The sequence below is a fragment of the Kogia breviceps genome, chromosome 1, assembly GCF_026419965.1.
Source record: "Kogia breviceps isolate mKogBre1 chromosome 1, mKogBre1 haplotype 1, whole genome shotgun sequence".
NCBI classification, from domain to species: domain Eukaryota; kingdom Metazoa; phylum Chordata; class Mammalia; order Artiodactyla; family Physeteridae; genus Kogia; species Kogia breviceps.
The window spans coordinates 177,275,273-177,347,361 of record NC_081310.1 but is presented as its reverse complement, the minus strand read 5'-3'; the positions used below and the strand labels follow the sequence as shown (position 1 = coordinate 177,347,361).

General features: G+C 41.6%; 1 protein-coding gene across 3 annotated transcripts; it reads right to left on the bottom strand.

The window, feature by feature from the left end:
- Positions 1-16,642: 16,642 nt before the first annotated feature.
- PTP4A2 (protein tyrosine phosphatase 4A2) lies at positions 16,643-55,597 on the bottom strand. 3 transcript variants are annotated; one of them, XM_067012617.1, is made up of 7 exons: positions 55,483-55,597; positions 54,435-54,506; positions 28,010-28,705; positions 25,840-25,932; positions 21,760-21,890; positions 20,402-20,476; positions 16,643-19,159 (listed from the first exon to the last, which is right to left on the bottom strand). In XM_067012617.1, exons 3-7 carry the CDS (start codon positions 28,103-28,105, stop codon positions 19,051-19,053), a joined length of 504 nt encoding a protein of 167 aa, XP_066868718.1. In that variant the 5' UTR covers positions 28,106-28,705; positions 54,435-54,506; positions 55,483-55,597; the 3' UTR covers positions 16,643-19,050. The 3 variants fall into 3 exon arrangements, with proteins under 3 accessions (XP_066868718.1, XP_058934342.1, XP_066868719.1); XM_059078359.2 differs by lacking the exons at positions 54,435-54,506; positions 55,483-55,597 and adding an exon at positions 44,366-44,764; XM_067012618.1 differs by lacking the exons at positions 54,435-54,506; positions 55,483-55,597 and adding an exon at positions 41,929-43,231.
- Positions 55,598-72,089: the final 16,492 nt, after the last annotated feature.

Sequence of the window (72,089 nt, the reverse complement as noted above, 5' to 3'; positions counted from 1 at the left end):
AGTAGTTGTGGTGCACGGGCTTAGTTGCTTCACGGCATGTGGGATCTTCCTGGACCAGGTCTTGAACCCGTGTCCCCTGCATTGGCAGGCGGATTCTTTTTTGTTTTGTTTTGTTTTGTTTTGTTTTGTTTTTTGCGCGGTACGCGGGCCTCTCACTGCTGTGGCCTCTCCCGTTGCGGAGCACAGGCTCCGGGCGTGCGGCTCAGCGGCCACGGCTCATGGGCCCAGCCGCTACGCGGCATCTGGGATCTTCCTGGACCGGGGCACGAATCCGTGTCCCCTGCATCGGCAGGCGGACTCTCAACCACTGCGCCACCAGGGAAGCCCTGGCAGGCGGATTCTTAACCACTGCGCCACCAGGGAAGCCCAAGTGTCTGATATTTAAGACATTTGACCCAGGACTTCCAAATCCAAGTTTGTTGTTCTTCTCAGCCCACTGCACTGCCTCTAACTAGGGGCAAGGCGTACTTCCTCAGTCACAATGGTGCTCCCTGCAGTGTGGTAGGGACTTTATGTCCCTGCAAAATAATGACTGGCAAGAAACTGTTGTCTCTAAGAAGACAGAACTGGGAGGCAGGGGTGGGGAGACTGCATAGCCTTCTGAACCATTTGAAAAAATCATTTTCTTGTCCATGAATTCTTCTCAGGCTTAAAAATATGGGAATGAAATTATCTTAATAATTTGAATTAATGGACTCTTTAGTGACTCCTTCAGTGGAAAGCTCTTTTCCCTCCGCAGAGCTCGGTTCTCCTCAAAGCTGAGTCTGAGGACCACCTTTATGGGAATCTGTGCTCCGCCCCACCACCCCTCCACTGGCTCCAATGAATCAGAATTTCTGGGGCAGTGGAGGAGGGAGAAGCCTCCTTAGCCTCACTTTTAATTAGCTCCCCTGGTAATTCTCCAAGACACCAAAGTTACAGAACCACTGCTTTATGAACCCTTTGGCATATCAAGTGCTTAGAAATGTTACTTTCCCCTCAGTCTGCTTTCACTGAGATGATATCACAGTCCTGCAGGCCAAGAGAATCCAACTGTAACTTTGACATGATTTACTGTGCAAACTAAAATTATTCACCCTGTCATCCATTGTCATACTAACACCAGTGGTCAAATGCTGCCTCAACGGGTTAAATCAGCATAATGGTATTCTATGTAAATATATATTTAAAAAATTGAGCAGGCTTTTTTCACTGTATTGCAGACAAGCTCTAAGATGTGTAAAGTGAAAAAAATCAAAGTGTACAACGATGTGCTTAGCCTGCTAGCACTTGTATAAAAGTGCTACACACACAAGATATACACATACGTACTGGTATATGCAAATTTTAGTGTATGCAAATCTCTGGAAGGATAAACAAGAAACTGGGGTGGGAGGAGTTGTGGTTGCCTCCAGGAAGAGGAAGTGCGAATGTGGGTAAGAGAAAGACTTTTCACAGTGCTGTGTACCTACCCTAGCTCTTGAATTTTGAACCATCTGAATGCATTCCTTTTTCAGAAATAAACTCAAATGTGAAAGCATGCTGCCCGCGTGACGCTGTCTCTAAGCTGCTCTGAATGCATAAGCCTCGTTCTCAGCTCATCCCTATGACTCCCTGTTCTTCACACTGTCTTTTCATCTAAGGCTCTCCTTCTACCGAGTCAATCACTGAACTTGTCCATCCGCAGACATACTTTGACCAGACTGTTAAGCCAGACAACTCCACTGGCACTTAACATTCCAGTCCGGAGGCAGCACGCTTGCAAAAGATTTCATGATTTTAGATTCTGGCAAGAGGCAAGAGGTCAGTGTGCTTATGTAAGCCAGCATCGCTTCTCCATCGAGACGTGCTCAGGAAGATAAGGTGCCCCTCAGCCTCCCACTGCACCACGGCACACATAGGACCAGAGGCAGCTCTGAGACCCTTGAGAGGGAGGGAACTGAGTCCCCATCCTGATGAGGGGCCTTGACCAATCCTAAATTGATTAGTTTCAGCCAAACAGTGACATATTATTAAGAATAACGTAAGGGAGGGAATTCCCTGGCAGTCCATTGGTTAGCACTCTGCGCTTCCACTGCTGGGGGCCCGGGTTTGATCCCTGGTCGGGGAGCTAAGATCCGCAAGACGCGTGGCCAAAAAATAAAATTAAAAATTAAAAAATTAAAAAAATTAAAATGTGTTAATGGACACTTTGCAAACGCATCCAAGTTTAAAAAAAAAAAAAAAAAAGAATAACGTAAGGGTAACAGGATCCAGCCATTCCACTCCTAGGTATTTGCTCAAGAGAAAAAGAAATATTATGTCCATATAAAGACCTGTACACGAATGTTCATAGCAACTTTATTTTTAATAATCCCAAACTGGCAACAACCCAAATGTCCAACAAATTGTGGCATATCAATACAACGGAATACTACTCAGCAATAAAAAAGAATTAACTACTGATACTTGCAACAACATGGATGCATCTAGAAAAAAAATTGCTGAATGAAAAAAGCCAGACCAAAAAGGAGTGCATGATTTCATTTATAAAAATCTCTAGAAAATGCAGGCTGATCTATAGTGACACAAAGCAGATTAGTGGTTGCTTGGGCTGCGGTAAAGGGGGATGAGAGGGAATGATTACAAAGAAGCAGGAGGAAACTTTCAGGGGTGATGGAGATGTTCACTATCTTGATTATAGTGATGGTTTCACGGGTATATACATATGTCAAAACTTATCAAATTACACACTTTAAATATGTGCAGCTTGTTGTATATAAAACCTCAACAAAGCTGTTTTTTACAAAAAGGATCATGGAGTATCATGTGGAACTCAAGTTCCATAGGTTATGCTTTTGGGGTTGAAGGAAATGTTCTATATCTAGATTGTGGTGGTAATTACACAACTGTATACAGCATTAAAGTTCATCAAATTGCATACTTAAAATCAGTGATTTTTGCTGCATGTAAATTACGCCTCAATGAAACTGATTTTTACAAACAGGACATACACATGGACACATCCACACACGCACAGAGACCAGGTTAGCAACTGGACCCAGGGACATCTGATGCCCACCAGCCACTGCTGCAAATATACTCTCTTCATCTTTCTCTCTCTCTTTTCTCTGGCTCTCCATATGCCTACATCATTTTTCTCTCTCTCCAGTTCTTTGGCCTGAAAGGCAGAGCATTCAGCAGCCAGTACTCTCTGAGCTTTATATTCTAAGGCCCAGATATCAAAAAAAAAAAAAAAAAAAAAACACAAAAAGGAACTTCTCTCTGAGTCAAGTTGCAAAATTTGTGGAGATGGATTCTTATTGGTCTGTTCTGAGTTGTGTATTAGGCCTTTGTTCGCTTGTTCAAAAATTACTGATCAGCACTTGCAGACACTGTGCTAGGCCCCAGGATCCCTCGGACAATGAGACTAATGAAGTCTCTGCCCCAGTGGAGCTTACAATCTAGTGAGGAGGCAGGCAATAAACGAGCCAACAAATAAACACTCCCACTTCAAATCATGGTAAGTGCTTCAGAGAGCAAAACTGAGAGAAAGGGGAGAGAGAGTGACGGGGCATGGGGTTATCTTAGATAAGGTGGCCAAGGATGGTTTCTAAGGTGGTGACATTTGAATAGACATGAAGGATAAGGGGTCAGCTCTCCAAAGATCTGGCAGAAGAGAAGTTAGAGGGAACAGCATGTGTAAAGACCCTGGGGCACGTCTGTGAGGCCAGGTGGCTGGAGCATAGTCAGGAAAACAGAAGGAGATGAGGCCAGACCATGTAGGGCCTTGCAGCACAGGGAGAGGAAGTTGCATTTTATTCCCAGTGTCTTGGGAAGCCTCTGGGGCAGTTGAAGCAGAGGACTGGCTTGATGTGATTTTTTTTTTCAAAAGCTCCTTTGGCTGCTATGAGAATAGGTTGTAGCAGGGCACCAGTAGAAGGCACATATTGAAGGCACACCAACAGGACTTGCTAACGGGTTGGGTGTTAGGGAAGAAGGAGGGAGAAGGTTAGGGAAAAAAGATGGTGCATAGGCAAAGAAAAGAATAAAGTGGATAAACGTGGCTGAGGTGGAGTCCTGCTTACTAGCAAGACATCTCCCACCGTGATCACATGGCTGAAGGTGTGGATGGAGTGAACAAGCAATCAAAGTAATACACGTCTATTTTAAATTCCCTCTCTAAGCCCCAGTAACCTGGTCTGGAAAAGGAGGTGGTTGGAATAGCTTCAGTGGTTCTCAGTGAGGAAATACCCATTACAGAATGATGACATTTAGAGGAAGGGGCCAGGGGTTCTAGACATCTGGAAAATGTAGGATATTCCACATAATACAGAATGGTCCCGTGATCCACTTTCAAATGCCCCATTGCACATTTATAAAGATGAAAAACCTATAAAAATATCTGAGCCTAGAATCTACATCCATTTCCCATACAAGCATGGTTTTTAAAAATACTTCCCAGGAGTACAACTCAAATGAAAATCAAGGGATTTGATCCGTATAGAGAATTGCTTTTGGAAGAGCTTGTCACCAATAGCAATGCTCATAGCTTTTGAAGTGCAGCACATAGCCATCAGTCTACATTTATAGCTGTGGCCTCCAGGGTGATTCCATGTGTAGATGCAAACATCTATTGCAGTCACTTCTAGGGTAATCACGCCTAAGTATTTACAAATTTAAAATACATTTTAGGGCTTCCCTGGTGGCGCAGTTGTTGAGAGTCCGCCTGCCGATGCAGGAGACACGGGTTCGTGCCCTGGTCCGGGAAGATCCCACATGCCGCGGAGCAACTAAGCCCGTGAGCCATGGCCGCTAGGCCTGCGCGTCCAGAGCCTGTGTTCCGCAACGGGAGAGGCCACAACAGTGAGAGGCCCGCATACCGCAAAAAAAAATTAAAATAAAATTTTTAAAAAATACATTTTATTGTACATTACTTTCTTTTATTTTTATGGGTAGGAAATTGTAATCCTAAGAATATATATAGGGCTTCCCTGGTGGTGCAGTAGTTAAGAATCTGCCTGCCAATGCAGGGGACACAGGTTCGAGCTCTGGCCCGGGAAGATCCCAAATGCCAAAGAGCAACTAATCCCATGTGCCACAACTACTGAGCCTGCATTCCCCAGCTACTGAAGCCCGTGCACCTAGAGCCCATGCTCCCCAACAAGAGAAGCCACTGCAATGAGAAGCCCGTGCACCACAACGAAGAGTAGCCCCTGCTCGCCACAACTAGAGAAAGCCCGCGTGCAGCAACAAAGATCCAACACAGCCAAAAATAAACAAATAAATAAATTTTAATATATATCTACACTAATTTAGTCCTCGAACAATCTTATGAGGTAGACACTGTCATTGGCCCCATTTTATAGATGAAAAAACTGAGGCACAAAATAGTACCCCAGTTCACACAGCTAATAAGCAGCAGAGCAGGAATTTGAACCCAGAATGATTACTCCAAAAATCATATTGTCTGAAGCACTACATCATAGGTAGGTTATCTACAAATTTTATTTCAGGATAGTAAGGTTGTTATTAATATTGGTCTGACGAGGATGAGATTCAATGATCTAGATGCTCTAGGTCTCTCCCAGCTCTAAAATTCATTTATTTGGCTAGATTCCTAAACAACTCTTCCTACTCAATTTAGCCTTATACTTGGAAGCATGAGGAACTTCCCTGAAGAGGAACAGTGTTATGTCAAATTAATGAAGTTTTTTGCTTTTTAACACAATACCAAAATCTAGTGAGGACACAGTACAGACTCTCGCAAACATTGCTGGTGAGAGGACAATGAGTGACCGCGTCTCAACAGAAATTCAGCAAAATACCATATCCTTTGACTCTGACGTCATTCAGAAAATCTTTCCTAAGGAAATATATTTTTATGGTGGTAAAATACACCTAATATAAAATTTACCATTTCAACCATTTTTAAGTATGCAGTTCGGTAGCATTTAGTACATTCACAATGTTGTTGTGCAACCATCACCACTAACTAGTTCCAAGATATTTCATCACTCCAAAAGGAAACCTCATATCCATTCATTAGTCACCCCTCATTCCCCTCTGCTCCAACCTCTGACAACCAACTAACCTGCTTTCTGTATCTATGAATTTATCTATTCTGAATATTTAATATAAATGGAATCATACGATATGTGACCTTCTGTATCTGGCTTCGTTCACTCAAAATATTGTTTTTAAGGTTCATCCATATTGTAGCATGTATCAGTACAGTATTCCTTCTTTGTTTTAATTTTTTTAGGTAAAATTCACATAACATGAAATTAAACTTTTCTTATTTTATTTATTTTTGCCTTGTTGGGTCTTCATTGCTGTACGCGGGCTTTCTCTAGTTGTGTCAAGTGGGGGCTACTCTTTGTTGTGGTGCGCGGGCTTCTCATTGCAGTAGCTTCTCTTGTTGCGGGCTCAGTAGTTGTGGTGCATGGGCTTCATTGCTCCGCGGCATGTGGGATCTTCCTGGACCAGGGCTCGAACCCACGTCCCCTGCATTGGCAGGTGGATTCTTAACCACTGTGCCACCAGGGAAGCCCCAAAATCAAACATTTTAAAGTGTACAATTCAGTGACATTTAGTACAGTCACAATGTTGTGCAGCTACCACCCTACCTGGTTCCAAAACATTTTCATCATCCCAAAATTAAACCCATACTCATTAGACTGTTAATTCCCATTCTCCCCTCTGCCCCTGACAACCATCAATCTACTTTCTGTCTCTATGGATTTATCTATTCTGGATATTTCATATAAATGGAATAATATACTATATAACTTTTTGTACCTGGCTTCTTTTACTGAACATGATGTTTTTTGAGGTTCACCCACATTGTAGTATGTATCAGTACTTCATACCTTTTTATGGTTGAGTAATATTTCACTGTATGGATATACCACATTTTGTTTATCCATTCACCCATTAATGGACATTTGGATCATTTCCACCTTTTGGGTATTGTGAATAGTGCTGCTATGGACATTTGTGTACAAACTTTTGTTTGAACACCTATTTTCAATTCTTTCAGATATATGTGTGTATATATATTATATACATATATATATAATATATATATATAAGATTGGAATTGCTGGGTCATATGGTAATTCTTAAGAATGTTTTTTCTTTTTTTTTTGGTTGCGCTGCATGGCAGGCAGGATCTAGTTCCCAACCAGGAATCGAACCTGTGCCCCCTGCAGTGGAAGTGCAGAGTCTTAACCACTGGGCCACCAGGTAAGTCCCAAAGGGTCATATGTTAATTCTAAGTTTAACTTTTGAGGTGTCACCAAATCAAACCATTTCCAAACCATTTTCTACAGTGGCTGCACCATTTTACATTCCTACCAGCAATCTTCCAATTTCTCCATCTTCACATTCTCTTAACGCTTATTTTTGTTGTTGTTATGGCCATCCTAGTGGGTTTGAAGTCATATCTCATTGTGTGTGTTTTGATTTACATTTTCCTAATGATTAATTACATTGAGCATCTTTTCTTGTGTTTATTGGCCATTTGTATATCTTCTTTGGAAAAATGTCTATTCAGATCTTTTGTCCTTTTTAAAAATTGGTTTGTTTGCCTTTTTGCTGTTGAGTTGTGCCTGAGGAAATAATTTTAAATTGGAAAAACTATTTAAACATAAAGATATTTGTCACAGTATTATTTACAATAGTGAAAAAATTGAAAATGACACAAATGTCTAACAATAGGGGATACAAAAACAGTCCCAGCCCTCAAGGGCATTCTGTCCTGTCAACGAAGCACAAGAAAAACAATAAATTCAGTAAGACCCATGTACAGGGTGTGCACAGGGTACCAAAGATGCTCAGAAGAGGGGTTGGGAGCAGGTCAGGGGCCTCTTCCCCAAGCAAGTGAAGAAATGTGAGGGTAAGTGTATGCGAAGCAGAAGAATGGCATGCATCCAGAGTTGCAAAAGAGAATGATACAATTGGGGAACTACAAAAAGTTTTTTGGTCTGTGCTGTGAGGTTCAGTGTAGGGAATCAGGAAGGAGCTGGAGCAAGAAAGTTCTTTTGTGCTAAAACTTTACCTGAAAGCTCAGAGAGCTTCAGAAGGAGGCAACATCATGAACTTCATGTTTTGGAAAGCTAACTCTGACAGTCACATGAAGAATTGTTGATGGTGGGTCCAGGCTAGGGTCTAGTTCGGAAAAGTTACAAGACAGAATGAACTAAAACAGTGGCTGTAGGGAGAGAAGTTAAGAAGATCAGGGATTAGATATGATCCCTATGTCATAGTTCCTGCCTGTTATGTATTAGATTGTGCCCCCCCCCCCGCAAAATAGATAGGCTGAAAACCTAAACCCCCAATACTTCAGAATGTGACCTTCTTTGGAAATAGGGTCGATGCAGATGTAATTAGTTAAGATGAGGTCATACTGTAGTAGGATGAACCCCTAATCAATATGACTGGTATCCTTATAAGAAGACAGTCATGTAAAGATAGAGACACACAGGGAGAACTCCATGTGATGACAAAGGCAGACTGGAGTGATGCAGTTGCAAGCTGGGGAGTGTCACAGGTTGCCAGAAAACCACCCAAAGCTAGGAAAAGGCAAAGAAAGATTCTCCTACAGGTTTCAGATGGACCATGGCCCTGCTGACACCTTGACTTCGGTCTTCTAACCTCTAGAACTCTGAGAAAATAAGTATCTCTTGTTTAAGCCACCTGGTCTGTGGTACTTTGTTACAACAGTCCTGGTAAACTAATACACTCCCACTTATTTAGGATGATGTTCTGGCATAACTATGTAGTTCAGTAAATACAATAGCTAACATTTCTTGAGCAGTTACTCTGTGTCAGGCTGTGTTTTAAGTGCTTTACTCAGAGCAACCCATTTCAACCTCTCAATTCCCTGTGAGGAAGATTCTATTATTATTTCCACTTTATATTTAAGAAAACTGAAACACAGCATAGTCAAGTCAATTTCCCAAGGTTACAAAGCTAGGTAAATGGCAGAGCCAGGATTTCATGCTTGGCAGGCTGACTCCAAGCTCTAGTGTTCTTATACAATATACTATGCAGCCATTCTAATAAATATTTGCTGAAAGTTTCGATGGGTGGATGAATGAATGATTGATTGAGTAAATCTGGATTTATTACCAGGGTGAATAGTAGAGGTGATGAAGAAGAGAGAGGAATCAAGCCTGATGCCAAGGTGTTTTGCTTGGAAGACATAAATAAGGGATCTCCATTTATTGAGGCAGGAAAAAGAGGGGCAAAGTCAGATTTGGGGGATGGAGGTTGAAAGCTGGAGAAACAATGAATACATTTTTTGAAATGCTTAGTTTGAACCACCGTGAGACAAGCAAGTGAGATGTCCTGTAGACTGTTGGACAAATGGATCTGGAGCTCCAGAGAGAGATGTGGGTTGTAATTATAGATTTGGGAGCCATCAGTGTACCTAATGTCAGGGGTTTGGATGAGATCACCAAAGCAAAATATGTAGGAAGAGAAAAGCAGACCACCTAAGACAGAGCTTTGGGGAAAACTGGAATTCAGGGGGCCAGTGGGGGTAAAGGAGCCTTTACTTACTAGCACAGGGTCTGTCATGGAAAGGACAAAAGTCAGGTTATAGTGGGTTGAGGAGGGAATAGAAAATGAATCAAAGGGTAAGCATACATGCTGCAAGTGAGAAAGTGAGAAAGATGGATGATGGGCTGGGGCAGAGAGTAGGTGCAGAGGCAACTATACACAGTGCTGTGCCGGGGTTGCTCATACCAAGTGATTGTGAAATTTCAGGAATTTTGCAAGCTGGTTGTTAAATACAGCCATTATTAAACATTAAGTTGTGGGGACTTCCCTGGTGGTCCAGTGGTTAAGACTTCACCTTCCAATGCAGGAGTGCAGGTTCGAACCCTGGTCAGGTAGCTAATCCTACATTCCTCGTGGCCAAACAACCAAAACAGAAAACAGAAGCAATACTCTAACAAATTCAAGACTTAAAAAAAAAACAACCAACTAACTTAAAAAAAAAAATTAAGTTGTAAACAACAAGGGCCTGTATAGTACAAGGAACTATATTCCATATCCTGTGATAAACGGTAATGGAAGAGAATATGAAAAAGTATATATGTACAACTGAATCACTCTGTTGTACAGTAGAAATTAACACATTGTAAATCAACTATCCTCAATAAAATAAATTTTTAAAAATTAAGTTGTACAAACTTATAATTAAACTATATTTAAAGACAAAGGTCATTAATTCTTAAAACTCATCATTTTCTAATTATTTTACTACATTTTACTATTATCTATGGTATCTGTTTGATGGAAATATTATAATGGTGTGCTACTGCACATCTCTTCTCAAATCTATGTTCAGTGACGTCTACTGGTAGCTTGAAGTTGTTCATGGCAGGAGTATTTATACCATGGAAATTGGAAAATGCTACAGATCAGAGATTGTTTCATTGTTTTGAGGATTGTGTACATTTAAGAAATTAATGGAGGGATTCCCTGGTGGCACAGTGGTTAAGAATCCACCTGCCAACACAAGGGACACAGGTTTGAGCCCTGGTCCGGGAAGATCCCACATGCCGCAGAGCAACTAAGCCCATGCACCTCAACTACTGAGCCTGCGCTCTAGAGCCTGAGAGCTGCAACTATTGAGCCCACGTGCCACAATTGCTGAAGCCCGCGCACCTAGAGCCCGTGCTCTGCAACAGGAGAGGCCACCACAATGAGAAACCCGCGCACCGCAAGGAAGAGTGGCGGCCCGCTCTTGCGGCAACTAGAGAAAGCCCGTGTACAGCAACGAAGACCCAATGCAGCCAAAAATAAAAATAAATTTTTTTAAAAAGAAATTAATGGAGAAAATGTTAGGAATGCATATTAAACTTAAAAGTGCATCCTGTCTGTAGCTATTACATTGTAAGCAGCACCAAAAAAATTGAAGAAAAGTCCTCCAGCATTCAGAAACTATTTTCCAATTCCACAAAGAAGTCACATCATTGATGAATGAGTGAAGTTCTAACATAAGTCTTCATTGTTCTACTTTTGTGTCTTTAACAAAAGGGAAAATATCGACCATCATTTATGGTGGGTTTGTCAATTGCAACCATAGGTTGGCTAGGATGTAACAGTTTGGCAAAAATCAACAAAAGCATTCTCTGAGAATTAATTGGCTATATGGAATTTACAGTAACAAGTAATGCATATTTTATTACTTTAAAATTGTATGTTACACATCCTTTATATAGTAAAATGTATAGTAAACATATATGTGTATATGTATATATGTACATGTGTAGATATACACACATACACATGTACACACAATTGATTTCCCCCCAGACATTGTTCAACCTCCTGACTACATCAGAGGCAACAGTCTCACTCCTATTGGAATGGGCCATTGGATTTAAGGTAGTAAAGGCCTTCGATGCTGAGTGGCTGGAGGAGGCACTGAATCTGCCAAGGACGAGACAATGACAAGGGTGGGCCTTCAAGGCCCAAGGAACTCCATGCATTGAGTGATGGGGAGGGCAGCAGAGGAGAGCAACAATGAGGGGTAGTGGTTTTAACAGCTTGAAGAGAACTGTCTCGAGCTGGTATTACCCAAGGGCAGAAGAACAATGGTCTGGCCTGGCCACAGAGAGCCGACCCCTCATCTCCCACTGGCCTTTGTAGTACATGGGTCACGGGAGAATGAGTAGCTTCTGTTTTTTGAGGTTGCAGAGAAAACAGTGCCCTCAGGGGACAACTTGGTTTCAGTTAATAGTAACAGCTTCCACTTATTGAATGCAAGGGGAGTATAGCGCAGTGATATAATCAGGGTTTCTGAGTTAGACATTTCAGGTTAGAATTCTAGCTCTGCCACTTACTAAATGTGTGATACTGGGCAAGTATACTCACCCTTTCTGAGCTTCCATGTCCTAATCTGTAAAATGAAGGTAATATTTTCTACCACTCAATAGATAATACACTTCAAACACTAAGCACAGTGCCTGGCACATGGTAAACTCTCAGTAAATTGTAAATACTATTTTGGCTTTGTAAGTGGAAAAGGAAGATACATAATTATATAAATACAATTATACATGGGGGTAAGGAGGGGAAAAGAAATACAATATAATAATGGATGGGCTTCCCTGGTGGCGCAGTGGTTGAGAATCTCCCTGCCAATGAAGGGGACACGGGTTCGAGACCTGGTCTGGGAAGATCCCACATGCCATGGAGCAACTGGGTCCGTGAGCCACAACTACTGAGCCTGTGCGTCTGGAGCCTGTGCGTCTGGAGCCTGTGCTCCGCAACAAGAGAGACCGTGACAGTGAGAGGCCCGCGCACTGCGATGACGAGTGGACCCCGCTTGCCACAACTAGAGAAAGCCCTCGCACAGAAACGAAGACCCAACACAGCCAAAAATAAACAAATTAAAATAAATTTAAAAAAAAACTATTCCCCTAAAAAAAAAATAATAATAATAATAATGGTTGTCCCTGGATGTCAGGACAATGAGGTTTTTTCTTTCTTCACGTCCTCTGTATTTCCCAAAACGTCTACAAGAAAATTTTGACTTTCAGTTTTTTAAAAAAACAGTTTTTAAAGCAAGGAGTGTGCATAGGAAGAAAAATCATTAAAAAAAAAAAAAAAAAAGACCAGTGTTATCTCAGGGCATGAGAAAATAAAAGTCTTCTGCAGGATACGCAGGCCTAGCATCTGGTCAAATTATTGCAAACGGCAGAAAGAAACACTTGCAGGGTTTAGTATTTCCAAGTCATCCTTTATCACCACTAAAAAAATTTGATAAGTTCAAAGGCTGTCTCCTCTTCTCTATTGTCTGTCTCATCCTGTGATTTTTAGATTTCAAGAGGATTTGCAGTAATGAATAAAGGTGCTATAAATTAATCTAAACATGATTCAAATCTCTAATTTATGTATTCATTAAAATTTTATCTGTTATCAATCTTAGGGTTCCAGGTGTTAATGGCAACTCTAAGTGAAAGTCAAATATAATCATTTGCATAAAAGCATTAGAAGATGATTAATTGGTATGTTCATGCAGCTGTGATCTACTCTGCACTTCTAGAGCTAAAAAAAAATGTTTCACGAAAAACATTTATCTATGCTAATCCTCATGAAATTGCAGAACATCCTCCAGTTTTCCATGTACTCAGTTACGTTTATAGCATTTTCATTACTGGAGTCACATTTCATATTTCCGTGTTTTAAAGGCATTACAATTGTGCACGCTTGAAAATTAGGATGATTTCCACACCATTCCTTGAATATTTGTGTTCTGTTCTGACAGGAAGATAGAGATTAACTCTACTTGTGTTAACAAATTCCTGTTTGTGTGTCTTAGCATGATTTGGGGAATATATTCCAATTTCAAGGGGCCTAAACTTGAGGTGTCCTAAAAAATAAGTCACAGGGCTTAGGCAGGAAAGAGTTTTCAGAAAAGTGATTTATCTATGCTGAATAAAAGCTGTAGCACTGCCAGCTCAGATCCAGTTACAATTGCTAAAGCATGTCCAGGCTGGTTATCTAATGGCTCTGCAAGAATTTAGGCCACGCATTAATGCACTGAAGATAAAATCAATTTGAAAATTTCTTAAATCAAATACCAATCCTGGAGTAATACTCTCTGTGCAAGAGAATCAGCCAACAGTAATAGGAAGCCAATTATAAACTATAAACCACTCTGCTCAAATGTCCTGGTTAGTGGTGGGGCCCATTACACAGTTTGCACAAGTTGAATCCACTGGCTAGACAGAACTGCTGTACACAGACACATGTGCTCCTCTCCCCCATCCCCAACATTTAACATAAAGATGCAGCTCAATTAATAGGGACTCACTGAGTACAAAAACCCACCGCAACATGCTGAACATAAACATCTCGCCATTCTACTATAGCAGTACAGTCAAGCAGTCAGCAAAGAGCAGAAGCCTATGAAGATTAAATGAGATAATGCAAGTGAAATTCTGAGTCCAGTCATACTCAGCAGAAATTGGCTAGTAATATCTCCTTGTTCCTCCATCTTCCTGACTGCCCCAACCCCAAATTAGCAAAGGAAACAAGGGCCCCAACATTAAAAACACCTCTCCTGGCCTACTGCAAGCCATCATCAACCTACTACACATAAATGGTCTCTCAGCTTCTACTCTCAATACATTCTCATTCATTCAATTCTTATTTATTGCATGCATAGTATAAACCGGCCACTGAGTTTACATAAAAGGTATGCCCTCTAATTTCAGGATTTCTTGAATAAGCTTTTTGAGCATAGATCTGACTGTGCAGTTCTTTGTTTACCAACCTCCAGAGGCTCCCCATTGCCCAGAATAGATTCCCAACTCAAGACTGATTCTGAATGACCTTAGTGATGCCCGGACATGAACACTTTGAATAAACCACATAGTTGAGTCTGATGTTTCCTCCAGATTGAAAACAGTAAATAAACTTTCAAATTTCTTGTTATGATATGCAATACCCTCTACAATATGACTCCAATCTTCCCAGCCTCCCAAAATCCACACAATTTGGCCTCTGCCTGAATTTCACCTTCATGGGACTTCCCTGGCGGTCCAGTGGTTAAGACTCCGTGCTTCCACTGCAGGGGGAGAGGGTTCGCTCCCTGGTGGGAGAACTAAGGTCTCGCATGCAGCCAAAATATAGATTTCACCTACACTGCTTGGAAAGTGCTTTCACTGCCTTCGTATAGCATTTGCACATAGTAGCCTCCTTCACCTTCCTCAGAGATCTTCCCTGATCATCGCACCTAACTCCACACATAAACCCAGTCACTAGCCCCTTACCTATTTTACTTTCTTCCTAGCTTCACAGTACGAACCACTCTCTGAAAGTGTATTACTTATGTGTACCTATTTATTCTCTATCTTCTCCACTAGAATTTAAACCCTGTAAGGGCAACATCTATCTTATTTGCCACCATATCCTAAGTGCTTAGAATAGTGGGTAGTATGTGGCAGGTGCTCAAATACCAAGTAAATCATCACTCTTCCTATAGGTGCTAAAATCACAGCACTTAACATGATATTTATATAATCCCTTCTAGTCAAGGCCCTACTGGTTATTAAGAAACTGATTCAGGGGCTTCCCTGGTGGCACAGTGGTTAAGAATCCACCTGCCAATGCAGGAGACTCAGGTTTGAGCTCTGGTCCGGGAAGATCCCACATGCCACAGAGCAACCAAGCCCATGTTCCACAACTACTGAGGCCGTGTGCCACTACTGAAGCCCACATGCCTAGAGCCCGTGCTCCGCAACAAGAGAAGCCATCGCAATGAGAAGCCCGTGCACCACAACGAAGAGTAGGCCCCGTTCGCCTCAACTAGAGAAAGCCAGCGAGCCGCAATGAAGACCCAACTCAGCCAAAAATAAATTTTTAAAAAGTCAAAGTACTTCCAACAAAGATGTGATGGTAGAAGCCTGTGGAATTTCCTTGTTTCTATTTTCTGAGGTTTTTTTTTTTTTTTTTTTTTTTTAAAGTCTTAAGCAGTGAGGATGAGAAAGATGTTAAATGTAAGTTTTCAAGGGGACCAAAAGAGTAAATGGGATAGAGAAACACAGGATTGTCAGACGGTACTAAGGTTTACTTGAGATCATGACTTTAAACACAGAAACTGTTCCAGCAAGTTCAGTTGTGTAAGTGCAGAGAAGGCGGCATACTGAACTTAACCAAAAATGGAGTCCAGCCAGGCAAGTATAATGAAGCAAGAGTTGGGGCAAAGCAATTTACTATGTAGCCAATAGTAACTAACACTGGACCACAGAATCTAAGCTGCATAATGAAGGACATGAGGTGAGAGGATCAGTGAATTATAAGTCACATAGTTCTGTAACCACTCACTCTAATAGTCTACATATCTGGCTCCTCTTCTGGACTGAGGTCCTCCAAAGTGGGATCAGTGTCTTACCTTTTCATTCTTCGTACCTCATCACATGAATGTGTTATCTGGATGGATGTTTTACCCATGGTTTAAAGGGAAATTTCCCACCCCAAAATTCGATATATAAACTTCCTCCTTTCTCACTGTTCTTCAAAGTGTTCAAGTAAAGTTTCAGTACTTCATCAATACCCTATGGTAGGACTTCCCTGGTGGCACAGTGGTTAAGAATCCAACTGCCAATGCAGGGGACACGGGTTCGAGCCCTGGTCCAAGAAGATCCCACATGCCGCGGAGCAACTAAGTCTGTGTGCCACAACTACTGAGCCCACCCGCCACAACTACTGAAGCCCACGTGCCTAGAACCCCTGCTCCACAATAAGAGAAGCCACTGCAATGAGAAGCCCCTGCACCATAATGAAGAGTAGCCCCTGCTCGACACAACTAGAGAAAGCCGGCGCACAGCAACGAAGACCCAACGCAGCCAAAAATAAAATAAAATAAAAAATCCTATGGTATAAACACATCCTTTGAAAAGAGACAAGACGCTGAATTCCTGCAGTGTTGTGTCCAAGAACTGAACCAGAAAATGAACCAGATGTATCCTAACTACTGTTAAGTCTGCCCTTACTGAACACCTGGGAGGCATGAAATCTACAAACTTCCCAACCTCTAATTATTTCACCTCCGAAGTAATTATTAGCAGGATCCAAAACAGGCCTTGAGAATACCAAGCTTTCTAAGGAGACATAAATGAAACTCAACCTGAGGGTGCAGAACAAATGCACAGACAAAGAGCATGTAAAATATGTTTTATTGTTCTTTAAAAGGGCTCAGGGTTTGGTTTTAAATCAGGCTGCACACCTTTCATCAGTCTGACATCTCTCTCACCATGTCAAACTGGCTTCAGCTAGCAATACTTCATTAAATCCAAAAGAAAAAAAAACGTTTAATTTTGAAGAAAATCCAGTTCTGAAAACAATTAACATTAGTCTGTAATTTAAAACAAAATGAGGGCTAATGTTTCATGTTGCTTTATATACCCTTCTCCTCATACAGAACCAGGAATGTAATTTTCCTAACTCAGGCAGGCACTGTTACTGGTGGATACCGCTCTCTCTCTCTCTCTCTCACACACACACACAACGCTCTCTCTCACACACGCTCACTATCCCTTTCTCTCTCTCTCTCCCCCTCCCTCCTTCCCTCCCTCCAAACAACAAAACTCAGAGCATGTCAAAGGAAAAAGGTTTGTTCTGGTATTGATCAAAACCCTTGGAGTCAGTCTATCTGAGCTAGAGGGTATGCTGTTTTGATCTTGAGCCTATGTTAAAGGAATCTACTGTCAGGTTCTGAAATAAAGAATTTTGGATAGTACCATCATTTTTCACTTTAAAATCCTAGAAACAATTTCAAAAAGCATTATTTTGTTTTGTTTTCTGGGATGGGGGAGAAGGGAATCTACAGATTTTCATTTATTTAAAAATCAAAACAACTCGGCATAGGAAACAGGCAGTTCACATAGCCAGCCAACATCTGAGGTATCATCAGTGTGAAACAAGGTCCCGGTCCATTCCTACTGGCCTAGCTGATCCTAACAAAATGGGAAGTTTATGGCTCTGCACAGCAAATTCCAACATGACAAGATGACTGTAAGACTTTATTCAAATCCTTAGAAGCAGAGCACTATTAATTATGTAATATTCAGCTGGAGAGTGCAAGAGCCCCTGATGGTATCCTCCAACTTGCTTTGTCAATGCAGCCTGGTCACAACTGCAAAGGAGCAGCAAAACAGCTTTTCTAGATCAGTACATTGAACCCAGCAAAGAATCTGCAGAAATGATACTACACCACTGCACTAGCCACACAGTCCCTTTGCTACACAATGAGCTGCTCTATGTCTCTCTTCTACCCTATTATGGCCTGTGGACACATACTCACTAGGCATTGTTGGTTTTGAACCAGCAAAAAAATTTTTTTTAATCTCACAAAGAACCTAGTAAGAAAATAACAAGGCAATCAGTGGTTAAACTGAACTGTACATATAGGGGGCAGTTTGGGAAATACCTATTACAGGCATTTCTCAAGTCTAAAATATTGTGTCTTTGCTGCTACTCCTTTGACTGTTCCTGAAAATTCAGAGTACAAATAAGTCCTAAAATAAAAACTTTACACTAACAGCATTCTCTGACATCATTAGACAGAAAATCAGAGTAATGCTACAGCCCACAATTCTACAAGGTATAGAAAGTGTGCTAATGCTCTGCCTGTACATATCTTTAGTGACGGCCTGGAGTACTCCCCTTCCAAAAACAATCATCTCTGGGACATCCACTTAGCTTCATTGGTTGGAAAAGAGATGAATTCGACTCTCAGCTAAGTTCGAGAGACTCCTCTTAAAATGCCATTTCCCCACAAATTTATCAAAACAAAAAAGGCTCCTGGCTACTTTGCCTAATGTTGAATAGGGTTTTCAAGAAAAGAAACTAACATGAATACCCCATCCTCAGTAAAGACTAAAAAACACCTGGATCATATACTATATACGCCACTGCCTTTTCTTTTTTTCTTTTTTTTGGTGTTTTTTTATTTTGTTTTTTTCCTAAAAGTGCCCAGGTGGGCTTAAGGCTGCCAGACTGCACGCACATCTACAGCAACATGGGCTTCTCCTATTTCACCTATAACTTGTATCAGAGGAAAGAAGAGGGATAGAAGAAAGTGAGAAGAAGGGAAAAATATACCGTGCCTTCCCCCCCCACCCCCAAGAAAGAAAGAAATCCACAAAAGGGAGATCTATGTGCCAAGCATAATGGAAGAGTGTGCTCCCCAAACAGATGGTTCTGCAGAGGCTAATGTTCTGCTGGTTTTCCTTAGAGACCTTTTTTGAGAAAGTTAAAAAAGACAGGAGATTTTGAAATAATTCAATCCTGGCAGAAATTCAAACTCCAACACTAGGAGCAAAATCATCCTTCACTAAATTAATCCTTTTTTTTCTTTCTCTTTTTCTTTTCTTAAACATTTTATTCACGTTATAGAGGGATTTCTTTTTTGTTTGTTTTTTTCCAATCATTAGGAGAGTGGTTGAGGAGTACTGAATCCATCACTACTTTGATGACACAGTTAAGATTCCAGATTCACATTTCCAGGTACCAAGAGTTCCCTCTAAATGCCACGATCAAGTCAGCCTTCGTATACATTTCTTTCTACTGAACGCAGCAATGCCCATTGGTATCTCTGAAGCGTAATCGCATCTTAGGTCGGTATTTCTCCAGGTAAAGCAGCTGTTTGGAATTGAATGCTCCCCTTCTTTTTCTGAAAATACAAGAATGGCACACTTTATCATGTAAAAATAGAGCTTCCTGATTCACTGAAATGTGTATTTATGGCCTATGGCCTTTCTAACTCTACACAGCTGAAAACCAGCATATTTCCCATACAACATCACTTCTCAAGTGAAAGGGCTGAACTGTAACATGAACTTTCTGTGTGCCTTCCTAAAAGAAGAAATAGACAAATTTTCTTTATCTCTCATTAGAGTCTATTAATCGTTTAATAAAGATCAGAATGGTTAATCCAGAGACATCTGACTATACTCTTCCTAATTAATATATTCTTCATATTAGAAATGACAGCAAGTATTTAGGATAAATGAGGAAGTATTTATATGAAGCAGCAGACACAGATGGATGGCATTCCTTGAAATATGTTATCTTCCTAGAGCTGCTACCATACATTTCATGCCCTTTGTCACAAACAGTCATTTTTTAAATTTCTTTTTCTCTTTTTTTTTTTTTAAGAAAAGGTTAGAAAGGGAAAGGGCAAGACAATTGCCAAAGAATTCTGGACAAAAAAATAGCATGGCCTGTTATTCCAGACTGCTGTCAAGATTCTGTCTGGGCACTACCATCCTGATTCTGTGACTGAACAGGTCACTTAAGAATCCTAGGTGATTAACTGCTCCTCTATAGTTTCTTCCTTTCCTCTTTGTCACAGAGAGTTACATTTGGAAGGCATTTTGGACAGCCATTAAAAGAGGCACCAGATCACTGAGACTCAGCTACCTAGCTATTCATTTTAAAGATTCCTAGATGTTCAAGTCATATACTGGACATATTCTACAATGCCCAAATTTGCCACCTAAATTAGAAAATCTTTAAATCTGGGAGCCAGTAGTGTTATTGTGAGTCTCTTTATCACTTGCTATTTTTGATATCTTCAAATAATATTTTAAGCCAAAGACAGCAAATTACCCTGTACTATGAATGGGTACTTTTTATAATTTCTTTCTCTTAAATGATTTTGCTTTGTGTTTTTTAAAAATTAATTAATTAATTATTTGGCTGTGCCAGGTCTTAGTTGTGGCACACAGGATCTTTGCTGAGGCATGCAGGATCTTTAGTTGAGGCATGAGAACTCTTAGTTATGGCATGTGGGATCTAGTTCCCTGACCAGGGATCAAACCCAGGCCCCCTGCATTGGGAGCTGAGTCTTAGCTACTGGACCACCAGGGAAGTCCTGCTTTATGTGCTTCTGAACATAAAACTTCATACTCACTGTCTTATAAACTGAACTGCATCTTCGTACTTCATTCCACATTCAATCAAAGCAAGTGCGACCAGCACAGGTGCCCTGCAGAGATAAGCTCATTTGTAAATAACCACAGGTCTTTGGAATTAAAGGATTTTTTAAAACCCAGGATTACTTATTACCAAAATTATGTAAAGCTTGAGCTTTCTTTGTTCCTGTATACTAAAATATTTGGTATTTTTTTACATAGTAAAAATATCTAAATCATTATAGCTTCTATGGTATTTTCTATTTTTAGTAAAGTACAAAATTCTAAACCTTTATTAAGAGATCTTTACTCTTTAAAACATCATCACATTATATCTCAAATTTTCACATCATTTTATGTCACCAAAAATCCACTGATCTTTAACCATTATCATAGTAAATGACCAAATGGATTATCTTGAGTGTCTCAAAATTTTCATTACAAATCAGTTTTAATATCATCTCTTCATCAAATACTAAAGAGGTGCTACACTTCCTCAACAAAATCCTTTCCATGAGCTAGGAGAGTGGCAGAGAATTCGTAATTAGGAATTGCTTTCTATATATATATATTAATATAACAAAGGAAATGATGTTTTTAATAAGCCCATTATAAGGCACTAACTTTGGACTTACTACCTAACTAGGACAGCTATTAGTTTAAAAAACTGCCCCAAATCAGGATAAGGACTAGAGACGTCTGACCCTGAAGAAGAACTGTACAACACTAAACTGCAAAAAAAGGAAAATAACAAATGAAAGGGTTGAGCAGAGTCACCACCACCTTGAGGCAACAGCAGTTTGCATTAATGTTTGGAGTCAAAGTGCACATTATAAATTGACATTTAATCTACTGTTGATGAGTGTTGCAAACACCATTCCATGCAGTGCTCAAGGAAAAAGATGTTAAAATCGAAGTCAACTTTCATTCTCCATACATTTCAAGAATTTAAGGTTCAACCATCTGCTCTTCATCTATTAACTTCCATTCATCTCAATCTGAAATTAACCATGTATAGATTCTTCAAATCTAAGGTTATTTTAACTTTGTTGCCCATTTCAAACACCTAAACCTCTGATTACTGGAAATGGAGAAACTGAATTAAGACTGTATTTTTGGCTCAAAGATAAGATAATTACATTAAACCAGTTTCAAAACAACTTATGAACCACCACCCATTAAACCCAGACTCAGACAAATGATGAAACATGAAAAGGTATTTTGAGAAATCATTACACCAGCTTTTGCTCTCATTTCCTTTCCTTTCAGGCAACTTAATATTTAGTGTAATAAATGCAGTTTCTATCAAAGTGAAATTTTTGATAATGAATTCACAGACAAAAGGGGAAGAGCTTACCTTCCCAGTCCTGCAACACAATGCACTGCAACACAGCAACCTGGCTCTTCACGAAATTTGGTTTTTAGTAGGTTTAGCCAATCTTCAACTATCTGATTAGGGGGTGGCGCTCCATCGTCAAAAGGCCAATCCTAGGAGGAAAAGGTCTTTTACATTCAATTGATATTTTCTCCAGAATTAACATCCCAATGCACAACAGCTGCATACACAGCGCAGGCCTAATTGCACTAACTGTACTACATGTACCTTTTCTTTTTAAAATAAATGTATGTATGTATTTATTGCTGCATTGGGTCTTTGTTGCTGCACACGGGCTCTCTCTAGTTGCAGCAAGCGGGGGCTACTCTTCGTTGCGGTACATGGGCTTCTCGTTGCCGTGGCCTCTCCCGTTGCAGTGCATGGGCTCTAGGCTCGCGGGCTTCAGTAGTTGTGGCGCACAGGATTAGTTGCTCCACGGCATGTGGGATCTTCCCGGACCAGGGCTCGAACCTGTGTCCCCTGCATTGGCAGGCAGATTCTCAACCACTGTACCACCAGGGAAGCCCCGTGTACCTATACTTAACCACACAATTCTGATCACTTCTGAAAAATGATCCAAGATCAAAATTCAAGTGTGCCAACTTAGCCTTCTCAATGAAACATACATAACCAGCATCATAAGCATCAAACTTTTTCTTTGGAAATATCTCTTATCAGAGTGATAAGAGGCTAGCATTCTTCAAATATTTTATCTGAATAGAGCAGTAATTAGACATAATAGAGAAAACTAAAATTAAAACCAAGACAAAGTAAGAGAGGACACACCACCTGTCAATAAGATTTAGAAGTCTATTTTGGCAAAGTGTACCAACTGGTATCTCATTGGTCTCTACGAATATAAATATTTTTGAGGATTATCCCCAAATACCTCTAAGTTATGATGTCTTTTCTTTAAAGACTCTCTGATAAGTAATTTCCAACAGCAGATCATAATAGAAACATACTACCATCTTTGTGCTTACATATGTATTGTTTTTAAAGTCAAGCAGCAAATATTTTTAAAGCTCTGCCTGAATTATACACATCCCATTCTACAAGTACAGTGCTACATGATATGATCCTGAGGAAATGAAAACCATTTTCTCAAGTATTCCCTTCTCTTTTTATATTCAATGATTTGGGCTGTTTTTCAATTAAGACCAACCCCATGTGCATTCACAATACAGGCAGGGATTTAACTTCCTTGTTACCTCGCACAAGGTCCTGAGAAACCAACACAAGTCATTTTGAAGAAAGGGGGGAAGGGACATTCATATGTTGCATCATACCCTCTGTCCCATCTAACTTCAAGGACAGAAATGCAAAGACACTGGGAATTTTTTTTTTAACATAATACTATTCTAATGAGACTGGAAGGACACTTTAAAATACTAGAGAGGAAAAAGGGAAAAGTGACAGAGCACTAAATTGATTCTGCTCTCATTACTGGCACCACCACTAGAACACTTCATGGAGCCCATTAGCCATGACAGCACATTATGTTTGTCAGCTACACCCCATAATTAAAGGGCTGTCAATGTTATCATTATAAATGTCACTACAGAGTTTAACTGTAAACAGCAGTAAAACTAGTAAGTACCCTAGTCAAGAGCTTACTTCCTCTAAAACTCCCTAAAATGCATCTAGTTAAGAAACAATATGAAACATGCTTTACTTACTGATACAAGCAGTTTCTATCCAAAAAAATCACTAAAGCAGTAATTTAGAAGCATCTGAACTTCAAACTGACATGGATGAAGCCACCATTAGTCTTTTCCAATGTGCCTCTGATTTATAAGAACATTGGTCAAAGGGTTGAAAGGTCTCACTTTGGGAATATCCTCTTATAAAGTGTTCCAAACCCTCTTCATCTAGCAAAAGTAAATTAGCAATCCAACTTAAACTAAAATTTCTGCCTAGGCATTAGGGAGAAGGGAGGGATGAACAGGTGGAGCACAGAGTATTTCTAGGGTCATGAAACGACTCTGTATGATACTATAGTGGTGGATACATGTCATTATGTATTAGTCAAAACCCCTAGAGGGCTTCCCTGGTGGCGCAGTGGTTGAGAGTCCGCCTGCCGATGCAGGAGACACGGGTTCGTGCCCCGGTCCGGGAAGATCCCACATGCTGCGGAGCGGCTGGGCCCGTGAACCATGGCCGCTGAGCCTGCGCGTCCGGAGCCTGTGCTCCGCAACGGGAGAGGCCACAACAGTGAGAGGCCCGCGTAACGCAAAAAAAAAAAAAAAAAAAACAACCTAGAATATACAACACCAAGAGCAAACCCTAATGTAAATTATAGACTTTGGGTCATGATGATGTATCAGTGTAGGTTCATCAGTTGTAACAAGTGTACCACTCTGGCGGGGGATGTTGATTCTGGGGCAAGCTATACATGGGTAGGGTCAGGGCATATATGGGAAATGTCTGTACCTTCTGTTCAGTTGTGCTGTGAACCTAAAATTGCTCTAAAAAATAAAGTTTATTTTAAAAATTTTTTTAAAAGATTCTGCCTAGGAAAAAAAAGAAATTCCAAGCTTAATTCTAATATCCTTGTTTTTTTTCAAGATTTAGTTAGACCTTTAATTTTATCTGATCACAGCTCTTTAAAACAAAACAAAAGCCTAGATTTAAAGGCCTGGAATAAATCCCAGATCTACCATTATCTTCTACAAACTACTTCAAGTTCTTTAGTTCATTTCTATTTCATAAAGGTGTTTACCAACATTACTGATTCAAACAGACTATGGTCAATCTGCAGTTCATTTTCTCATCCTGCCAACTGTCAAGACAAACCAATTTCTCATCTACCCACTAAAGAACATACAATACAGGAAAAGGAACTTGTATTTGGTTTAACTTCAGGACTTAAAATTCTGTTTTTATTTTTTTAAACAAAGGGCTACATTTTATACATGTTTATACTTATCCCCAGTGATTTCCAGCCAGGGGACCTTAAAGTCATTTAGAAATAGGAATGCGAGCAAAGTATTATTACCATGCCATACTATTAAAATACATTTTAAAAAACATAATGTTTGGCTATTTGATTTTTGTGTTTTCACCAATGTGGAAGTGAAGAAACTTTATGTAACAGATGTGAGACAACTGCCTTACCAACAGGACATTTATTTTCTTTGCATCAACTGCCTTCTCAACTGCTAACCAATGCAGTAAAGACTACAGAACTAACTCTCAATAAAAAAGAGGAACATAACCTTGTACCATCATCTTTCTTATTACTTTCTTCCTACCCAACTACTTCAAAACTCTTCAGTTCTCTTCGCACTACAACGCCCTCCCACAACCATGTCAAATAGCTCTAAGACGCTAAGACTACAAGGTCATTTCAATACATGCTACTGTAATTTAGATAACTTTTTAGGGAATAAAATATAAAAGTTTACCTAATCTGAAGTTCCTGTTTCCAATAATGAAACAGCATATTTAGGGGCCAAGGAGAAATTTAATTCAAAATAATTCCAATCACTATATTCAAACTATATTCAAATTATGAAAGAAATCTAACCATGCAAATGTTTCTTAGAAACCTACCAAAAAGTATCAGAAGCTATGCTAATTACTCTGGAGCAAGATGCCTTCTCCCTCTCCCTACTTATGCTCCTCTCCCACCTTTTGTCCCCTACAAGTTATCCACAAAATATTAAGTAACCAATTTGTACTTGCAAAGCAAGAGAGAATATTTCCATGGGATTTAAGAATGTCTGATGGAAACTACTTTCAGTTAGATTCAAACCAGTAGCCTAGGAACAAAAGCTAAATATCACATTAATTTCCTAGAGAAAAAAAAAATGAAATTTCCATTTTCTTGAAATAAGTGTGCACTAAATTTTGCCTTTTTTGTTGAAAATACTCTGCATCTGTAGACTTCAAGGGCATAAATGAACAAAACTGCCAATCCAAAGGAATTTTAACATTGCTATGATTACTGTATCTCCTGTAAGTTTAAAAAGCAAACTATGAGTGCCAAGTTTTTTAAAATATCTATGTTTGAAAGGTACAACTTGTTAGTAGTGAAAAATTAAAACACTACACACTCACTAGAACGTGGATTCCTTCTTTTTCAACTGGTGCTTTATCATATGTAGCATCACAAACTCGAACCAAAGTTGTCACTCCATACTTCTTAAGTTCCTTTAAAGAAAAACAAATATAAGGAAACTTGTTTTTAGAATCTGCAATGAAAGCTTTAAAAATATACTCTTATTAACTGAAACAAGACCTCATTCTCAGACAAAGATCAAAATCATTCTCGTTGTAACAACATATACAATAGACATTCTTGCATTCAAAGTGAAAACATCAATAAGGCCTACCTTTGTAAGGGGCAATTTGGTAGCATTAACGCAAAAACTTTAAAAACACACATACACTTTGACCTAGAAATTCTACTTCTGGGAATTTATACTAAAGAAATAATTAAAGATATACACAAAGATTTAGGTACCAGCATGTTCAGCACAGGTTGTTTGGGATGGTATAAAGACAGAAACATTAATGGTCCAAAAACAGGTGAATGGTTAAAGAAAGTATAGCACATCCATACAGAATACTATGACAGCTATAAAAATAATACTAAGAAGGTTGGGGGAAATTTTTCTAAAATACACAGTGTGATCCTATCTATATGTATATTTATAAATATATACATAAATACAGAAAAAAACATCTAGACGCCGGGTATTAACAGTATTCTTAAATTGTCTTTTGCTTATCTGTATCTTCTCATTTTTATGTACTAAGTACATACTGCTTTTTATAATTTAAAGAAACAAAAGCAATTTTGAAATTATTAAAAAGTGGTATTATATTACAAAGTCAAGTAACACACAATTACAGCCAGAAGTCTTGCTCCTTTAAAAGTTTTCCTACAGTAATGCCTAATCCAGTCACTAACTAACTTCAAGAGGCCACTGACATCTTTTTATAGCTGCAGGAGTCTATGACCAAGGAATCCACAGGCTGAAAATAGTATCATGTAATTCAGCCAGGCTTAAAGGTGACTGAACAACCTGAGGGCATACCGGCCTGGAATTAACTTGTACGCTGTGTACACAAAGTTAAGAAGCTCAGAGAATTAAAAATATAAATAAGCAGGACAGTGATATCCTATAAGAAGTGTCCATCATCTGGTTATCTAAAGAGAAAAGTTATTTTAATTGCTAAAGGACTTTATTATTCACAGAAACGCCTTCTCATAAAACAGACTCAGGAAAGTTGTTAATGTTGTATAATGAGTAAGAAATTTTTAAAATTTTCAAAATACAAATAAAATCCCATTAAAATGAACTCCACAGTAGCTGTTCATTGAAAGTTTCCAGTAGAAATTTTTTATGGTAAATATTTGTGACCTTCAGCAAGTCAAAACCTCTTCTGAACTCAGTTTTGCCATCTGTAAAGTGAGAGAGGTAGATTTAGAATCCCTAGGAGTTAATCTAGCTCTCTAAGTCTACTCCATAAATATATCAACAGAAATCACTGAGACTGAACAATCTGAGAATGATTAAAAAGCTTACATTCAAATGCCTGTTGAATAAAGTACAAAATGTTTCTCTACTACTACCAATAGAAAAAATGCAGGATCTGACATAAAAATGCTACCTATAATACCTTTCCTTCCCCTAAATTTCTGGACCTGTGAATAATGTGGTTCCTATTGCTAAGTAATTCTAGGGTAGCTTTTCATCAAAAGTGGTTAGGGCATTTGAGGAAGAAATGGGTTTTAGTGTCAGAGATAGTTCTACCACATATTGTGTGCCTTCAGGCAAATTACTAAATCACTCTGAACCTCAGTTTCCTCATCTGTAAGGGAAATAATGGTACCTATACCTCATAGGGTTATTGTGAGGAGTAAATGAGATAATGCATAAAATTGCTTATTGTAATGCTGGGTACCTACTAAGTATTCAATAAATGCTTTATTATTGAAACCATAACAAAAGAACTGCTAATAATGTTCAAAGGAAAAAACACAGTACTAGACAATCTCTAAGATGCCTCAAATTCCATAAATGTTCTTTTGAAAATCTGTTTTAACTAATTCAACTCAATTCAAACAAAGACTGGTAAGATCCACAGGATCCATATCATCCATACTCCAATCACAGAAATAAATGGCTTTGTGGTATAAGATTTCTTTACAGTGGCGTTAATTTTTAACAGGATTTTACCTATAAATCAATCCAAAAAGTAGACCATGCTACAATCTTACCTCTGTGAACTTGTTGAGGGTAGCATTGGTAGGGTTGTGGGTTATCAGAAAACGCATGTTCTCATAGGAGATCTCCACAGGGGCTGGACGGTTCATTATGGCAAATAAAAAGTGTGAGCGTGCGTGTGTGAGTGTGATGGGGAAAATGAAAAAAAAAAAAATCAATAAATCTTAAAATGTTTCACAGCAGAAAACATTAAAAAGACCACTAAAATGCCTATTATCGATCAGTGTTTTCTCTATTCAACTTGTTTATTCTTTAAGAAGCTTCTCCCTTCAAGATAAGCAGAAGTATTTAGAATCCACTTGAATCCAAATTCAATTTGGGCCTCAATGTCTGCTTGATGGATACCTTCGGACTCCAAAAAAATCCAACTACATACGAAACTTAAGCAGCCTTTACTACATTTAGGCACTAGTGAAACAAGTTAAAAGAGTAGGTCGCTTTCCACTTTTGTTTACTTGATGCTTAATTTTACTGGAGTCATTAAAAGATATATGCTTGCAATAAAAAAAAAAAAAGCCAACTATTTCTGAGGCCAGTCTCGGTGTCCAGAGTTTTCAAGGCAATGTTAATTATGGCACATAGGACCTCCAAGCTCACTTGTCAGCGGAAACGCTGTGCTGAGCCTGGCAGAAGTCTGCCCTCACGCTCAGAATCGCCATAAATGTGCAACGTATATTCCAACGAAAAACCTGGAGGAGAAAAGCATAAAGAAAATGAACTGGAGGTTGACAGCAAACACAATGTCCAAAGTCAATAATACATTCTTTATGAGCCCAAAGACATCTGAAATGGCACCACTTCTAAACTACTGCCGTCTACCAAGAATAGGACAGAAGTATATACCAAGAGTTTTAAAAGTCAGAGATTTAAGTTAAGTACGTCTTGGGGACTTCCCTGGCAATCCAGTGGTTAAGACTCCGAGCTCTCAATGCAGGGGGTGTGGGTTCCATCCCTGGTCAGGGAACTAGATCCCACAAGCATGCTGCAACAAAGAGTTTGCATGCCACGACTAAGGAGCCCTCGAGCCACAACTAAGGAGCCTGCCTGCTGCAACTAAGGAGACTGCCTGCCACAACTAAGACCCAGTGCAACCAAATAAATAAATAAAATAAATAAATACTAAAAAAAAAAAAAAAAAAGACACCATGCTCCCACTGCAGGAGGTGCAGGTTTGATCCCTGGTAAGGAAATTAAGATCCCACACGCCGCATGGTGCAGCCAAAAAAAAGTTAAGTATGTCTTCCTTTTTTCAAAACGAGGCTCAATAAAGTTCTATACTAAATAAGATTATTTCTAACTCAAGTCATTTTAAAATGAATTTTAAAAATCATTTTTAAATGATTAAAAGATACTTATAACTTCACTCCATGGACTCTTATAAAGTTCACATCCAACGATCTTATTTTTCTGCTTTGATGTTAACTATATTTGGTTAAAATTATATCTGTAAATGGATGAAGGATATTTATCAAAATTCCAATTTGAGGATTTAATTCTTTCAATCCAAAATATATGCATTGGCCCCATTAATGATATCAGTTCATAAAGTTCATATGATATCAGTTATCTTCTTTTCCTCACAACTCTAAGTAGTTTTTAACTACCTACGATGAATGAGGAAAGAGGATCAGAAAAGTGACTTGTCTAAGGTGAATGAATTAGCTGAGCCCAAATTCAGACTCTTCTGAAAAGTCCTGTATTTTTTCCCAAGGTACCACAATTCCAGCTGACTCAGCTAATATATAAATCCCATTCTCTCATTTCTAGTCCAGTTTATCTTTTTATTATTTCTCACATCACTACCTCAAGAGTACAAAAGCATCCAAAGGTTAATTATTCACACAGCAGTCTCCTGCCCAAATATTAATTCATACCAAAACAAGGCAAGAAGAGGTGGCAGAATTTTTGAAACACAGTAATCTGTATAGCTGGCTTAGTCAGAGTGCCAACATAATCATAAATTCCTCTGGAAATAGGGACAAGGTCTAAGTTCTTCTACTTGGCTCTTCCCTAAGCCACCAATAAATGCTTATTTAGAACTCTTAAAAAGATGACTGTAACCAGACAAATGAAAGATAATGACTACAGAGGCACCTGCAGAAAGAAACTGAAAGAGGTAAGAACAAACCTAAGCCTCAAACTTTCAAGCCTAATCTTCTATCTTCAAGTCTTCTTTTTATGATATTCTTAATGGCATTTTATTTTGTAAATTATATATTTCTGATATTACCATAGACACAAGCACGAAACTAAAAATTCCTAAAATGTGAGAGACACAAGAAATTCAAAATGGCATTGTAAGAACTTCAATACCTCAGCATAATGAGTTATCCACTACAATAAAAACACAAAACTTCTACATTCAAACTAACAAAAACATAATACACACCATCACCCTTCCTAATTCATAATCTAACTCATAATTCTAACTGTAACCCTAAAACACAGCCACTTTAGATCACACATTTCACAGAGTACTCCTTGTACAGTCAAGGAATTTTAAAGCTAGCAGAAACTTAAGAGATCAAATACACTGACCTTTAAAAAAAAAGATGCTATTTGGGATCCAGAGAGATTACAAAGACTTAAGTAAGACCACACTGCTAATTAGCAGCAGATCAAGGACAAGAACCCACGTCTTATTTTCCCTCCAATTTTGACTAATGGAGGTATCCACATATTTTTCAAGTCATAATCTTATTCATGACAGTGTAACTTTTCTTCTAATATTTGGTTGGATGTTCATTTGCAACTCTGTGACCTTATAATAAGGGGAGAAAAGACTATTAAAATAACTACTCAAAGAATAATGGTTTGCATGCAATGCAGAGCAAAACACAAGGAAATTCTAACCTGTTTGAATCCCTTTGGTTTAATGCTGTTATGGCAGCTAATATGTGTGTCAGCTGAGAAAGGCACTGAAAGACCAGCATTGTAGTGACAGCCAGGCTTAAAAGGTTACAGCTCTAGCATTAAGTTTTCTACCCAGTCATCAGTGTTTGTCTTCTCAGAAAACAGAACAACCTTTATCCCATCTTATTCCTCCAAGCTCAATTTGGAAGGACCACTCCCAGGGATAAGGATAACTTATTATTAAATTTTCAATTCCTTTTTTTTTTTTTTGGCTGCATGGCTTACAGTATCTTAGCTCCCTGACCACGGATGGAACCCAGACCCCGGCAGTGAAAGCAGAGTCCTAACCACTGGACCGCCAGGGAATTCCCAGATTTTCAGTTCTTAATACCATACTGAGATCTCCAGCAAAGGAATTTCTGCCAAATGAAGCACTATGTTCTATCAATGTTAACAGATGCATGATAAAAGCAAGCTTCTGTTCCTTCCCCCTCCCCCAGGAGTTCAATACACATTAACAGTTAAATGTTCTTGCACCTGTCAATTCAGATAAACTAATGTTAGTTTCTGTGACACCCATAAGAATGCAAAGCAAACAGTCTGTAAAAAAAAATCATAAACAACCTACCACAGCTGGAAAGTACTCAACAGTTACAGAGCCATACATTTTAGCATAAACTCAGCACCTGTATACCTTACTGGAAAACTTTTTTCTCAAGTATTCCCTCTGGCATTGATTTTGCTCTACCTACTTTAGTAAAAATTGATTTTTACATTAATTTACCAGATGATGGAAGAGGCTGGTTTATTTGACACATAACTGTGATCAAATTCAAATACGCATCCAAATATTCTCTCCACCATTTATCTTTTATAGAATCTAACTCTTAAAATGTTGAATTTGGGAATTTCCATTTCCTAGGCAACATTTCCATTTTTAACAAAAGAATATGACTTCACTGAAGGATTAGAAACGATGGTCTGTGACAGAGAAATCCTTTTAAATTAAAGAGGGAAGGGGAAAAGATAGAGAAGAATGAAGAAAGGGGTCTAGAAGAAGAACAAGCAAGCAGAGGTCTACCAAGCTAAGACAGTGCACTGCCAGTAAGACTAAGTAAATAACACGACAAAGACTACTTAAAACTCTGAAGAGGGGGGTATGTTACAAGTTTAAATATCCAGTGTCAATGCTGCTCTACTGCTAACATCTACCTAGATGAGAACCAAAAGCCAAAATGTATGAAATAATACAATATCCATCACTTAATCATGGCACATGTTAAAACGGAAAACCATGGAGAGGTTAAAAGAATAAAATAGGGCTTCCCTGGTGGCGCAGTAGTTGAGAGTCCACCTGCCGATGCAGGGGACACGGGTTCGTGCCATGGTCTGGGAGGATCCCACATGCCGCAGAGCGGCTGGGCCCGTGAGCCATGATGGCCGCTGAGCCTGCGCGTCCGGAGCCTGTGCTCCGCAGAGGGAGAGGCCACAGCAGTGAAAGGCCCGCTTACCGTAAAAAAAAAAAAAAAAAAAAAAAGAATAAAACACTTATATAAACTGATATGGGAAGATGGCTAAGAGATACTAATAAGTGAAAAAAGCAAGGTATATGATAATATAAACAGTATATATAGAAATATTTGTGAGAACTTAGTATGTTTTCACTCAGGCCAGGAGCATGATTTACAATATATACCTTCTAAACAGTTACTGGTTTTTTCCCATGTATATTTATTACCTTAATTTCTTTAATTTTTTTTATCTTTTTTTTTTTTTTTTTTTGGCTGCGCCATGTGGCATGCGGGATCTTAGTTCCCCGACCAGGGATTGAACCCACACCCCCGGCATTGGAATTGCAGAGTCTTAACCACTGGACAGCCAGAGAAGTCCCTTTAATTTTTAATTCTAGGGTGATAAAGAACCTACAATGATTACAATTTAATTATATCCTTAACAGTGCTATAACCACTGGATTACAAAGAGCCTCAAAAGGGCTAGTCCCTCTGTCCCTGGCAAGCCTGTACCTACACATTTCCAGAAAGACAGTTTCTTCTTTGTTAAAGATACTAAATTACGGAGTAAAATTCAGATCCTGCTTTGGCAACTGTAATTCTAAGTTCAAATATAAATATAGAGAATTCAAGGGCATGAACGAACTTTACAAAATCAGCCCCATTTAATGTAACCCACACTTACTGGGCATCCTTTTAAAAATCCTGTCAAGCCACTCACAACAAGCTTTCCACTGAGAAATCACCTCTATTTACAAATTAAAGTGATGATGCAATAAACCTCTAATTTGATAGGGTGTGCCAGTATTCACCAAAATAAAAACAGTACATTATAAGTAAATGTACAAAAGAACTCTAGATCTTAGAAAATAAAATCTAAAAGCAAAGGTCTGAGGAACAAGTTAAGTATACATTTATTGTTTACTTTTCTTGCCAGAAATTCTACAGGAAGTCATGCAAATTTGAGTCAGCATGGTTTCTACAAGTAGACAACATGAAAGCATAATATGGTATACAAGACTAACATCTTGCAACAATTTTTTCCTAAAACAAGTTCATTTCACCTCATTGAAGACACCTGCATTTCCCTTAAAATAAGTATGAATAATCTGTCAACAGTAAAGAATTCATTCTCATGAAGGACTAGACACTGCAATTTGGCCAGTTAAGAATGTATAAATTCAAATATTTATTAGATACATAATATGTACCATATATTCTTATAGAGGCAGCAAGAGCAGTAAACAAACAAAAATTCCTGTCAGGATGGACCTTATATTTTAGCGGGCAGAAAAAGATAAATAAAACATGCCACTGCTATGGAGAAAAATGCAAAGCAGGGGAATCTGCAGTGTCAGAAGGGAGAGGGGATTCCACTTTTAAATAAGGCTAGCAGGAAATGCCTCAATGAAAAAAGTGACCTTTTATCCTAGGCCTGGGGTTTTGAGCCAAATAGATATTTGAGGAAGCATTCTAGGCAGAGGGATTAGCTCTTGCAAAGGTTATGAGGTGGGGCCATGCTTGGAGTGTTCTAGGAACAGCAAGGGGGCCAGTGCTACTGGAACAGATAAGGCAAGGGAATGAATAGGGTCAGAGAAATAAAAAGAGAGGCTTACAGGCCAACAGAAGTATTTGGCTTTTACTCAGAGAAAAATAAGAGTTTTCAAGCAAGAGTGACAACCTATGCTTAAAAGGATCACTCTAGATGCTATATGGAAACAGATTATGAGTAGTAAGGGTGGAAGCAGGGAGATCTGGTAGGAACTTGATGCTATAATCCAGGAGACAGATAATGGTAGCTTGGGCCAAAGTAGTAGCAGTAGAGAGGATATGAAATCAGTTTCAAGATATACCTTGAGGTGGAACCCAAAAAGATTTGTCCACAGACTGGATATGGGGTCTGTGGGGAAAAAAAAGTCAAGGCCCTGAGTAACTGTTAAGAACTCGAAGAAGGCTAACCAAATATTCACAGACTATTCAGACAACAGACCATAAAATCTTCACAACCATCAAGAAAGAAAAGCAAGGAAATTCCTCTGTAAAGTACTACTGTATCTACTGCATTTTGACCATTTGAGATTAAGACTTGTAAACTAAAGAAAACTCAACATTGCTAATTAAACACCCATCTTCTGGGGCTTATCTGGTGGCACAGTGGTTAAGAATCTGCCTGCCAATGCAGGGGACACGGGTTCAAGCCCTGGGCCGGGAAGATCCCACATGCCACGGAGCAACTAAGCCCATGCACCACAACTACTGAGCCTGTGCTCTAGAGCCCACGAGCCACAACTACTGAGCCCACGTGCCACAACTACTAAAGCACGTGCGCCTAGAGCCTGTGCTCCACAACGAGAGAAGCCACCACAATGAGAAGCCCCCGCACCACAACGAAGAGTAGCCTCTGCTGGCCACAACTAGAGAAAATCGACAGGCGGCAACAAAGACCCAAGGCAGCCAAAAATAAATAAATAAATACATTTATTTTTTAAGAAAAAACAAAAAGCCATTCATCTTCTGGGTGGGAGACTGGGCGAAGTAGGTGAAGGGGATTAAAAGGTACAAACTTCCAGTTATAAAATAAGTCATAGGGATGTAATATACAGCATAAGGAATATAGCTGATAATATCGTAATAACTTTTTACAGTGACAGATGGTTACTAGACTTATAGACCTGATCATTTCACAATGTATTTAAATGCCTAATCACTATGTTGTACACCGGAAACTAACATATTGTACCGACTAAATTTCAATTAAAAAAAAAAAAAAAAAACTCACCTCCTGGTTAACTGATCTCAAATTGGAAATTTTTACTCTCATACCTACTCCCAACTCATCAGAGCCCTGTAGAAATAAGAGCTCTACTCTCTGTACTACTTATCTTTGTTCATCCACTCTATTGTTGCATTTATCAAACTAAAAGTGAATACATCTGGCTCCTTGAACTTAGACCATTCAAATGAATGTTAGTTCTCTTCCCCTACTGACTACAGTCCTGGGGAATTGATAAGGAAAGAGGTATCATTAAATTCTACAGAAATTATCCAAAATATCTGTAAACAAGCTAAAAATAGCAACACACTTCTTACTGCTAAAAAAAAGTTTCAGAGTTACTCCCTTGGTTATTCCCACTTTTCCACTTCCTCATTTAAGGAGGGAACTTGAGAATCAAGTTCCAGTACACAAATCAATAATCAGTTCTATAAAAAGAAAGCATGACCTTGAGAGTGGGAAAATATCTGAACACTTCAGAACCAGCAGGACATACATGGCCTGCCACTCAGAAAGGAAAGGAAAGAAATTAACCAACAGATCACACCTGCTTCTGAGAACAGTGACAGTTATTTTCTGAAGTCCCGTGGGCTCTGTTCCCACTCAAATGAAAAGGGAGTGGTTTTCAAATTTGTATGTACCCTGGCGATTAGAAGTAGTTTTCATTTTCTGGTAATTCCTACCTCTACAAATAACTGTAAGACCAAAATTGCATTAAATATTTTCATGCCACACTTGAAAATATTTACTTTTCAATTTTGTACTCCACTGTTCCTCTAAAGATTAGCAATTCTCTAGCTGAAATTCTTTGTCCAAATATGTTATTTTTCCTTTCAGAAATAAAATTTAAATGAAGGTAACAGCACTATGGCCAATTTTCACTTTTTCTAAAAAATTATTTCAACACCAGTAAAAACATTAAAGTCCTAACACCATTCTAGTATGGAACATTATCTCATTGTTTTCAGTGAATCTTTTAAAAATTAAGTTAAATAGCTCTATTAAATTGATTCTATTCATTCATATTTCCATTTCCAAGGAAAGGTTATCATCAGGACTATCCTCTCCACGGGATTTTTGTTTAAAGACTTCAGTTTATGTACCTTGCAAGATTCCCAAGCCTCTTTATTATAAAGTTTAAGCACCTTCTCTTCCTAAAAAACCGTGGTAACCTCCTTCATACAATAGAGAACTATCTCAAATTCAGCTGCATTCCCATAAAATTAAATCCTAATATTTGTTTTCTTCTTTCCCTCCATCCTTCTTTCTTTAATCTCAAAAGAATAAATAATTTTCCTGGAGAACAATTTAAGTCTTAATCATTTTACTTTAGTTTCCAACATCACTATATATACACTAACTCAAGAACCACTGAATTATTTCATTAATAAAGACATGTATTTGAGATTCTGAATTTCAATTGTAATAAAGCAAACTCAGTAGTAAAAATCCGAAAGGACACCCTAACTCACCCTGTCAACACCACTTTGAAATGTTTTCTGAGCTATATCAGGACAGTTAGAATGACTGTAACAGCTGCAAGTTCCCTGAGGTTGCAAAATAGATACTTGGGAAAAGGTTATTTGAATCACCTTTCAAAATAACCTACAGCACAGGAGCAGAATGCAAAGCAAAAACTTCCAGGCTATTGTTAGCATTATTTAAAATGTATGTTTCAGAACTTAGCAGTTTATGGGTCAGCTTAACTCTTTCATTTCCCCATTTTGTCTAACATATTGAATATATTTAAAGGTCCTGTTCAAGTATCCACCACCAAAAGTGGGGAAGGAAGCTCTCTATGTACAGGATACGGAATAAAAACATTCCAAATTACATCTTGTCAGCATAAATTCTTTTGTTTGAGCCCCAGAAATTTTTCTGCTGTTAGGGCATTTTGGTCCAAGTTTCCCTTAAGTAAGTTACACTTCACTTCCTCTCCTAAACTTGTTTCTTATAAATCACATTATACTTCACAGCCATCTCTCTGTGAACTGAATATTAGTACAAGAGAAACAGACAAGAACCCAAATAATTCAATTTGGAGCTGCTGGTGGCCTTTTAAAATATACTGTCTACCCACTAACTGAACTGCCCAATAATGACTTGATGTTTATTTTCATAAAATACAACATTCAAAAGTCTTTAGAAACCATACAGTGAAAGCAGTTGTTTCACATTACATATGAATGTGAAGTAAAAATGGTGAAATACCTCTATAATTCCATGTCAAGGGGTTATTATTCTTTGCTCACCAGCTTAGTTCAACATGGATTTACTTTCCTTCTCTTCTCAAAGAATGCAAAATTTAGGGGCTTCCCTGGTGGCGCAGTGGTTGAGAATCTGCCTGCCAATGTAGGGGACACAGGTTCGAGCCCTGGTCTGGGAAGACCCCACATGCCGCGCAGCAACTAGGCCCATGAACCACAATACTGAGCCTGTGTGTCTGGAGCCTGTGCTCCGCAACAATAGAGGCTGCGATAGTGAGAGGCCCGCGCACTGCGATGAAGAGTGGCCCCCGCTGGCCACAACTAGAGAAAGCCCTCGCACAGAAACGAAGATCCAACACAGCCAAAAATAAATAAATAAATAAATTTTTTAAAAACGGAAACAAAAAGAATGCAAAATTTAATCTTCCGTGTCCTCTTCCTCCAAATGCTTACTGAGATGAGGGACAATATACCAGCTCTGAATCATACTAAAACTCAGCCCATCTAATCTTAAAACAAGCATTTGTGGAGCTCTCTTTTGCATACCATACAATCACCATCCAGGATCAAGAACCTAGAAGAATCAATGTGTGAAAAATATTTGATGATGAGCATTAAAATTTCATTATTAATGCTACATACTTTGAAGACACAAAATAAGCATGAGTAGAATGGAGTAGGATTAATTAAGACTTCTGAGGAAAGGTAAAATTTTTATGACAAGACTGGTAGAAAGAGAGACAGGCCATGGTAGCATGACTTGAGAAAGGAACTAAGTCTTCGGTTAGATAGCTCTGAGGAGGCCTTGACCATGCTGAGAATTTTAGACCAATTCAAATGCAATAAAAGCTCTTAGGAATTTTAAAAGTAGATAGAGTAGTAGTAACTCTTTGCTCACTGAGAGAAAACAAGTATTGCTATATTGGTGGGCATCTTCTGATCTACTGAGCGCTCCATAATTCATAATTACCAGCAAGCTCACAAAAACAGCCTCTCAGCTTACTAAAACCTACCTGATTGTTGAATTCTTTTTCCTAGTAAATGGATACAAGTTTAACTAAATTCTGCTTTGGTGATGACCTCCAAATGAATATCTCATCTCACCAGAAAAACAATTCAGAGTTTAGGCTACGACTTAAATTTGATGTGCTCTTCATCCAGAAAGATCTAAATTATTTGAATAATTTAAACCAATCACCAAAAGGTAACTTGCTTGTAACCACACATGCAGAATGAAGAAAGTCACTAGAATCTATTGTTTCTCCATCATATCCTTCTCAATTTGCTGACAAATCCTGCTGATGACTCATATCCTTCTGTACTAACCAGTCACTCTGTTCCCTCATGACAGGCTTTTCACCAATAATGGAAAGAAGGAAACACACCAATTTGTTTTGCTATTAAAAACAGTAAATATCAACATATGTATATAAATCCAATCTACAAAGACTGTGGTGGTACAACCTAGTAAATGTTTCCAGTAAAAGAGTGCAAAAAAGGGCTTCCCTGGTGGCGTAGTGGTTGAGAGTCCGCCTGCCGATGCAGGGGACACAGGTTCGTGCCCCAGTCTGGGAAGATCCCACATGCTGCGGAGCGGCTGGGCCTGTGAACCATGGCAAGAGTGCAAAAAAAAAAAAAAAAAACCTATGCTCAAATCTCAAAACAAAAAGACTAGAAGAAAGCAGACTTGTGAATTTGAATTCTTGTCAAACAATACATTAGTTAAGAGCCAACATTTTTGACCACTGCAGAAATAAAAATATAAAGTAATTTATCTGATCTGCTAAAGCAAATATATCATGTGCGCATTTTATGCCAAAAGAATTAACATTTTCTGAGAAGAATGAAATTTCAACCCAAAAACACATAAAAGGAATTAAATTATCTAAAAGGTAAAGAGAGTTCTAATGGTCAAAATATTTTTTCAAAACAGGCTCAACTAGCAAAGAAAGGGTCACAGAAAAGCTTAATCTAAAAATTCTATACAGTTTAAAAAGCAATGTTGTGCAATGTAAATTTATATTTAAATGATGAAATTTAGTTTCTAGATCACTTAAAATGGAGTGGATGCTGTATTACAGGACCCATAGATAAGAAATCAGTGCAGGCAAACAAAAAACATTTGTATTAAAATCACATAAAAACTGTTGGTATAATCTGTCAACCCCTCATGCCATTTTTCTGGCAGAGTTTATGCCCTGTAAATCTATACTGATTGATCAGGGAAAACCACCTCAACATGCGCAGGAGAAAGGTTATTTTCTCATCTGGGTCCTAGTAACTCCACAGGGTAACTGTGGAAAGTGGACAGAGCTTGCAGTGCTGTGCAGCTTCTCTCATGGAGGTGTCAGAGTAGTGACAGTTTCTGGTTTAGCCTAGACCCCTACAACTCCATGGAGCAAAAGATTCAGATACAATATCCACTTGAGCTCTATGCCAAGCAATCCTGTAAGGTTTCAAGTCCCAACAGAGTGGCCAGGAAGTAAAAGGAGCTAGAGAATGTGGTTCAGTCATACAATGAAGGATAACCAGAGAAAGCTATCAGACACCTCTGTATATATATACTAGTTCTGAAGTTGAAAATGGATAAAAGACTCTTCTAATACTCCAGATTAACAGACTTAAATCACCATTTCCCAAGTAATTTTAATAGGTGGCATCCACTGTTCATTTAACAAACCCAAGATACAAAATTAACCAAACTGTGACATCAATGACTCTTGCTTTACAGACGTCGAGAATAATCATCAGTTTCCATATAACCCAACTAGTATCTTGAGAAAAATCTCAAAGCAGCCACATCCCCCAAAGAGCAAAAAAAGTAACTGAGGTATCCTTTAAAAAGAAAACTAACTAAAAACTGAATTTCAAGCAAAGAAAAGGTGATTTCTTTAACATCTACTAATTCCTACATAATCCCCTGTAAAATGACTACAGTTAACTGGGGAGGAAAAAAAAAAAATGGTTAGAGACTTAAGTACTTTAAGCCCCAAGGGGAAAAATTTTTTTAAATCCACTGCCATCTATTTACTGATACTCTTTAACTAGGATTCAACAACTGATCTCTAAACCAATTTTCTTATCTGTAAAATTGGAAGAATGCCACTTACTCACTCCCAGGGTTATTATGAATTTAAAATAATATGATTCGTCATTTAGCACACAGAAGATTCTTAAGACGGTAATGTTGAAACCTAAAGCATAATGTTGGACTTCATAAGTACTCTAAGACCTCAAAATCTCTAACTACTACCCTAATTCAATAAACATAACTAAGTCTTCTATGTTAAAACTATGGGTCCTGATTTCCAGTTGCTCAAAATTTTTAAAGATCACCAACTTCTACAAGTACTATAGCTGATGAGATAGCACTCAAAGAAATCAACCTAACTTAGGCTTCCCTCTAAAGTTTCACTCCTCCAAGAGCAACAACTAAAAATTTATGTACTGCTCATCTGCATCTTATTCGTAAATGCTTTTTCTAGAGGCTTCACTGATTACCAATCCCACATTCCAACAAAAAAGGAACAGTACAGTCAAACCCTATAAAATAAATCTCCATTCAATTTCAACTTTGTGTCTCAAAACCATAGTGTTCTGTAACTACCTCATATAGAAATGTGCCATCTTTAAAGACAAAGTGAATAAAAAGTTGCATCTTAAGAAAAATAAATGTTTTTCCTTGTTCACACAAATGTCTTTTCAAGTAAAACATAAATATGGGGCTTTCAGACATTTTAAGAAATGCAAAAACATTCAAACATTTACTCTTCCCTAGTGCCACCAAAGTTCAATGATGTTGTAAATGGTTTCTGCCTATAAATTTGGTTCGTTCAAATTAAATATTACTTGCCTGACTCATGGAGGGAGTGGTTTGACTTTTGCTGTTCTGAGTCAGAATATATCGGGTTCAGCAATTCTAAAAAATTTTTCATTTATATAGGTGGTCTAAAATGCTAGTAGCCTTTTCTAGCTACTAAATATAAGAAACTGTTGCATTAGTAGCAAAGTCTTAGTGATAATAATACTTTGAGTCTGTAGTTTAATTTATAATTAACAAAGTGCTTTCATATATATTTTCTCACTTGATCTTCAAAATCTCCTGAGGTAAAAATCCCACAAAGCTGAAGAGAAAGACTTTCACAAAGAAGTGACAACTTCTGGTTGACTCTTAGCCCCATTAATACACACTTCTTCTTTCCCCAAAAATAAAATAACATTTAAAAGGCTGCTGGGTTTCTCTAATCAGACTTTCCTCTCCCAGACATATCCCAGGTGCCTCATAAGACTCTCGGCTCAAAGCACCCTAAGGCCCCAAGAGAGTTCCAAGGCAGAATCTCCACCCACATAAAAGCCTAGCCTAACTTAGGCCCCAAAGAGCCTCAAGTTAGCATCTCCTAAATGATCTCCTTGCCTCCAGCCATTCACTCTTCTGCATTACCTTCAACATCTCTCATCTGTACAAGCTGCTCAGTCACTGTGTGGATGAGAAACCTCAAAGAGAGACAACCTAGCGAGGGTAGTTGACGGTATAGTAGAAAAATCAAAGACTTTGGAGTCAGACTGACCTGGGTTTTTAATCCAGCTGGGACAAGTTACTTCACCTCTTTGAGTCTCTATATCTTCTCATCTCATCACTGTAAGTCAATGAGGGCTCATCACTGTATCCCTAACGTCTGGCAAATAGAAACCACTCAACATGTGCCAAATGAATGCAAATGAGGACACCTACCACCTTTTAATAGTAGCTGTGAGAACTGAATGAGAGTATGAAAAGCACCTGGTACATAGGAGGAACTTAACACTAATTAATCTGGTCCCCCACCAAACAGTATCAATACTATTTACTGTTTCTGAAAGCAGAGAGCATGCTAGTGATGGAGAAAAGGACACCGTAAGAAAAATATAATTTCTGACTTCTTATTACACACCAATGTTTTTGCTTGTAATTCTAACACGTCTAGTACCAAAAGGACCACGCTACTCTCTGCTTATATTGAAAAGACTCCCAACTTCTAAGAGACTTCCCATGATTACAGTATAAAATCCATATCAAGGTATTCTTCATCAAGAACCCCTACTTCTACTACATGAGAATCTGGAAAACTCCATGACAGTGATTAGTCCATTCACTATCCACTATGAAACAACTTTTAAAATGAATACCAGCAATAAACTTCTATCTTTACCAACATAATGGTATGCTGGCAAGTGATGATGAAGCCTTAATAATGTGTCATTCTGGGAACTTCCCTGGTGGCGCAGTGGTTAAGAATCCCCCTGCCAATGCAGGGGACACGGGTTCGAACCCTGGTCTAGAAAGACTCCACATGCCGCAGAGCAACTAAGCCCATGTGCCACAACTACTGAGCCTGTGCTCTAGAGCCCACGAGCCACAACTACTGAGCCCGCGTGCTGCAACTACTAAAGCCCACGCACCTAGAGCCCGTGCTCCGCAACAAGAGAAACCACCGCAATGAGAAGCCCGCGCACTCCAACAAAGAGTAGCCCACACTCTCCGCAACTAGAGAAAAGCCCGCGCGCAGCAACGAAGACTGCAGCCAAAAACAAATAAGTAAATGTATTTAAAAAAATGTCATTCTGAAGCCTTAATTTCCTTTTGCACCTTGAATGAGGCATAATTTCACTCACTTCCTGTCTGAAACTACTCAGTAATAGAGGAAGGGAGCCAGTAACCACCATATTTAATCCGGCAATGGTTACAGTTTGGTGACTCCATACAGACAAGCATTTGCTGAATGCCTACAATGCTACTAAAACTGTCAGATACTTTATACATTTCTTGAAAAATTCCAGAAAATAATAAACTAGCCTATGGTTCTTCTTCATCATCAACATGTTACACCATTATTATTATCGTTATTATTACTTCTTAAAATCTTCTTTCCAGAGGATAGGAAAGAGCTAAAACCTAAAAAAACATTTCTTAAATTTACCTAACAATAGAATACCTCTCACCTGAAAAACTAGCAGTACTTTACAAAAGAGTTTGTGCAATACACAAATTTGTTTTAGTTAGTTCTCAGAACCCCAGACTAGGATGGGATGCCAATCATATGCTTGACAAATTTGGAAATTCATGTCCATGTCATGAAATATGGGGAGGGCGGGTCACAGGACCAGAAGAATGTAGTGCCACTGGAAAAGACTTCTGTACCCTCTCCTCATACTTGAACCCAAGGACCCAGGGACAAGATGCTCCTGGAAAGCACTCCCTAACCCAGGACACCCGGGTTCACTATGGCCCTAGAAAACGATCAAGGAGAGCCTCCAGGAAGCCGGCTCACAGACTGGACAGTCGCAGGCACACACCTCCACACTCCCTCATATGCCGTACACCTTCTCCCCAACCTCTCCCACACCGCACTCAGGTTCTCCCCACCACCACTCTACCTCAGGCACGCGAAACTCTCCCTCCCCCACTTACTCTCCCCATTTACCCCACTCTCCCATGCACACTCCTACTCCCGACACTCACTCGTTCCCACACGCTCCCCCTCACTCTTCCCTACACTCAGCCACACTCGCACTCCTCCCACCCTCCTGACACTGTCCCCGCTACCGCCCCCCACTCGCACTCCCCCTCACTCTCCTCTACACACACACACACACACACACACAGACTGCCCCCAACTCCCCCCATCCACACTTTCTCCCCCCCCACGCTCTCTCTCCCCCCACATGCACACTAGCCCTGTCCCCAACTCACACTCTCGCCCTCACGCACGCACATCGCCCCCCCACTCAACATTCTTGCACACAGCACTAGTCCCTCCCCCTCCCACACACGCGATCCCACCCCCTGCTCACCCACCCTCGCTCTCCACGCTTCCCGGCCGCGCTCCCCCCGCCCCCGGCCCCGGCCCGGCCCTCCTTCCGGGGACGTGTCTCGGGCCTGCACTAATGGCTGCGGCGCCTCCCGCCCTCCCCTGCCCCGAGGCCCCGGGAGCCAGAGCGGGGGCCGCCCGGGAGCAGCGCACTCACGCTGGCGAGCTGGGGACTGGGCATTGAAGTCCGGCGGCGGCGGGAGCGAGGAGGCGCCTCTCTCCTCAGTCACCTCGGCGGCGGCGGCGGCGGCGGTAGCGGTGGCGGCGACGGCTCCCCCCCAGCCTCGGCGCGCGACACCCGGCCCGGCCCGGCGGCGGCGGCGGCGCGTGTCCACGAGTCCGTCTTGCTGCTGCTGCTGCTGCGGCCGCCGCTGCGTCTCCGGCTGCCGCCGCTGTCCCCGCTGCCGCCGCTGCCCTGTGGCGTCGCCTCGAGCCGTACCCGGCCGCCGCTGCCGCTCCAGCCGCTACCGGACGGACGACGGTTACAGCCCGGCCGATCGCGCCGCCGCCACCACCGCTGCGCGCGCAGCCGGAACCAGCTCCCGCCGCCGCCCCTCAGGGGGCGCTGCGGGGCGCGGCGCGCGCGCCCTCCGGCCCGCCCCCCGCGCCCGCTGACTGGCTGGCGGGCCGGCTCGGGGCGGTGGGGCCCGCCCACCTGCCCCCCGGGGCGCTGACCCACTGCCCTCGGCGCCTCCCCCGCTCCTCCTCGTGGTTCGTTCCGCTCAGCACTCCTGGCTGCGGAAGGCGCGTCCATGTGACCGGGGAGGGGGGAGCAGAACCTGGCCTGGGTGTCCTTCGCCCACGCCGCGGCCCGCCCATCCGCACCTGGACTGGGCCAGAGCCCGAGGCCGCGGGGTGACCCTCAAGGTCGAAGGGCCTTTTCCTGCGGCCGGGCCGTGAGGCTAGATCCCTATGGGACAAGGCGGCGACCGAGCCCTTTGCTCGGGGATTTCCAACCCAGAAGTGAGAACCCGGGCAGCTCAGTTCTTGGCTGCCCTTTCCCGAGGCCCCAGATAAATGGCGTGTGCGTCTGCAATAGCGAAGGATATTTTTGCGTCCCCCTACCCTTACTCCTCGACCGCGCGCCACACACACACACCCCCAGACCTAGGAACCGCGCGCAGCGGATCAAAATTCAAACTTCCGGGATGTAGTATCTTGGGCAAGTTATTTCCTCTCTCTGCGTATTTTCAACTATTAAATGGAAATAGTTATCAGCTACCTCATGGGGCTGTGTTCATTACGTATGAAAAATTTCTGATAAAAAGGAGACCCTGAATTTAACGACAGGGATTATCCTAGAGATCTCAGTATTCTCTCTTGTATTTAGAAGGTGGTCAGAAATTCTTTCTTTGTCAGACCGTTCGTTGTGAGTTTTGGTTTGGAAAATGTGGTCACAGGTGAGTTGGGAGATTGATCTGGGCCACTGCCAGGTGGCAGCAGGAAAGACACTAGAGGCTGGCTTGAGAGGAAGGAGGGAGACTTACCCATGAGAGTTGGAGGAGGCGGGCAGGGGCTCTGTCCTCTCTCGCCACCCTGGGAAGCCTTACCTGCTCAGACTTGGCACCTATCTAGAAGGGACTTCTGCCCCTTGGGCTGCCTTTCGCCCGCCCCCCAGCACCACCACACACGTTTGCTTGGCCCTGTGGGGAGAAGCAATGGTCAGTAGTCATCATTAAGCCTTCCCCACAAGGTAGACCTGGGGCTTTGCTCCTGACCAGAAGGCCTCCATTAGAGCTTAGCAGTAAAAAGAAAGGTCTTATGACTCAGCCACAGCACAGAACCCAGGATGTTCACCTCCAGCAGGTGGCCCGGGAGGAGGTAGGTATTCCAGGGCAAGGCTGGGTGGCAGAGCTTTGTAGGAGCTGAGAGGCCTTGAAGCAAGAGGGGCTGCAGATCAGAATCAAGGCCCTTTGGGTGAGGAGCACAGACTCAGCTGCTGCTCTGACATTCTAGCGTTTTCCACTTCCTCGAAGCACAGGCTTGAGACAGAGAACTACCTGCTCTGCAAAACTTTGGTTGAGTCTCCTGGTTATTGATTTGTCTGCTGAAGTTTCAAAACACCTTATGTAATCCCCTATCATAGCATGTATCATGTGTATTATAAATGCCTATTTTACGTTCTCCCCTATTTAGACTGTCTTACTTGGGGCAGTGTAGTAGGTTGTTGAGAAATGGATTTAGCCCAGCCCTAAAATGTCAGTAAATAGTATAATAATAACATGGGACTTCACTGGCAGTCCAGTGGTTAGGAGTCTGTGCTTTCACTGCAGGGGCCACGGGTTCGATCCCTGGTTGGGGAATTAAGATCCCACATGCCCTGCGGCATGGCTGAAAACACACACACACACACAACAGCATAAGGATAACAAAAATAGCTATTATAACAGGTACCATTTATTAAGCATCTATTCTAAGCCCTGGGCAGATGTTTTTAAATATATTATCAAGTTTATGCTTCAAAATAAGCCTGTGAGGAAGTTGTTACCATCCTCATTTTTTTTTTTTTTTTTTTTGCGGTACACGGACCTCTCACTGTTGTGACCTCTCCCGTTGTGGAGCGCAGGTTCCGGAGGCGCAGGCTCAGCGGCCACGGCTCACGGGCCCAGCCGCTCCGCGGCACGTGGGATCTTCCCGGACCGGGGCGCGAACCCGCGTCCCCTGCATCGGCAGGCGGACTCTCAACCACTGCGCCACCGGGGAAGCCCACCATCCTCATTTTAAGAGGGTTGGAGGGAATTCCCTGGCAGTCCAGTGGTTAGGACTCCGTGCCTTCACTGCCAAGGGCCTGGGTTCAATCCCTGGTCAGGAAGTAAGATACTGCAAGCTGCATGGTGCGGCCAAACACTTTAAAATAAAAGGGACTGGAGGCTCAGAGAGACAAAGTGACAGAAGCAGGATTCAGCCCAGGTGTCTGCCTCTGAAGCCCACATAAGCATGAGGTTAGTCTCTGACTCCAGTCAATAACTGGTGTACATCATAGTAAGCTGGAATCCCTTCTGAGATATTAGAAACACCCCCCTCTGGGAGCAAAAGCCCTGAGACCATGGCACCACCAACCCCTCGCACTCCCAGGACAACAGGGAAATGCTCTAACCCCTGACATGAATGACCTCATCCAAATGGTTTCCCAAGGAAAACTGCACACCTCAAACAGATCAGGAACTGGGCTGCAGGCACCTTATTACAGCGTGAACCACGCTTGGCAGTGAGTTTTACACATAATAAGTGCCCGGAGTTTATCCAGCGCCTTTGCTGAAGCATTCCAAGTGCCATTAGCTTATTAATCCTTCCAGCGCCCCTGTGAGGCAAAGCTGGCGGCCTCCTTGACTGATTTTATGGAGCATTAGCTCCTTGAGAGCGGGAGCTGTGTGGGCCTGCCACACACAGGGGTTAGAGAAAGAAGTAACGGTGATGTGGCAAAGAAACCGAGACCCTCAGGGAAGTGGTTTTAGACAGAAGTGGGGACACAACCCAGGTGCCTTGTTGCTACCCTGGGACCCTAGACTGTTTCATCAGGCATCCTTGCATTGCCATTATATTGCTGTGTAACTTCGGGAAGTTATTTCATCTAGTCTTAATTTTTCCAACTGTAAGATGGAAAAGGAAACAGTACTTACCTCATGACATAGTTTTGAGCATTACAGGAGTTAGTGTATATAACTCAGGTAGCACCATACAGGACACATAGTAAGTGTTCAATAAATGTTAGCTATTATTACAATTATTAGAACGGTACTTGGCACTGTGGAATGAGTAAATGGAATGAGCTTTGCTACTACTGACTACAGAGTTTATTTCAAAACTGCAGGCTCTTGTTCTCACTGTTAGCTTTGTGACCTTGGACAGAGAGCTTAACTTCAGGACTGAACCTCTATCCTCATCTGTGAAATGGGGTAGCTCTGAAATGAAGATCTTTTTTTAAAAAAAACAGGATTTATTTATTTATTATTTAAATCTTATTTATTTTTGGCTGCATTGGGCCTTCATTGCTGTGCGCGGGCTTTCTCTAGTTGCGGAGAGTGGGGGCTACTCTTCATTGCACTGCGCGAGCTTCTCATTGTGGTGGCTTCTCTTGCTGTGGATTCTCATTGTGGTGGCTTCTCTTGTTGTGGAGCACGGGCTCTAGGCACACAGGCTTCAGTAGCTGCAGCACGCAGGCTCAGTAGTTGTGGCTTGCAGGCTCTAGAGCACAGGCTCAGTAGTTGTGGTGCACCGGCTTAGTTGCTCCGTGGCATGTGGGATCTTCCTGGACCAGGACTCGAACCTGTGTCCCCTGCATTGGCAGGCGGATTCTTAACCACTGCGCCACCAGGGAAGTTCCTGAAATGAAGATCTTGAACGTGTTTTGTAAACTATCAAGCACTACACGGACATTAACGGTGGTTTTGTACTGTGACTCTACAGGAATCCCAGCTCTGCCCCTCAAATTCCCAACTTCTAAAGTTGCCTGGTGGGACTTCCCTGGTGGCACAGTAGTTAAGAATCTGCCTGCCAATGCAGGGGACACGGGTTCAAGCCCTGGGCCGGGAAGATCCCACATGCCGCTGAGCAACTAAGCCCATGCACCACAACTACTGAGCCTGCGCTCTAGAGCCCACGAGCCACAGCTACTGAGACCACATGCCACAACTACTGAAGCCGACATGCCTACAGCCCATGCTCCACAACAAGAGAAGCCACTGCAAATAAGAAGCCCCTGCACCGCAACGACGCTTGCCGCAGCTAGAGAAAAGCCTGTGCACAGCAACAAAGACCCAACACAGCCAAATAAATAAATAAATTTATTAAAGTTGCCTGGTGTGTAATATGGCGGTGATGATCACATCTATCTTGGGGGTTGTTGTGAAAAAAATAAATTATAAAAGACAATATATTTAAACTACGCAGCACGGTAGGACGTAGTCCATACATGTTACTTCCCTACCCCCTAATAAGTGTTGCCTTTCAAAGTCCTAAAGTAAAGGAAGCTTCAGGTTGTGATGGGAAATCTATGGGACTGATAGAGCTGGGATTATTCCTGGCTCTGCCACTTTTTGACTTTGGGCAAGTTACCTAATCTCTCTGAGCTTTCCAATTTCCTAGCTAATGGGAGATAAGGGATGCCTGCACTGCAAAGTTTTAGGAAGAAAAGACCGAGCCAGGGCTTACCCAATAAATGGGAGCTACTGACAAATGCACAGGCAGGCCTGTGAACTACTCCATGCAAAGGACCCAGTTGGAAGCAACGACCAAAATTCCCCAACCCGAAACCAAACGGGGTCATGAGCTGCAAAATGAGCGATCTGGGCTCCAGAAAGTTCAGCTGACCCTGGGAGGTTCCCGCCCAGCACTGCTTAGCTTGTCTGGACCCTGGCAGTGGACCGGTCAGGAGAAGGCCAAGAGAGGATTCAACCACCCCAAAGTGATAACCGGGGAGGGGGAGGCAGGGGGAGGAAGGAATGTACTGATTCACCGCCCCACCCATCCCCTGCCTCTAATCTCTCTTCCGGAATTTTACAGCCCTCTACAGGGGCGGAGGCCGAGGGGGCAGGGCGCCGGTCACTAAGGACTGCAGGAACCTTCCCCGCCCCCGTGCTTGTCAATCAGCTTCTACGGGAAGCCCTGGGGAGTTGTGCAGACCCCTGCAGTTTGCCCTCGGCGGCAGCCTTCAGAAGAAGAGCCTGGGTGCAAGCTGCCTGGGGAAGCCCAGCGGGGAGGGAGAGGAGCTGTAAATTCCGGGAGACGTCAAGGCTTGCTTCGAGGGTGGGTCCGCGGGTCAGGAGTTCCCTCCCCTGGTGCCAGTAGGAGCTGGAAAGCTGCTGCTGAATCAAGGCTGGGCCTGGGTGCACTGGAAGGCCGCGGCCTCCTTCTGGATCCTTCCCTCGGCCAATCAGCTATCAGGATACCCCTCTCCACCAATGTCAGGTGTTACTGGATTTCAGCCAGAGATCCAAAAGGAAAACGACTTAAGGAACTGACAGCGAGGGAGAGGGAAAAGTTTAGAATCATGGCGCAACCTCCTTATTTTATCTTACTAAAGATGGGGCAACTGAGGCCCCCAGAGTGCAGGGATCAGCTCAAGGCGGTGCTGAGAAACAGCAGCGGACTCCAGGCCAGTACTTTAACCTCTGGCGCTGCCCTGACTGCTCCTTTCAATTCACAGCATTCCCTGACACCTAGAGACTTAGTTTCCCCGTTTGGCAGTTGGAAAATACCAAAGAATTTATTAGTAAGTGAAACAAGCACTGTTGGAAGTGAAGCAGCGAATTTTCCTGCTCAACGAACGAAGTGATTAGGAGGTAATGATGCACAGAGCTAACATTTATTGAGCACTTACTATGTGCCAGGAACTGTTGTTGTAAGCCCTTATAGCTTTAACGAGTTTAATTTCACAACAATCCTAGGAGGTGGAAATTATTATTCCCATTTTATATACAGGGAAACTGAGGTGAATAACAGAGAAGCCACTTGACCAAGGTCACCCAGCTAGTATGTGATAGAGGCAGGATTTGAACCCAGAGAGTATTTTTCCTGAGCCTCACACCCTCAACCTCTATGCTGTCTGCTTCCCGAATGAGAATGTGGTTACAATCTACCTACATTACAGTTATTGGTTTAACCGTGTAAGCTCTTTTCATTATGGCAACTTCTTTTGGAGTGACATAGATTATCTGCTTGTGTATAAATGTTTAATATATGCTCTCTGACCATGATAATGTTTCTACACACTGAGACTTCAAAGCACCAGGTTAAATGGGGCAATCAAGGTCACATTGTGAAATCGAGAGGATTCCTTCACTGATGGTGCACAGTTGTCTTAATTCTGTCAGGTGCTATGGCCAGAATCCTGACTTTCCCCCCCAACACTGGCTCCCTGCCCTGCTACCCTCAACATATCCCCTACCCTATCCACAACTTGTGTACATATAAACCGCACAATTGAAGGTTTCTTTCTTGGCTTAAAGCCAAAATGATAGTTCTTCTTTTGTTAAAATGCAAACATCACAAGAGTGAAAAACTGGGCCTTTCCAGCCATTTTCATGTAATGAGAATGAGATTTATCAACTCCTCCCTAAAAATGAATTTCAGTAGGAGAGAGCAGAAGGACTACAAATTCACCAGAATTAATGTTTGAAAGAACTTCAGAAGTCATCTAGTGTAGCCTCTCCTTTCATAGGCCCAGATAAAGAAAAGGAGTTTCCCAGGCCACTCAGAGATATTGAGGGCCCGAGGAGGGTGGGAGGACCCCTTGTGGGGAACAGAAGGGCAGGCAAAAGAACAAAAGATTAGGGCTTCCTCGGTGGCACAGTGGTTGAGAATCTGCCTGCTAATGCAGGGGACACAGGTTCGAGCCCTGGTCTGGGAGGATGCCACATGCTGCGGAGCAACTAGGCCCGTGAGCCACAACTACTGAGCCTGCGTGTCTGGAGCCTGTGCTCTGCAACAAGAGAGGCCACGATAGTGAGAGGCCGCCCATCGCACCGCGATGAAGAGTGGCCCCCGCTTGCCACAACTAGAGAAAGCCCTCGCACAGAAACAAAGACCCAACACAGCAAAAATAAATAAAATAAATTAAAAGGACAAAAGATTAGATTAGCCTCAATGTCAGAAGCTTTTCCTTCTAGTTGTGTTCTAACCCTCAGTCTCAGCCTTAAAAATTATATGTGCATTTTATAGTATATAAATTATACTTTAATAAGACTGTTAAGGGAACTCCCTCGCAGTCCAGCGTTTAGGAGTCAGTGCTTTCACTGCCGGGGCCCGGGTTCAATCCCTAGTCAGGGAACTAAGATCCCACAGGCCACATGGTGTGGCCAAAAATAATAATAATAATAACGCTGTTAAAAACTAAGACATGCTTCCTATAAAAATTTTTTTTAATTACAAAGATGAATGCTTAATAAAGTAAAAGTCCCCCATAATCATACCCAAAGAAAGAACCACTATTAACAATGTATTATATTGTTCCTCCCAATTTTTCTCTGTACATTCATATTTTTTCTGTGTATTTATATATGCATACACATGTGTGCATGTTTATAATCGAGTTGGGATTGTTTCTCTTAACAATATGTCTTGGACGGTTTTCCATGTCAATACATTTAGATCTACCTCATTCTTTTAAAGCCTGCGTACATAGTATAGCTGAACTATAATTTATTTAACAGATTCCCTAATGATAGATACTTGAATTGTTTCCTTTTTCTGCTAATACAAGCAGTACTACAATGGACATTTCTGCACATACATTTTTGAGCCCTTTTAGAGGAATCCTGTAGGATAAATTCCCAGCGAAACTGTTCCTTTTATTTTTTTTATTTTTATTTTTTTTTTTTGCGGTACGCGGGCCTCGCCTGTTGCGGAGCACAGGCTCCGGACGCGCAGGCTCAGCGGCCACGGCTCACGGGCCCAGCCGCTCTGCGGCACGTGGGATCCTCCCGGACCGGGGCACGAACCCGTGTCCCCTGCATCGGCAGGCGGACTCGCAACCACTGCGCTACCAGGGAAGCCCACTGTTCCTTTTAAAGCAACATGCCTCATAGATTATCATTTTCATCTTATTCCAAATGCCCTGACATAAAAGCCTGACCCTGATCAAAATCACACAAAGTGCTCAGGCTATAGTACACATTAAATAATGTGTTATTTTCATATTAGTTATTTTCATGATTATTATTACTATTATTTCATGATATCATTAGTCTGGTGGGTAGAAGTTCATTCCTTCAGTTAACAATTATTGATGAGCTTCTGCCGGGTGATGGGCCGGAGGGTCCAGCAGTAAACAGATGTAGACCCTGCCCTCAGGAAGGTGACAGTCTAGTTGTTGATGGATGTATCAACCAGTGATTACAACACTGTGAGATAAGTGCTGCCAAAGTGGTAACTGTAGGGGAGATAAGGGAGCATACAGGAGGGTCAATAACCAACCTGAAGAAGGGCAGGCAAGAGAGGGGAGATGAAAAAGAAGTGACAGCTTGAATTATCCAAAGAGGGAAGGTATTGAGCAGCCACCAGAGGTATCTGAGCAGAGGCCAAGACACCATCTCCAAGAACTACTGGTAGGAACAGGAAACCAAATCAGTGGTTTCTCAAATGTCCACACTCAGACTGGTGCTAGATGGGGATAGCAGAAAATTAAGGATAAAAAGGTAAATTTCATATGCTAAATCTATTCAGTTTAAGGGACAGGTTTTCATTCTGAAAGTATACCCTTCCTATCTTTTTTGGTATTAAAATGTCCTTCCTTTCGTGAAGCAGTGGTTGTAGTAAATGACAGTTGTCTTTCTTTAATGTTTTTGTTTGGCCAAACTAAAAGCTAGCAACCATGTCTGGATTTTCCTCCTTACTTTTTAAACTTCTGGGACCTCTGAGCCAGGTGACTTCTAAGGCTTTTTCCATCCTTGTGATTATAAGATTCTCTGCTCAACAGTGATCATGACCTGAAGCTGAATTAAGTTTTCACTCTGTGAGCCAAATCTTTTTCAACAGACCCAAGTTAAAAAAAAAACAAAAAACATAAGTATGTGAGTAAGTAAAAGAAAGAAAAAAATTTGGTACTCTCTTAAACACTTTTAGTTTTTGGTTCCCAAACCACATCAGAGTACCTCAAGTTTCCATATAGACTTGCTCTCTTGCTCCCAGAAAATGCAGCACTGAAGAAGAGAAACCACAGAAGTAACAGATAGAAGTGATATGGGAAAAATCAATTTGGTGCAGTTTTCACAAACCTTTAAAATAGAGCAATTTAAGTGATGATGGTATGGTGTTTTTTTTTTTTTTTTTTTTTTTTTTAGCTGTACGCGGGCCTCTCACTGCTGGTCTCTCCCATTGCAGAGCACAGGCTCCAGACGCGCAGGCTCAGCAGCCATGGCTCACGGGCCCAGCCACTCTGCGGCATGTGGGATCCTCCCGGACCGGGGCACAAACCCATGTCCCTTGCATCGGCGGGCAGACTCTCAACCACTGCGCCACCAGGGAAGCCCTGATACTGGTGTTTTTCTAGCATTTCTCTGAGCAGGTGGGGAGGGGATTTTTTTTTCCACCCCTTTCACTTAGAAGAAAATGGAAGCAATGAAAAGCACAAGTCTCCTGTAAGGTCACATCAAGAGGAACAAATGAAATGCAGCTCCCCTGTAACCAGAAGCAGTAAACCCTCAGACAGGCACCAGGCAGTACTTCCCTGCAGGAACTGAGTATTCGCCAGCACACCTGGCTCTGCTGTTACCATGGCAACTCCTCACCTTTACATTCCTTGACTTGGGAGTTGAGACTGGTTCAGGGCACATTTGAGTTTTCATGTTTCTCCTTGGCTTCTAGAAAAGGAAAGGGGAGGAGAGGGAAAGGATTCAAATCAGCTGACCTCCTGCCTTGGCTATTTGCTTTGCAGCTTGTGTAACTAGGCCTCGCTGGTGAGAGAGGGGCCTGCAGCAGGGTGAGGGAGCCCAAAAGGCCTAGGTTCAAATCCCAGCTCCTCAACTGAATCCACTTATTCATTCCAACCAGTCGTCCTCTGGGCCAGGCACTAGCCATACAGAGAGATGACTGAATAACCAGAGTTGGCCGTCAGAGAGCTGGCAGTCCAGAGGGAAAGCTGGGTCAGCAGCCACAAGCCAGTGTGACAAGTGACTTCACAGAGGCAGGTGTCGATTCTATCGCTGCCCAGAGAGGTGACCTTGCAGGGAGGGGAGAAACAGTATGTGACTCACACTGCATTGAAAAGGACTCTTTAGGAGCACTCTAGCAAGAGTTCCTTCCTCTTGGGCCCAAAGAATTCAGCATGAGAGCCTCAAATTAAGGGTGTCAAGAGTTGAGATTTGCACTGTGACCTCAGGCATGTCAACTCACTTTCCTGAGCCTCAGTTTCCCCATCTGTAACCAAAGCTAATAATAACTACCCTACTCCTGTTGAGAAAAATTACATTAATTAATATAGAATGATGAATCAAAGAACAGATAGACTTGGATCCAAACCCTGACTCTTCAATGATCAACTGAGAGATAATTCTGGACTTTAACCCCTCTGAGTCTCACTTTCCTCACCTGTAAAAGAATCATCATAATCATACAACTCATAAGTGTTGCTAGAATTAGATGGGATAACACAGGTGAACCACATAGCACCAGCACACAATAAAGTGCTAGTTACTTCTTATTACAGAATCTCCTGATCTAGTGCCTGATGTGTCCCTAAGTCAGATGGTATTGTTATTATTGTCACATGGCACCTGGTAGGCGCTCTGTAAATGTTACTTTCCCAGCCTCTTGGGACCCTCTCCTCCAATGACTCACCTTTGCATCACCTCCAGCTTTCAGATCTGTTGGCTGTTTCTTTCCCAAGCCAAGGAGAGTGCAATTTAATCTGCATCCCTCTCCAGCATCCCCTTCTTCACCTTGGCCTGAGCCTGTCTCCTGGGCTGGGCCTGGCCCCAAGGAGCTCCTCTGGAGACTGAGGTGGGGGAAAAGGCAGGGAGTGCGTCAGCCCTGATGCAATCGCAGGCTCATTGCTTGGCCCACTTCCTCCTCTTTGGGTGTTTACTGGAGCCTGGATTCCACAGGAACCCTTGGAAGAGTGCACTGACAGTGGGGGCGGGCAGCACACAAAGTTGTGCCTACTTTGGGGACAGTTTAGGGAGAAAGAGATACCATGCCCACCTGGGCCTCACGTGCCCTGGGCTCATGGACACGAGAAAGAGATACCAGGTGTCAAGTCCAGAGGGAGGGACAGGGAAGACAGGCTCGAGGAGGGGGGACTAACCACTGGCTGCTGCCAGACCACTTCCAGACCAGCTCTGGGAGGCCCGATGAATAGGCCCTTTATCCCTAAGTTTAGAAGCTCGGGGGAGGGAACCCTGGAAGAGGGTCTCAGGTGACAAGGAGCCCAGAACAAGCTGAGAGGATCCTGTCCCTTCCTTCTCAGTAGAAATCCGAGCTGGAGAGAAGCTTGTTTTCCAGGTATTTGCTGAGGATCTTCATTTGGGAGGCCCCTCGCCAATCCCACAGCCTTGCTGTGTCACCTAGAGACATCCTCAGAATTGCAGAGCTGCACAGGGCAAAGAACACAGGCTTCTGGCAGTCACTTCTCAGAACTTCCCGTTACTGGCTGGATGCCCCAGGCAAGTGACTTCACCTCTCTAACTCTCAACTTCCTCACGTCAAACCGGATAGTCAAAGTAGTAGACTTCAGAGATAAAGCCTGTAGGCCCTTAGAACAGTGCCTGGCGAGGGTGAAAGCACTCAGTAACTGTTACATATTGTTATTTTTATTAAGACACAGCAGGAGGCAGAGAGGCAAAGGATCCCAGCATCAGCTGTTTGCTTCCAGATCCAGGCACTAAAATTCTTTCCTGCTTAGAGAGCCTTCTTTTTTTTTTTTCCCTTCTTCTTTTTCCTCTCCCTCTCCCTCTCTCCCTCCCTCCCCCGTCTCTCTCTTATTTTTCCTGAAGCTGAGGCCTAATAGTCCTTCTTTCAGTATCTAATGACTGTTTCCCAGTTATCAGGAAAGCATCCGACTGCCCCTCCCCCAGAGCTGTGAAACCGAGTAAGCAGAGCTTGCTTCAGCTCCTGAGTCATTCAGCAAAGCCAGCCTGAGATAATCAGTGGATCAAGGAAACTAGATGCAGAGTGGGGAAAACCCCAGCAAAACCCAGCCACAAAGCCTGGGCCTACTCTCAGGGCAATTTCCCTCTCCTGGCTCCTAGGATGAGCTTTCATTCAGGCTCCACAAACACAACAGCACCCGGCACCTGAGTCCTTCCCAGGCCCTCCTGTTCCCAGAATAAGACATCAGCTACACCTGGGTCTCTAGCCTGCAGCCAGGCCTTCCCATGGAATCTGTTTGACACAAATTCTTTGCCCAGGGACAAACTCTCTCCTTCCCGCTGCACCCCCGTCCTAGGCAGAGTCGACATCCTGCCTCCCATCCTCCCTGCGCAATCGTTTCTCAGTCCCTGTGCCTTGCCTTCGGCCCAGCCACTCCACCCCCATCAGACTCATCGATGGCCTCTTAGGTGCCAAATCCAAAATACTGTCTCCGGACCTTTCCTGCTTGCCCTCTCTAAACACTCTGACCACTCCCTTCTTGAAACTCTCCCCCCTGGCCTTCTATGAGGCCACAGCCCCCTGGGTCTCCTCCTCCCTCTGTGACCAGCACTCTGGTTGCTGGCTGCTCTCCCTGCTCAGCTGTCCTCCTTGTGATTCCGCTCTTAGCTCTCTTCCCTTCCTTGCTCCTTCCCAGGTTTAATCTGTGCCCAGGTCTTTAACTTCCACCTCTTTGCTGGTCACTTTCCAGACCATATCTCCAGCACAGATCTTCCCCCAAATGCCACTAAGCAGCTCTATTTGCATAACCCTAGGCACAGCCAGCTCAACAAGCCCCAAACCCACCTCTTTACTTCCTCCCAAACCTGCTTCTCCTCCTGGGTTCCCCATCTTGATGAATGACACCACCTTTTACCCTGTTACCCAGAGGCTCAAACGTCTTCTTTGCCATCTCCCTGCCCTGCCCACAAATCACCATGCTCTTGGCATCTTATAAATCTCCTCCTTTCTCCTCCATTCCCACTGTTTCCGGTTCAGTTCAGACCTTCATCATGACCTGAAGCTTAGATTATTACATGTCTTATAAGTAGGCTCTCAGCCTTAATTTCTTCCCCCTTTGTATTAGACTTGTCTGGGAGTGTCTATCCAACTGCAGTCCCTTTCCTGAGACCCACTGTTGCCTACAGACCTCACTGAAGAGGTGCCCTTAGGCTCATGTTGACCTCACCAAAGCCTGCCTTGTGATCATCACAATGTTTGAACCAGAGGTGTACATTTGACCCAAGCTGAGCTGAACTCTGTATTCTGGGACTCTGAAATTGGGACGTAGTGACTGTAGTCCAAATGCCCCCCAGGGTCACATCACTAATGACAATGAGTGGAAAAGCCCAAGGAGAGACAATGGGGAACAGGCGATGGTTGCAAATGGAGAGTTCGGCCCTTGTCTCACGACAGCAGCCGCTACTCTGCTCTGGCAGATGGTTGCCATGGGAATATAGGCCCAGACTTGTCAGATATTCTGATTTTCCATATTTTTATGTGAAATTTCCCAATTTTCAAATATTGGGCACTAATTCATTTTTTTAATGCCACAGGCTAAGAATATCTTGTGCATCATATTTGACCTATAGGGCTGCCAGTTTGTAATTGGCACCAGGGAGTGAGGGTTAGGAACTGGACCCAAAGCTGGGGACGGCCACTTTCTGCCATGTGAATGGAGAAGCAGAGAAAGCCCTCTGTGTAGACAGAAGAACAAAGCCTGTTCCTCCCAGCTCCTTGCCCTCTGCACCCCCATCCCCACCCCAGGTACACTATAGGCCCACCTGTTCTGGCCCCAAACCTCCTGCCCCTCTTTCCAGGCCCAGAACTATGTGAGAGTTAAAGTTATGGACTCTGAAGTCAAAGAGACCTGGGTTCAAGCACTGACTCTGACCCCTGGCTGTGTGCTCTCAGGCAATTGACTTCACCTTTCTGAGCCCTGGTTCGTTCCTCTGTAAAATGGGGTACTTTCTTCATAGGGTTGTTATTGGGGTTAAAGGAGAAATTGGTCAGAAAGCTCTTAGCACAGTGCCTGGTACCCAGTAAGCACTGAACGAGTGTTAGCCATTATTATTATTATTGCCATTAGTAGCAAGAGTATTCCTCCTCAGCACAGCCCTGTCTCAGAGCATTTTCTTGTTTGTATAGCTCTGGGCACTTACCATTTGTTCTTATTACTTATCACTATTTTATCTGCTTTGGTATATTGTAGACTGCTACAGGGAAAGGCCACATTTTCTCTCTCTTTATATGGAAGGGAAGGGAAAGGAAGTAGAGCTGGAACACAGTGTTCTGTACATAGTCAGTGCTCAAGAAACATTTATTTGTTGGTACACTACTGGAATTTAAGCTCCATGACAGCAAGGACTTGTCCATCTTACTCACTATTTTATCCCCTGAGCCTAGTACACTGTTGCACACATATAGAACCCTCAATAAACATATACTGAATAAAAAAATGAACGGCATCTCCTCATCCTCCACCAGGATTCTTTTTTTAATGTATAAATGTATTTTATTTATTTATTTTGGCTGCATTGGGTCTTCGTTCCTGTACGCAGGCTTTCCCTAGTTGCGGCGAGTGGGGACTACTTTTCGTTGTGGTGCGCAGGCATCTCACTGTGGTGGCTTCTCTTGTTACGGAGCACAGGCTCTAGGCGCACGGGCTTCCGTAGTGGCACACGGGCTCAGTAGTTGTGGCTCGCAGGCTCTAGAGCACAGGCTCAGTAGCTGTGGTTCACGGGCTTAGTTACTTCCGTGGCATGTAGGATCTTCCCAGACCAGGGCTCAAACCCATGTCCCCTGCACTGTCGGGCAGATTCTTAACCACCAGGATGTCCCTCCACCAGGATTATTTAACATATGTAGGAGGTTATTGGTGCAAATCCAATTCACTGTTTTAAAAGAATAGGTTCTGGAATCTCTGTTAAGAGCTCCCCATTTTTCCTTTGGGAAACTGTACTTCCCCCACTCAACGTGGCTGCCCCACCTGAGTGCTAGGAATGGTCATGTGACCCAGGGCTAGCCAATTAGAGGAAACTAACCCCTGGCCACAGTGATTGGTTCAAGATGGGCTTATAACTCAATCAAAGCCAGTAAGAGTTGAAAGGATTGGAAAGGAGAAATTTGCTTTCCTCAGAGGAAGCCAGGTCATGAGAATACAGGCCTAGAGCTGCTAGTGGCCATATTGCCACCAAGAGGAGAAAGCTTACCTAGGAAGGAAGCAAACACAGAAAAAGGTCTGAGAAATTGAAAGAGACAGGTTCTTTTTTTTTCTTTTTTTTATCATTTAAATTTTATTTTATTTATTTTTTTTATACAGCAAGTTCTTATTAGTTATCTATTTTATACATATTAGTGTATACATGTCAATCCCAATCTCCCAATTCATCCCACTGCCACCCCCCGCCACTTTCCCCCCTTGTGGTCCATACATTTGTTCTCTACATGTGTCTCTATTTCTGCCCTGCAAACCAGTTCATCTGTACCATTTTTCTAGGTTCCACATATATGCATTAATATACGATATTTGTTTTTCTCCTTCTGACTTACTTCACTCTGTATGACAGGCTCTAGATCCATCCACGTCTCTACAAATGACCCAATTTTGTTCCTTTTATGGTTGAGTAATATTCCATTGTATATATGTACCACATCTTCTTTATCCATTCATCTGTTGATGGGCATTTAGGTTGCTTCCATGACCTGGCTATTGTAAATAGTGCTGCAATGAACACTGGGGTGCACGTGTCTTTTTGAATTATGGTTTTCTCTGGGTATATGCACAGTAGTGGGATTGCTGGGTCATATGGTAATTCTATTTTTAGTTTTTCAAGGAACCTCCATACTGTTCTCCAGAGTGGCTGTATCAATTTACATTCCCACCAACAGTGCAAGAGGGTTCCCTTTTCTCCACACCCTCTCCAACATTTGTTGTTTATATATTTTTCTGATGATGCCCATTCTAACTGGTGTGAGGTGATTTCTCATTGTGGTTTTGATTTGCATTTCCCTAATAATTAGTGATATTGAGCAGCTTTTCACGTGCTTCTTAACTATCTGTATGTCTTCTTTGGAGAAATGTCTATTTAGGTCTTCTGCCTGTTTTTTGATTGGGTTGTTTGTTTTTTAAATATGGAGCTGCATGAGCTGTTTATATATTTTGGAGATTAATCTTTTGTCCATTGATTCATTTGCAAATATTTTCTCCCCTTCTGAGGGTTGTCTTTTCATCTTGTTTGTAGTTTCCTTTGCTGTGCAAAAGCTTTTAAGTTTCATTAGGTCCCATTTGTTTATTTTTGTTTTTATTTCCATTATTCTAGGAGGTGGTCAAAAAAGATCTTTCTGTGATTTATGACAAAGAGTATTCTTCCTATGTTTTCCTCTAGGAGTTTTATAGTGTCCAGTCTTACATTTAGGTCTCTAATCCATTTTGAGTTTATTTTTATATATGGTGTTACAGAATGTTCTAATTTCATTCTTTTACATGTAGCTGTCCAGTTTTCCCAGCACCACTTATTGAAGAGACTGTCTTTTCTCCATTGTATATCTTTGCCTCCTTTGTCATAGATTAGTTGACCATAGGTGCGTGGCTTTATCTCTGGGCTTTCTATCCTGTTCCATTAATCCATATTTCTGTTCTTGTGCCAGTAGCATATTGTCTTGATTACTGTAGTTTTGCAGTATAGTCTGAAGTCAGGCAGTCTGATTCCTCCAGCTCCGTTTTTTTCCCTCAAGACTGCTTTGGCTATTTGAGGTCTTTTGTGTCTCCATACAAATTTTAAGATTTTTTTGTTCTAGTTCTGTAAAAAATGCCACTGGTAATTTGATAGGGATTGCATTGAATCTGTAGATTGCTTTGGGTAGTATAGTCATTTTCACAATGTTGCTTCTTCCAATCCAAGAACATGGTATATCTCTCCATCTGTTTGTATCATCTTTAATTTCTTTCATCGGTGTCTTATAGTTTTCTGAGAACTGGTCTTTTACCTCCTTAGGTAGGTTTATTCCTAGGCATTTTATTCTTTTTGTTGCTATGGTGAATGGGATTGTTTCCTTAATTTCTCTTCTGTTCTTTTGTTGTTAGTGTATAGGAATGCAAGAGATTTCTGTGCATTAATTTTGTATCCTGCAACTTTACCAAATTCATTGATTAGCTCTAGTAGTTTTCTGGTGGCATGTTTAGGATTCTCTATGTATAGTATCATGTCATCTGCAAACAGTGACAGTTTTACTTCTTCTTTTCCATTTTGTATTCTTTTTATTTCTATTTCTTCTTTGATTGCTGTGGCTAGGACTTCCAAAACTATGTTGAATAATAGTGGTGAGAGTGGACATCCTTGTTTTGTTCCTTTTCTTAGAGGAAATGCTTTCAGTTTTTCACCATTGAGAATGATGTTTGCTGTGGATTTGTCATATATGGCCTTTCTTATGTTGAGGTAGTTTCCCTCTATGCCCACTTTCTGGAGAGTTTTTTTTTTAATTATTTATTTATTTGTTTATTTATTTTTGGCTGTGTTGGGTCTTCATTGCTGCACGCGGGCTTTCTCTAGTTGCGGCGAGCAGGGGCCACTCTTCGTTGCGGTGTGCGGGCCTCTCATTGCAGTGGCTTCTCTCATTGTGGAGCACGGGCTCTAGGTGTGCAGGCTTCAGTAGTTGCAGCACGCAGGCTCAGTAGTTGTGGCTCATGGGCTCTAGAGCACAGGCTCAGTAGCTGTGGCACACGAGCTCAGTTGCTCCGCAGCATGTGGGATCCTCCAGGCCCAGGGATCGAACCCATGTCCCCTGCATTGGCAGGCAGATTCTCAACCACTGTGCCACCAGGGAAGCCCTGGAGAGTTTTTATCATAAATGGGTGTTGAATTTTGTCAAAAGTTTTTTCTACATCTATTGAGATGATCATATGGTTTTTCTTCTTCAATTTGTTAATATGGTGTATCACATTGATTGATTTGCATATATTGAAGAATCCTTGCATCCCTGGGATAAGTCCCACTTGATCCTGGTGTATGATCCTCTTCATGTGTTGTTGGATTCTGTTTGCTAGTATTTTGTTGAGGATTTTTGCATCTATATTCATCAATGATATTGGTCTGTAATTTTCTTTTTTTGTAGTATCTTTGTCTGGTTTTGGTATCAGGGTGATGGTGGCCTCATAGAATGAGTTTGGGAGTGTTCCTTCCTCTGCAATTTTTTGGAAGAGTTTGAGAAGGATGGGTGTTAGTTCTTCTCCAAATGTTTGATAGAATTCACCTGTGAAGCCATCTGGTCCTGAACTTTCTTTTTTTGGCAGATATTTTTTTTTTTTTTGGTACGTGGGCCTCATGACTGTTGTGGCCTCTCCCGTTGCGGAGCACAGGCTCTGGACGCGCAGGCTCAGCGGCCATGGTTCACGGGCTTAGTTGCTCCGCGGCATGTGGCATCTTCCTGGACTGGGGCACGAACCCGTGTTCCCTGCATTGGCAGGCGGATTCTCAACCATTGCGCCACCAGGGAAGCCCCTGTTGGCAGATTTTTAATCACAGTTTCAATTTCATTACTTGTGATTGGTCTGTTCATATTTTCTGTTTCTTCCTGGTTCAGTCTTGGAAGGTTATACCTTTCCAAGAATTTGTCAGTTTTACTGGCTTAGAGTTGCTTTTAGTAGTCTCTTATGATGCTTTGTATTTCTGAGGTGTCTGTTGTAACTTCTCCTTTTTCATTTTTATTGATTTATTGATTTGAGTCCTCTCCCTCTTTTTCTTGATGAGTCTGGCTAAAAGTTTATCAATTTTGTTTATCTTCTCAAAGAACCATCTTCTAGTTTTATTGATCTTTGCTATTGTTTTCTTTGTTTCTATTTCATTTATTTCTGCTCTGATCCTTATGATTTCTTTCATTCTACTAACTTTTGGTTTTGTTTGTTCTTCTTTCTCTAGTTCCTTTAGGTGTAAGGTTAGATCGCTTATATGAGATTTTTCTTGTTTCTTGCGGTAGGCTTGTATTGCTATAAACTTCCCTCTTAGAACTGCTTTTGCAGCACTCCATAGGTTTTGGATCGTTGTGTTTTCATTGTAATTTGTCTCTAGGTATTTTTTGATTTCCTCTTTGATTTCTTCAATGATCTCTTGGTTATTTAGTAATGTATTGTTTAGCCTCACGTGTTTGTGTTTTTTACGTTTTTTTCCCTGTAATTGATTTTTTTTTTTTTTCTTTTTTGCGGTACGCGGGCCTCTCACTGTTGTGGCCTTTCCCGTTGTGGAGCACAGGCTCTGGACGCACAGGCCCAGCGGCCATGGCTCACGGGCCCAGCTACTCCGCGGCACGTGGGATCCTCCCGGACCGGGGCACGAACCCGCGTCCCCTGCATCGGCAGGCGGACGCTCAACCACTGCGCCACCAGGGAAGCCCCCTGTAATTGATTTCTAATCTCATAGTGTTGTGGTCAGAAAAGATGCTTGATATGATTTCAATTTTCTTAAATTTACTGAGGCTTGATTTGTGACCCAAGATGTGATCTATCCTGGAGAATGTCCCGTGCATACTTGAGAAGAAAGTGTAATCTGCTGTTTTTGGATGGAATGTCCTATAAATATCAATTAAATGTATCTGGTCTGTTGTGTCATTGAAAGCTTGTGTTTCCTTATTAATTTTCTGTCTGGATGATCTGTGCATTGGTGTAAGTGAGATATTAAAGTCCCCCACTATTATTGTGTTACTGTCCATTTCCTCTTTTATAGCTGTTAGCAGTTGCCTTATATATTGAGGTGTTCCTATGTTGGGTGCATATATATTTATAATTGTTCTATCTTCTTCTTGGATTGATCCCTTGATCATTATGTGGTACCCTTCCTTGTCTCTTGTAACATTCTTTATTTTAAAGTCTATTTTATCTGATATGAGTATTTCTACTCCAGCTTTCTTTTGATTTCCATTTCTATGGAATATCTTTTTTCATCCCCTCACTTTCAGTCTGTATGTGTCCCTAGGTCTGAAGTGGGTCTCTGGTAGACAGCATGTATATGGGTATTGTTTTTGTATCCATTCAGCGAGCCTGTGTCTTTTTGTTGGAGCATTTAATCCATTCACATTTAAGGTAATTATCGATATGTATGTTCCTATTACCATTTTCTTAATTGTTATGGGTTTGTTTGTGTAGGTCCTTTTCTTCTCTTGTGTTCCCACTTAGAGAAGTTCTTTTAGCATTTGTTGTAGAGCTGGTTTGGTGGTGCTGAATTCTCTTAACTTTTGCTTGTCTGTAAAACTTTTGATTTCTCCATTGAATCCCAATGAGATCCTTGCCAGGTAGAGTAATCTTGGTTGTAGGTTCTTCCCTTTCATCACTTTAAATATATCATGCCACTCCCTTCTGGCTGTAGAGTTTCTGCTGAGAAAATCTTATGGGAGTTCCCTTGTATATTATTTGTCATTTTTCCCTTGTTGCTTTCAATAATTTTTCTTTGTCTTTAATTTTTGTCAGTTTGATTACTATATGTCTTGGCCTGTTTCTCCTTGGGTTTATCCTGACTGGGACTCTCTGCACTCCTGGACTTGGGTGGCTATTTCCTTTCCCATGTTAGGGAAGTTTTCAACTACAGTCTCTTCAAATATTTTTCGGGGTCCTTTCTCTCTTCTCCTTCTGGGGCCCCTATAATGCGAATGTTGTTGCGTTTAATGTTGTCCCAGAGGTCTCTTAGGCTGTCTTCATTTCTTTTCATTCTTTTTTTCTTTATTCTGCTCTGCGGCAGTGAATTCCACCATTCTGTCTTCCAGGTCACTTATCCATTCTTCTGCCTCAGTTATTCTGCTATTGATTCCTTCTAGTGTATTTTTCATTTCAGTTATTGTATTGTTCATCTCTGTTTGTTTGTTCTTTCATTATTCTAGGTGTTTGTTCTTTAATTCTTCTAGGTCTTTGTTAAACATTTCTTGCATCTTCTCGATCTTTGCCTCCATTCTTTTTCTGAGGTTCTGGATCATCTTCACTATCATTATTCTGAATTCTTTTTCTGGAAGGTTGCATGTCTCCCCCTCATTTAGTTGTTTTCCTGGGGTTTTATCTCGTTCCTTCATCTGGTACAAAGTCCTCTGACTTCATTTTGTCTAGGTTTCTGTGAATGTGGTTTTCCTTCCACAGGCTGCAGAACTGTAGTTCTTCTTGCTTCTGCTGTCTGCCCTCTGGTAGCTGAGGTTATCTATGAGGCTTTTGCAAGCTTCCTGATGGGAGGGACTGGTGGTGGGTAGAGCTGGGTGTTACTCTGGTGGGCAGAGCTCAATAAAACTTTAATCCACTTGTGTGCTGATGGGTCGGGCTGGGTTCCCTCCCTGTTGGTTTTTTGGCCTGAGGCAACCCAGCACTGGAGCCTACCCAGCTCTTTGGTTGGGCTAATGGCCGACTCTGGGAGGGCTCAAGCCAAGGAGTACTTCCCAGAACTTTTGTTGTCAATGTTCTTGTCCCCATGGTGAGCCACAGCCACCCCCCACCTCTGCAGGAGACCCTCCAACACTAGCAGTTAGGTCTGGTTCAGTCTCCTATGGGGTCACTGCTCCCTCCCCCTGGGTCCTGATATGCACACTACTTTGTGTGTGCCCTCCAAGAGTGGAGTCTCTGTTTCCCCCAGTCCTGTTGAAGTCCTGCAGTCAATCCCGTTAGCCTTCAAAGCCTGATTCTCTAGGAATTCCTCTTCTCGTTGACGGACCCCCCAGGTTGGAAAGCCTGACGTGGGGCTCAGAACCTTCACTCCAGTGGGTGGACTTCTGTGGTATGTGTTCTCCAGTTTGTGAGTCACCCACCCAACAGTTTTGGGATTTGATTTTATTGTGATTGCACCGCTCCTACCATCTCATTGCGGCTTCTCCTTTGTCTTTAGATGTGGGGTATCTTTTTTGGTGGGTTCCAGTGTCTTCCTGTCAATGATTGTTCAGCAGTTAGTTGTGATTCCGGTGCTCTCGCAAGAGGGAGTGAGCGCACGTCCTTCTACTCCGCCATCTTGAACCAATCTCCGAAAGAGGTAGGTTCTTAATGGTATTTTTTGAGCAAGTAGATCTAGCTGTGCCTAAATCCAAGCCCTTGACTGTTCTGTTAGAGACAGTAAATTCTCTTTTTTTGTTTAAGTCATCTTGAGTTGAGTTCCTGTCACATATCCAAAAGAGAGCAGATTAATATTTGGACTCTATAGATAGGGAGTCATAGCAGACATAAACATACACCTTTAAAGGAATCTGCCCATCCCACAGCGATCTCCTCTGTCTAAGAACTGGCCCCTACCCACAGACTAGACTAACAGCCATGTTAGTACTGAACCCTGCCCCCCTACTACACAACTGGTTGGACCAGAAGTAGACGTGTATTGCAGCATAATCAGATCAGATTCTCTCTCCTGGGGATTTGTGTTTAGGACTGAGAGATCCTAGTTCAGTCTGAGCTGCATGCTTAAACTGAGGGGATGTAAATTGGCAGCTGGGAGAAGGTCACATTCCTGGGGGAGCAGAGAAACTGATCTGCTGAAGAAGAATTAGGTTGACTCACACATGGAAGCAGAGGCCGTGACCTCTCAGGGAGAGAGAGAGAGAGAGAGAGAGAGAACAGAAGAGAGAGACAGGAAAACAGAGAGTGGCTTCCTGATCTCTCATGAGACTAATTACTTCTTCTTTTGGGTTCCAAGAGATTTCTCTGTGTTCATATAATTCTCTCCTCCACCATTACCCTCCCTGCCTTTTCTAAAATTTACGATAGTTTTAGTGTTTTGGAGGGGTTGGTTTTGTTTTTTCTTGTAACTAAAATATTTTTAGACAACCATCCTAGGAACAAGCCTACAGCCAAGGCTGTTTATTAGGCTGACAAAGACCCTGGCTTCCTAATCAAGACACCCACACATTCAATTATTAGCTGTGTAACCTTGGCCAAAACACATGGATTCACTGAACTGGCTTCCTCCTCTGTAAAATAAGAATAATAATGCCTACCCTACCAGGCTGTTGTTAAGACTGAAAGAGATAAGGTGGAAAGAAGAGCTTAGCACAGTGCTGGACACCAAGAAGCCATGTAATCATTTTGTGGTGAATGCAGAAGAGGGGTTGGGTCCAAGCCTAGAACCAGGCCACTAGTAGGTACCAGCCAGGACTACGAAAGGAAGCTTAAAGGGACAATCCCTCTCCCATCAGCACCCTTTTCATCATTTGTACTGAATTTTCAAAAGCATTGAGGAGGGAAAGAATATCTTTATTTTTAAAAATCCCCATTCTGGAACTCTATTCTGATGATATAATCAGACAAGAGAAAATACATATGCATAAGAATGCTCATTGCAGTAGTGTTTATATTGGAAAAAACTTGGAAATGACTGAAATGTTCAGCACTGTTTTGGTTAATAGATGATAGTATAAACATACAACAGAGTATTATAAAGATTAGGAGAACAAAAGACACAATATTTTCAAATAAAAATAAACATGGAGTAGCATGCAAAATATTATAGAGTATAATGCAAAATTTGTCTGAAATTTTAAGGTAAAAGCTAGATATTTCAAAGAAGTTTCTCTCACTCCCTTACATTCCAGCACCACACACACTGTCTCACACACCACTCACCCAGCAATGCATTCATCTTCTCTGCCTTTGGGGTAACTTGGATGGAAAAATTGAAGAAGCATTTACGTAAGTACAAGTCCTGAGGCCTCTAACATTAAAGGTATTGACAAGGATGGATGTTCACAACATTTTTCGAGTTAAAAAAAAAAGCAGGTTACAACAATATTGCCAAAAATGTGAACAATGGTTATCTCAGGCCATGGGATTTCAGGCATTTTTTTTCCTTCTTTGTACTTTCATGTATTGTTTGAAATTTGTATAATGTGGGGACATTATATTTATGAGAAAAAATAAAACTATTTTCATAAGGGGAGGGAGCTACCTTGATTTTATTTTCTCCTATATTGTCCTCAACACATGTTCTACCAGGTTACCTCTAACATACCTTCCTTCTTCAAGCACAGGGAGATTTACCTGGCTGCCCTGTTCTGTGGAGCAGCTCCAGACAGAAGCTCCTTGTTCAAGGAGAAGAGCCTTCCATGAGCCTGGCAGAAGCTCTAGGCAGCTCACTACTTCCCTCTCCTGGTCAGAACAGGTCAGAGCCTTATTTAGCTAAACAGGATGCACCAAGTGCATCCTGACTGGCCAAGGTCATCCCAGCGTCGTGACTTCTGGCTACCCCTGCAGTCATCAGTATGCTGCACACCACCACTTGCTCTAGCAGTTGGAATAGAATGTTTCCTGGGAGTCTCTGGCTTGGTGTGGACAGCACTGTCCAGATGGGTTTGCTGTCATTAGACTCAGCCTGGCTAAGCCCAGGTCATGGCCTGTTTGAGGGTGGGGTGCTGAGCCAGTGATGGAGACCTTTCCTGCCCACTAGAGAGCACTGATGGTCTGGACTTGAGGTTTGAGAAAGTAGAAGGCAGGGTTGCAAGAAGATAAATGCAATCATCCTAATTATAAAAGCTCTCGTTGTTGTATGGTTCTAATTACTTTTCAAGTATTTGCCAAGGCAGCTTGATATGTACAAATAAATTCACACAAGGATGATTGCTGAAGAATTGTTGTTAACAGCAGAAAACTGGAAATAATCTAAATATCCCTCAGTATGGGAGCATTTGGACAAAATGGAATAGTATGCAGCTGTTTAAAAGAATGAGGTAGATCATCATGTGCTGCTGTGGAATGATCTCCCAGATTCATTGGTAAGTTTAAAAAAAACAAGCAAGATATGTAACCATCAATAAATGTGAGTGTGTGTCTTAAATAAGGATCTGTATAACTGTATACATATCTATTTAGATATGTATAGAATACATTGGAAGGAAGCACCAGAAATTAATAATAATGACTGTCTCTGGAGATAGCAGTAAGAAGGAGACCTACTCTCACTGTATATCCTTTTGTACTGTTAAGTTATTTACCATGTGTATGTATTACTTTTTAAGATAAAATTTGTTTAAATTTTTAAAATAATATTTTTCAAAAGACAGTTTGATATAATAGAATCAGAAAGACTTGGGTTCAAATCCAGACTCTGAGACTTAACCAATTGTATGACCTTAAGTAAGTCACTCAACTACTCTGAACCCTAATTTTCTCATTTCTAAAAGGGAATTAGTAACATCAATCTCATCGCATTATTGTTAGGATTGAAGATAAGCATTTGGAATCGGGAAAATCTTATTGCACACTTCCAGATGGCATTATTTACATTGTTTTCTATATTATTGGCACCCTCTGGGGATGAACATTGTGATGGTCCTGTTGAATACAGGGCTTGGTACATAATAGATGCAGGGAAAAACATTTACAAATTTCATATATATTTTCTCATTATAATTTGTCATTTCTTCAAAAGAATTTTATACCTGAAGAAACAGAAATAGATCAGCAGCAAAACTTGGCTTAGAACATGGGTCTCCAACTCCTACTCTAAGTTGAAAGCAAAACACTAGGCAGATTGGCCTAAAGGCTATGTGTGAGAAGAATGAAAGACAGGATAAGAGTTGGGGATTGTGGCATCTAGACTGGAAAGTAAGAAGTCTATTTCTATTTGCAGATGACACGATATAGGACATCCTAAGGAATCCACACACAGAGAAAAGACTATTAGAACTGGTAAATGAGTTCGGTGAGGCTGCAGGATATAAGATCACTACACAAAAATCAGTTGAATTTCTATACACTAGTGTCTTAGTCCATTCAGGCTGCTACCATAGAATACCACAGATTGGGTGACTTTAAAACAACAGAAATCTATTTTTCACAGTTCTGGAAGCTGGCAGTCTGAGACCAGGGTGTCAGCATGGTCAGGTTCCAGTGAGGACCCTCTTCTGGGTTGCAGACAGCTGTTTTCTCTGGGGTCACTTTTATAAGGGCTCTAATCCCATTCACTGGGCTTACCCTCATGACCGTATCATTCCCCAAAGGCCCCACCTCCTAATACCATCACACTGGAGATTAGGATTTCAACGAATGAACTTTGTGGGGACACAAACATTCAGTCCATAATAACTAGCAATGAACAATCTGAAAACGAAATTGAGAAAATAATTTTCTTTACAATGGCATCAAGAAGAATAGTACACTTAGGAACAAGTTTAACAAAAGGAGTATAAGACATGCACTGAAAACTACAAAACACTTGAAAAAAATAAAAGAAGAAATTGAAAGAAGACCCAAAACATATCTAAGACCTAAATGGAAAGAAATCTGTTCATGGATTGGAATGAACAGATGGCATTCTGGGGAGTAAGATGGCAATGGTCCCCAAGCTGATCTACAGTTTCAATGCAGTGCCTATCAAAATCTCAGCTGGCTTTTGTGCAGAAATTGACAAGCTGATACTAAAATTTATATGGAAGTGCAAATGACACAGAATAGCCAAAACAAGCATGGCAGGGAGGGATTTCAAGCTTCTTACATAGCTAAAATAATCAGTGTGTGGTACTGGCATATGAATAAAAATAAGGTTAATGAAATAGAAATGAGAGTCTAGAAGTAAACCTTTACATTTATGTTCAATTAATTTAATTTTATTTTTTAAAGATTTATCATTTATTTATTTTTGGCTGCGTCGGGTTTTAGTTGTGGCACGCGGGCTCTTTTGTTGTGGTGCGGGCTTCTCTCTAGTTGTGGCATGCGGGTTTTCTCTCTGTAGTGTGGAGCATGGGTTCCAGAGCACGTAGGCTCTGTAGTTCGTGGCACGTGGGCTCTAGTTGAGGCGTGCGAGCTCAGTAGTTGTGGTGCGTGGGTTTAGCTGCCCCGCGGGCATGTGAGATCTTAGTGCCCTGACCAGGGATCAAACCGGTGTCCCCTGCATTGGAAGGCAGATTCTTTACCACTGGACCACCAGGCGAGTCCCTGTTCAATTAATTTTGGACAAGAGTGCAAAGGAAACAACTGGGTATCCACAGGCAAGAGAACAAAGTTGGATCCCTACTCACACCATATAAACAATTTAATTAAAAATATCATAGACCTAAATGTAAAAGCTAAAACCACAAAACTCTTAGAAGAAGACATAGGAGCAAATCTTTATGACATTGGATTATGCAATAGCTTCTTAGATATGACACCAAAAGGACAAGCAACAAAAGGAAAAAATAGATAAATTGGGCTTTGTAAACATTAAAAATCTTTTGTGCTTCAAAGGACATTGGAGCAATGAAAATCTTCTGGAATTAGAGTGTGGTGATGATTGCACAACTCTGTAAATATACTAAAAATCACTAAGTTTTATACTGAAAAATGAGTTTTATTGTATGTGAATTATATGTCAAAAAAGCTGTTGCTTAAAACAAAAGAG

What these genes read in the sequence shown, in the direction of transcription:
- PTP4A2 (XM_067012617.1), bottom strand. Translation starts at nt 28,105, where the DNA reads ATGAACCGTCCAGCCCCTGTGGAGATCTCCTATGAGAACATGCGTTTT. An exon ending in TGTGTTGCAGGACTGGGAAG is followed by an intron (nt 20,477 to 21,759) that starts GTAAGCTCTTCC and finishes TTATCTCTGCAG; the next exon opens with GGCACCTGTGCTGGTCGCAC. An exon ending in GCAGTTCAGTTTATAAGACA is followed by an intron (nt 19,160 to 20,401) that starts GTGAGTATGAAG and finishes TTGTATTTTCAG; the next exon opens with AAAAAGAAGGGGAGCATTCA.